Here is a 72,089-nt window from a genome sequence, read left to right as displayed (position 1 = left end):
TCAATTGTTTATTGTTAGTTTTTCTTTTTGAGATTAATTGTTTGGTCACATCAATGGTTTATATTCCTGTTTCAACCAAACGTCAATAAACCTTGGGGGTCTTTGACGGTGTGCGTAAGTAAATGCTGATATCTTGTTTTCGTATTCTTTTAAACTTTCATTTAGACTTGCTGGTGCAAGTGGGTCATCGCTGTTTGACCTATGCTTGCGCAATGAATGAATTACATTGCGGTGCCAAATTATACTGTTCTTCTCTATCATACATTTTGGGGAATTGCTTAACAGATATTGAACGGTTTATACTTTTACTGCTTTAAAAGTAAAGGTTATACTGCTTTAAAAGTGTCAACGAGGCGTTTTTGTAGAGTTAATGATAAGGTATTTACGGAGTGATATAGAAAACTTACGGCAATGATTATCACAATTGAGAGTGATAAGCGATACGGTTGTTATATTGGCAAACTATTTAAGGAGTCTGCTGTTGTATAGTTTTCACATAGAAATTAAGAAAAAAAAGAAATTATGACCATAACAACTTTAAAAACCCTTATCTAAAGGTTTGTAAGGTTCTATTAAGGCTTCGGTTCAGTACTATTTAAGTTAACGCGTACGGTTTATCGGTTAAACGTAACGGCGCTACGGCAAAAGGGTAGTATTAACGCTAGCGGCGGTATGCGGCCAAAAAAGGGGTGAGCCGAGCAAATTTGTCCAACCACTGGAGGAAACCGAGGTAGAGATCACACAAAAAACTTGATCGACACGATTGACGGTTTAAACGGTTGAACGGACGAGACGAAAACGGTGTTTTCCGGCTTTTCTCTAAATTTGGGCAAAAAAAAGTTGTCAATGAAAACTTTGGGAAAAGTTGGTTTAACTCGTCCGTTTTTTTGAAAACATTTTCGCGAATAAAATTTGAAAGTTTAAAAAAAAATAGAACAAATTAGTGGTTAAAAGTTAGTTAAAAACAGGTTCGGTCTCAAAACTTTTGGCAGGAACGAACAATTCACCGGTTTGTAGACCAAAAATCTACAAACATCGGATTTTGAGAAAAAACCACAGGGTCTCCAATCAGAATAAGGGCTCAACTCGACACCTGTAATTGGGCCTCCTAGTAGTCGTCTAGCCCTGACCACGTCGGTTTACCTGTCAATCGGTCCGTTTCGCCATTTGAAGGCTTCTTGATCTGAATATTGAGGTCACACAAAATTGTGCCGGGGGTCGTTCCTGGATTCTGCGAAAGTCGAGGTCCTTAATGACTGGTGGTCAAAATTTTGGTTGAACGAAGGCTTCACCTCATTTTTGCAGTCAGATGTCACTCGTGAGTTGATATGGTGAAGTAATGACTTTTCGCGATGTCCGTACTCGACTGTAAATGCAACTAATTTCATGCGGCTTTGGTTACTTCACTGTTCTCGACTCGGTTATCGGTCCTTGGTTTTTTGTTTCCCGAGTCGCGGCACCAAAAATTTCTGCTCAATATATACATTAAAAAAAACTCGGTTTTAAATTTACGAAATATGGTCAAAATATTGTGACTACATTAAACGTATCAAACCAAAATAATGGGGTTGATCATGCGCTGATTTTTGATTTATTTCTATGAAATCAAACTCCGTTCACGCGGTTGAATTAACAGAAACTCAATTGCAAATCAATTTTGACTTGTTTAAAATGTAAGCTTTTTATGTTCTGTCAGGTTCGGCTCAAATAGGATTCTCAAATGAAACCCACGCCGAACTCCACGGAACGCACTATGTATACGCTGGGCTACATAGCTGTTATTGCTTAGCAACTATACTGATTTTATACTATACTTTAATGCTATGTAGCATTAATAGAGAGCAATATTACGACTTTGATAACTATTAAAAAGGCGTATTTAATAAACTTGAAAACTCTAATGCAAAATTATTCATTTCATTTTCAGTCAAATGTACATGCGACTGAGATACTATTTGTACAAACTATTCTTTGAGGTAACATTATATTCAAAAATTCAAATTTTATGCTTCTTTCGCAATCAATTGGGCTCTGCAAAAAATTGAATCTGTCACCCAAAATAACAAATCACTGTTAAGAGCAATCAAAAACCAGAAATGAAAAATCTTCATAGAGGTAAGTTTCAAATTGGGTCACCATCGAGGCATTCGTTATAGCTACCCGGGTTGACCACAATGTTCAAGCATACGTCACACCATGCATGCTTCTAACGAAGCCATGAGAAATTGCCGGCGTAATTTTATGTTAAAACAACATATTTTCCATGCATGGAGCGACGTATGGTTGCACATTTCTTTTATTATGGGGGGACTTCAAATTGGAATTTTGATAATTTTATCAGGGCTGTTGAAAAGTGATATGTCACCGTGGATGCTTGCAATGTATGGGTACTATAGTATCATGGATGGCGCGGCGTATGGTTAACGCGGCGTATGGCGGGTAAGTCTAAATCAAGTATTCAGAAAACGGCTCTTTTTCCTTCCCCCCCCCACCTGCAAATTTTTACAAGTAAGTTTGTTGACCACATTGTCCGATTGTTATGAAAATTGACATATAGACTAATTAGGCCATGACAAACATATTTGGTCTTCATAAGCAACCTCGTAAAACCACTCGTTACACTAAAAAAATTGAAGCTCGTCGTTTGGGGAAGGAAAAAGAGCCCAGAAAACAAATAACAACTGCGAACCTGAGAAAGCTTAGCTAAGGTCGTTAAACACTTCTAGTGAATTCAATGAAATAAGGAAGCATACTCTTACTCTTAAAACATCCGAATATGCTGTCTGCTCGTTCTTTTCCGTTAAACCCCATCTTACTCTTAAAACATCCGAATATGCTGTCTGCTCGTTCTTTTCCGTTAAACCCCATCCGAACACTTCCAAATTTCCCTTGGGTGTCAGTTTCTTCGTATCCGAAAGTGCAATCGCACGAGCACCTGTGCCCTTGAAATCCGCTGGCGAGTCAAACACAATCACCGCAATGTCGAAACCCTCATTTTTGACAATATTTTTAGGCTTGAAGGAAATTTTGGCTGGGTTTCTTCTAATATTGGTTCCACCGTACAAAGCCTGTCCCTGTTTTAACTCCTGAAGACAGTGCCAGGCAGTCACAGCTACAAGGAAAAAAAACTTGAATAAAGCTTTCATTTTTGATACGAACCGGTCTTTTTTACCCCAAAATTGGCAAAATAGACGCGTGCCCCCGGTTACTTCAATCAGAATTCCGAATTCTTACAAAAATTCCACTTTAAGGTTGCTTTGAATGATAGTTTTGTAACTTTGCTCATCTCTCTGCAAGGAGGTCTGGTGCTGCAAGATTCCTCGTAACTTGGAATAATTTTAGGGAGTTTTTCGTGGAGGGGGAGCTTTTTCTTGTACTTTTGGGATTATTTTCGGACAACTCGTCAGAGGGGGTATCTTTTTTGTAGGCTTGCTTGAAAAGTTGTTTTTTTTGTCGGTTTATAACCCCAGATAGTTCGTGTGCAATGTTACCCAGCAATTCAATTGTTGAACCAAAAATTGTGTCGTGAAATCAAAATAGTAGTTTGTTTGTAAGTTTATGGATTTTTTCAAAAATATTAAACACCAACCTACTCTGCGGGCCACAAGCGTCGCTCCACACCTGAAAACACTTCCGGGTAAATCCCAAATTTGAAGAAAAACTGCCCAGGGATGATCCTCCAGCTTCGCTTCTGCTCCATTCACAATTCGGTTGCTCGACGAAATTGAACTTTTGTTTCTGAAAACGCAGATTTTTGCATGCGGCTGAAAAATTTTGTTTCGGCCACTCAAATTGGGAACGATTTTTTTTTCCGGCTGTTTCCTTGAAAAAAAAATCCGCTCAAAATCAGCTACCACTTAAAAAACTTTACGGTCGAGTGATACGTCATATTCACACTTTTCAGTCGTGATTCGATCGATAAAAACAGTGTAAGTGTCGCAAAAATAGGTTTAAAAGCTTTGCTTTGTGAATAGTTAACAGTGAATCTCACAGCAGTATGAAAAACGCTCAAAGCTAGAAATTGTCTGTCAGTATCTTGTTTTACAAGTTTCAAAATTTGACATTCACAATTTCAGATATTTGAAAGTTTTCACCATAAATCTTGAACCAATTAATCTCGACTTCGTGTTTCTTTTTGGCTTTACAAAACTTAGAACGAATTTTAAAACTTTTTTTGTTTTATCAACTTCTTCAAAAATATTTATTTCTTGTTTTCATTATACTAATACTTTTTATCTGCGGCTATTTTTTCAGACTCAATTTCAGCTTCAGATTTTTGGATCTTTTTGCATCACAGGAACTTTTTTGAGGCACTACTTTCAAACGTTTTTAGAAAATTTTTGAACAGTTGGTTCAATTGAAACTAAAAAACATTTTCTCATTTTGCCTGAACTATAGCCTGAGCTATAGCTATGCATCAAAAACTCCTTGAAACTTCTCCTTATTCTCTTGCAAATTTATCTCTATTTTTAACCAACGAAACCGCAGTCGCATATCATTTCGCCGCTGTGGAACAACTCGATCAGATCAGAATAGCATGTGGAACAGTGATGATTCAGATATTCACTCGAGGCGCAGACTTTTAGCTCGAAATTAACGCTTTTAAAAAACATTTATTGTAAAATCACAAGTTTGAAATTACTTCAGCTTTACACAGTTTTTGCTTCAGGAAATCACAAATCTTTGCTCTTTTTTCAAGTTTGATTTTTAGTTGGAGAGGCATTAGCACCCTTTTTCATTTATTTTTTATCACGCCAATAGCTCGAAAAATGCTGTTAAAAAACCTAAACTTCGATTAAGACTTGCTAAATTGATACACATCGTTCAATTGAAATGTCTCTGAAGTTTGTCAATACACACTTTTCCTAAATGTACGTCTTTTATCGATGGAAAAATTTTTTTTTCCAATTTGTGTCGTATTTTTTTGCATGTTGTGATGAAAAAATTTTAACGTAAGAAAAAAAATTAGGTATATTTGAGAGTCATAGTAAAAAATTCAAGGGGAAAACAGTGTTTGAAGAAAAATGACTAAAAAACGAAAAAAAAAAATTCGAAAAAATTGAAAAATATTCAAATTTTTTTTTTCAAAATTTCACGTTTTTGATTCCCAAAATAGCGAGAAATTACCGTCATTTGCAAAAAACCAAGTTTTCACGGCTGAACCAGGCCAGCTAACGCTGGATATACCTGTTTGATAATTTTTGAATTTTTTGCATTGACGCGGAAGGACAAGGGTAATTTCAAAATAGACCTATAGCAAAGAAAAGTAAACCCCAATATAATGCCTTCAAAATCTGTTAGTTACGTCAATTATTTCAATTTTCTTCGAGAATTGAGGTGATTACAAGAACTTGTTAGGCTGAAAGACGTTGAAAACGTTGCTCATTAGATTTGGGCGGGTAGTTTTCGAGAGAAGTCAAAAAGTTTCAAAGAACCTAAAAAAAACAGAACACTTGCTTCTCATAACCCGCCCTTTCGATTGAAATTCATATCTCAGATTTGTGAGTGTAGTTTTCGAGAAAAGTCGAAAAGTTTCAAAAATTAGCAAAACTCAAAAAATTGCCTTCTCTGAGAGCCATATTTTTTGTGTAGAAAAAATTGGCAGAGCCGCTTATGCAGATGAGTTGTTCACAACCTGTTCTAACCGTTGAACTCAGAATCTCAAATTTGGGAAGGTAGTTTTCGAGAAAATGTACAACATCCAAAAATTTTGGTCAAAAATCCCCCAAGCACTTTTTCGAAGGCTGCACAAAGTTGGGTAAGATGAAAAGAGACTAGCAGATTATGCCGGCACACAGGGGAGTGGGCGTACTTTTCATTGATACTACTTTTTGGAAAATCGATCGGTAAGGTCGTTTTTGAAAAAAAAAATTTTTTGAAAAAAGTGAAAAATAATTCCAAAGCGTCTCAAAAAAATAAATTAAAGAATTAATCAAAAAAAAACCAAATCAAACAGGAAATTTAGCTTAAACAAGCTATTGTAAGCATATACGCTCACCTTATTAGCTCAAAACTAGACCAAAAATAAAAAATTTCACACCATTTTTTTCCCGACAATTGTGAAAAAAATTTCAAAACTTAATGTCGTTCGAATCACGACATTTTTTTCACAAAGCTAAAACTAAGACTAAAATGCAACCGAATACAAAGCTCCTACCGAATTTTCAAATTGTCGGAACAAAAACAAAAATCCTGAGATTATTTTGAAAAGTTGAAAACTATTTTTTGGTTTTGATTATCTAGGCTCATTAGTAAATAATGAAACGGTCTTTAAAAAATTAATTTGATTTTGAAAAATTAGTTTTAGGCAATTTTATCAAAGACTTGGTAAGATTTTTAGTTTTTTAGTAAAAAAAAACAGTAAAAACTATTTAAAAACAAGGATAGTGGGTTGTTGTGCAAGCAGCACAGAAACTTCAGACCATATTCTTAAAAAATCATATTTTTCTGTTGTTTTTTTTTCTAAACTAGTGTTGCTTTTTTTTCTGCGTGGTGTAATGAAAGGATTTGAAGAGAATCTGAAGTTCAGATAAATTAAACAAAAACAGTAAATTAGACAAACCGGCAACCTTTTTGGTCAAAAAACGACAAGAAAAACAAACAACAACAAAATTCAGAAAAACAAATCTTTCAAACGGTTTTTTTTTCGTTTTTTTTTCTTTTCGCAGAATATAATTTGAAATTTTTCACTTTGGAATTTTTTATTTTTTTTATTTTAAAATGGTACTGAATTGAAACTCAATAGTTTATCTTTCTATAATAAGCCTGCTCGTTTGCTTTGTTTGCTCGCAGTTGGACTAAAACTCAAAGTTTTTAAATTGGTTTTCTCAGCACAATTTTTTGAAAATTTTAATATTATTACCATTCCGTCAATGACTACAATTATTTGTGGTAAGTTTTTAGCTTGAAATTTTCAAACAATTTATTTTCTTTGCATCGGGTTTTTTCAGTTCTTCGAATCGCGAAAGACCTTTAATATAATATCACTCAAATCAGTTCGATGATTACCCGCAGTGCCTAATTTGCTAGAAAATCGAACAATTTTCTGCGCAACTTTGATTTTTGCAACTGTTACTGTTACTTTTGTTACTGTTACTTGGATTTAACACCCAAATCCCCCTCCTCCACTTTGAACTAAGCCCCCCGCCCCATCCACCTGAACCATACGCCCGCCAGACGCAGACCAAACCCGGGTTGGCGAGGGGGATTGGTTCAGTTTTTGGTGGGGTACTTCAGGTGGTGGTCAGTTGGGAGGGGGGTGCAGGTTGGGGTTGGTTTAAGTTGGGTGGGGTTGTTCAGGTATGGGGGTGTGGTTCAGGTCAGGAGCGGGTGGTTCAGGTGGTGGGGGGGTTCAAACGGGCAAATGTTGGCGTGGGGATTGGAAGGGTGCAAAGGGGCAATCGTTAACGGGGAGGGGATAGGTTAACGGAATCGTTTTGCAGTTTGAGAAAATTTAGGCACGACGCTACACAAAAATATAGTGGGAAAAAATCCATTTTAATTGAATTTAAAAGGATTATAATTAATTTTAAATTTGCTAAAAACAATGGATTATAATCGATTATTTATTCTATTTTGTTGCCTGAGTGCAAAAGTCTATTATAATTGATTTACTCTCAGTTTTTTTTAGATTCGGTAGTACCTGATTTTGCGTGGAAAAAAAACTAAAGCACACTTGAATACAAAATTTCTCCCTATTTTTCAAAGAGTCACAACAAAAACATATTTAAGTTAATTTTTTATGCTTGAAACAAGCACTTCTACTATTTTCAATAACATCTTTTGGTACGTTAACTAGAAGTATGCTTTTTGTAATGAGATCAAAAGATTAGACGCTGTTATTGATTGGCTAGCAAAAGTGATGCAATGTTACAAAACAGGTTTTCTCAGATATTTGTGCTCGCATAAATCTTTTTTAAACAAAAGAACATGCATCATTTGCCGCCTAAGTTATTCTTGCTGTAAAATATTGAAGATATAGACAAAAAGTCTTATTGATTTTAAAATCAAATTATATTTTCAAATTTTCTTCAGACTCAAGCATTTATCTATCAATTTTTTCGCCGTTCTTTCTTTGAGCCAGAAAAAAGGTCAAATTAAAAACGTTTCTGAAAAGATGAGAAACATTTGCGTCTGATTCTGATTATCTCCACTTGCTGAAATCTTTTTATTGGGACCACGGTTTTATAAAAGACTCGTGAATGAATTTGACTGCAAGATCAGAAAAAACGTGTACAAAAAACTGCTGTGAATCCAACGAAGTACCGTAGACATAATCATGCTTCAGACCCGGAGACCAGAAAAAGAGTACGAAGCGCTTCGTCAACTCTTGAATGCCCATTTCAGGAAATTCAAGGTAACCGTGGACCGTGAAAGTATCTGGCCGGATGTCTGAGTTTTACCTGGCTCGTTAATGTTACACTTTATCTGCTCAAAAAGAGTCTCGTTTTAATTTTGATTAATTTGGAGTATTTTAGAAAACGACCTAAAAAATCAGTATTGACAAAACCAAATCTTGATGAGTTGTTAGATCCCCTGATTTATGTCGTTCTTATCCTACCCCCAAGAAAATTGATTTACCTGCTCTCGTCGATTGGTACTCCATGTGAAAACCAGGTAAATAATGAAACAAAAAACAACCAATAAGTTTTCATTGCTGTAAAACAGGGAAATGAACCGAAAGTTTTACAGTAGAACGAAATAATTTAGTTGTTTTTCACAAGGCTACAATTGCGCCGTTGCAAAAATATCATGACTCTTTTGAAATGAGCTCAGTGTAAAAGGAGTCTAAAATGAACTTCTGCAACTGATCTTAGCCCGATTTGAAGAAAATTTTACACAATTGATGTTTAGTCAAGCAGATATGTATGTACTAATTTTATAGTTTTTCATTTTAGTGCACATTATGGCCAACCAATGCATACATCGGGCACAAACATTGGAACTGTTTTTGCGTCATTGGCTGAAAAAAAACATAATTACGTGGAAAATGGTGAAAAAAGTAGAAAAAACCAAATCTAAGCCGCGTTACTTTTTTTCTCCAATCTAAATAATTCAGTGCTCTTAAAGATTTTGATATACTAAGCGCAATCAACTGGCCTTTTATTTTCAATTAGAGCATTCTTTGTCTTACAACTGCAATCTTTGCAAAATCACACTGAAACTTGAAATCACTCGGTCTCAGTTTGAAATTCACAGTTTAAAAACCAAACTATGTGGTGAATAATAGCAACCGAACGTGCTTAAGTTGATATCGCAACTAGCGCGTAGATGATGCGCTGTTGTGTTCGAAACTTCCCGTCAGCGGCACAAAATGAAAGTGAAAAATTTCATCTGCACAAAGATCTGATCGCCGAAGTGCGCGAAACTGTGCATTGAAAGGATTTTCCAAATTTTAAACAGAACTTCAGGAGTTACAAAATAACCTCGTTTTTTGAACTCTGCCGGAGAGACCGAACTGGAAAAAAGGAAGCATTAATATAAACTAAACCTAAAGACGAGCGTTATTAGTAAAACCTTTTTTGCTATTTTCTACTGTAAGAACGTCAAATTTGGCAAATTCAAACCTTGTAGTCGTTATTTGAGACGTAAGCCCAAAAGCTTAGCCCAATATTTTTTTTCAAACAAGGAAGAGGTTTTGTGATTTTTTAAAAATCAAAATGAGATCAATTGTTTAATGATAAATTGTAGACAAGACTGCTCGTATCAGGGCGAAGCCCTGAATGTTCCGACTGCCTATTAAGCTTTGTGGAGCAGTAATAACATTAAAAAATTAAAAGTAATAAAACAAAATGAAATTTTTTTTTCTAAAATTTGAAATTTTTTATGAAAATCATCCCCCCACACGCCATATAAAGTACAAAAGGATAGATTTCGCTACTTGTAACAAATCAATTATGGCAAATAAGCTTCTTTACACCAATTTGGAACAATTTCCAAGACGGATTAACTCTCCGCTTACGCGTTAATAGCGCGAAATATATCGCGCGTTAATTGTCCCAAATTGGCCGAAATGGCAAATTTTGAACCCCCATAACTTTACGAAAAATGATCACAGGTGAAATACCTTTTCAAATTTGAGCTCAGGACAACAATACCTTTCGAATGATATAAAAAAGTTCTGTCAAAAAAGGCTAGTTAAAAAACCAACCCCGAGCACAAATTGTGCGCCTCAATCTCCACGGATTGTAAAAATATCTGATTTCAAACAATTGAATTCGAGCATTTTATCAGCAAAATAACTCGGTAAACTTGAAAACATAACGATAAATTTTAGCAAACTTTTTCATCGATAACATCGGCCATAAAAACTGCATAACTCAAAGCAAGCTGCAAAAAAATGGCCAGTATTTGTCCTTGAGACAAATTGCTGTTTTTAAAGGTCAGCCTTAATCAAGGCTGAACCAAATTAGAGCGAAAAGACGGTTAAAATAGGTTTTGGGGGGATCGAACCTGGTTACGGAGCGTCCCATCAAGTTTGAGGCATATTTGAGTTCTAGAAAGGAAATGACCTAGTCGGGATTCGAACCGGCGCTGAACCCGCCGGGACGCACCTTCCTTGTATACGCTTGGCTACTGTCCCCATATGCATTTACATTTTGGTTCAATTTTAAATGCATTTATACTCTCGCTTACATTTTCGCTTATACGCATTTGTACTCTTGTTTTATATTTGCGCTGCAACATCCTCCACCCCTAAACAAGGAAGAACGGGAGCGACCTTTACTGTCGGGCGGGACAGTTCGCTCGTAACGGTTTTTATGTCGGCGGATCTCGCGCATCCGACCTTGCCATAGTGCAGTCTTAGGATACGTGCGAGTGGATAATGTCCACGTGGAGTGTCAGGCTCTATGACCCAAACCAAGTCGCCGGCTTTCAACTTAACTACTGACTGGTTGTGCCACTTTGCCCTCCTATTGAGGGAAGGAACGTATTCCCGCATCCACCGTGTCCATATTGCGTTAGCGTATGATTGCGCTCTGGCGAACCGCTTCTTATGGTCGAAGTTTTCTTCGAAACTTAGCGACGGAAAACTCGCTGCGTGTTGACCAAGGATAAAATGATTGAGTCAACGCCTCTAGATCTAGCGGATTGGAACTAACGGCTGTTATCGGTCTAGCGTTAAGTGATTGCTCAACAAGGCACAGCGTGGTTCTTAGAATCTCCTCAGTTACTCTCCTGTTGCCTAGGATGTCATACAAAACGCGCTTGACACTCCGAACTAATCCCTCCCAGGAGCCACCATGGTGCGGTGCGCTGGGTGGATTGAGTTTTATGTCGTTCTTATCCTACCCCCAAGAAAATTGATTTACCTGCTCTCGTCGATTGGTACTCCATGTGAAAACCAGGTAAATAATGAAACAAAAAACAACCAATAAGTTTTCATTGCTGTAAAACAGGGAAATGAACCGAAAGTTTTACAGTAGAACGAAATAATTTAGTTGTTTTTCACAAGGCTACAATTGCGCCGTTGCAAAAATATCATGACTCTTTTGAAATGAGCTCAGTGTAAAAGGAGTCTAAAATGAACTTCTGCAACTGATCTTAGCCCGATTTGAAGAAAATTTTACACAATTGATGTTTAGTCAAGCAGATATGTATGTACTAATTTTATAGTTTTTCATTTTAGTGCACATTATGGCCAACCAATGCATACATCGGGCACAAACATTGGAACTGTTTTTGCGTCATTGGCTGAAAAAAAACATAATTACGTGGAAAATGGTGAAAAAAGTAGAAAAAACCAAATCTAAGCCGCGTTACTTTTTTTCTCCAATCTAAATAATTCAGTGCTCTTAAAGATTTTGATATACTAAGCGCAATCAACTGGCCTTTTATTTTCAATTAGAGCATTCTTTGTCTTACAACTGCAATCTTTGCAAAATCACACTGAAACTTGAAATCACTCGGTCTCAGTTTGAAATTCACAGTTTAAAAACCAAACTATGTGGTGAATAATAGCAACCGAACGTGCTTAAGTTGATATCGCAACTAGCGCGTAGATGATGCGCTGTTGTGTTCGAAACTTCCCGTCAGCGGCACAAAATGAAAGTGAAAAATTTCATCTGCACAAAGATCTGATCGCCGAAGTGCGCGAAACTGTGCATTGAAAGGATTTTCCAAATTTTAAACAGAACTTCAGGAGTTACAAAATAACCTCGTTTTTTGAACTCTGCCGGAGAGACCGAACTGGAAAAAAGGAAGCATTAATATAAACTAAACCTAAAGACGAGCGTTATTAGTAAAACCTTTTTTGCTATTTTCTACTGTAAGAACGTCAAATTTGGCAAATTCAAACCTTGTAGTCGTTATTTGAGACGTAAGCCCAAAAGCTTAGCCCAATATTTTTTTTCAAACAAGGAAGAGGTTTTGTGATTTTTTAAAAATCAAAATGAGATCAATTGTTTAATGATAAATTGTAGACAAGACTGCTCGTATCAGGGCGAAGCCCTGAATGTTCCGACTGCCTATTAAGCTTTGTGGAGCAGTAATAACATTAAAAAATTAAAAGTAATAAAACAAAATGAAATTTTTTTTTCTAAAATTTGAAATTTTTTATGAAAATCATCCCCCCACACGCCATATAAAGTACAAAAGGATAGATTTCGCTACTTGTAACAAATCAATTATGGCAAATAAGCTTCTTTACACCAATTTGGAACAATTTCCAAGACGGATTAACTCTCCGCTTACGCGTTAATAGCGCGAAATATATCGCGCGTTAATTGTCCCAAATTGGCCGAAATGGCAAATTTTGAACCCCCATAACTTTACGAAAAATGATCACAGGTGAAATACCTTTTCAAATTTGAGCTCAGGACAACAATACCTTTCGAATGATATAAAAAAGTTCTGTCAAAAAAGGCTAGTTAAAAAACCAACCCCGAGCACAAATTGTGCGCCTCAATCTCCACGGATTGTAAAAATATCTGATTTCAAACAATTGAATTCGAGCATTTTATCAGCAAAATAACTCGGTAAACTTGAAAACATAACGATAAATTTTAGCAAACTTTTTCATCGATAACATCGGCCATAAAAACTGCATAACTCAAAGCAAGCTGCAAAAAAATGGCCAGTATTTGTCCTTGAGACAAATTGCTGTTTTTAAAGGTCAGCCTTAATCAAGGCTGAACCAAATTAGAGCGAAAAGACGGTTAAAATAGGTTTTGGGGGGATCGAACCTGGTTACGGAGCGTCCCATCAAGTTCGAGGCATATTTGAGTTCTAGAAAGGAAATGACCTAGTCGGGATTCGAACCGGCGCTGAACCCGCCGGGACGCACCTTCCTTGTATACGCTTGGCTACTGTCCCCATATGCATTTACATTTTGGTTCAATTTTAAATGCATTTATACTCTCGCTTACATTTTCGCTTATACGCATTTGTACTCTTGTTTTATATTTGCGCTGCAACATCCTCCACCCCTAAACAAGGAAGAACGGGAGCGACCTTTACTGTCGGGCGGGACAGTTCGCTCGTAACGGTTTTTATGTCGGCGGATCTCGCGCATCCGACCTTGCCATAGTGCAGTCTTAGGATACGTGCGAGTGGATAATGTCCACGTGGAGTGTCAGGCTCTATGACCCAAACCAAGTCGCCGGCTTTCAACTTAACTACTGACTGGTTGTGCCACTTTGCCCTCCTATTGAGGGAAGGAACGTATTCCCGCATCCACCGTGTCCATATTGCGTTAGCGTATGATTGCGCTCTGGCGAACCGCTTCTTATGGTCGAAGTTTTCTTCGAAACTTAGCGACGGAAAACTCGCTGCGTGTTGACCAAGGATAAAATGATTGAGTCAACGCCTCTAGATCTAGCGGATTGGAACTAACGGCTGTTATCGGTCTAGCGTTAAGTGATTGCTCAACAAGGCACAGCGTGGTTCTTAGAATCTCCTCAGTTACTCTCCTGTTGCCTAGGATGTCATACAAAACGCGCTTGACACTCCGAACTAATCCCTCCCAGGAGCCACCATGGTGCGGTGCGCTGGGTGGATTGAGTTTCCACTTGATCCCTTTCTGAACAAAAACAGCGGGTGCGAGCTTGTTCCAACTCTCAACGCAAGCTAAGAGCTCTTTCTGAGCGCCAACCAAGTTCGTGCCGTTGTCGGACATGATGGTAGTCGGAGTACCGCGACGTGCAAGAAACCTCTCCACGCCCATCACATAAGAGCTTGTGTCGTGCGAGGCGACCACTTCAATGTGCACCGCTCTAGTGGTGAGACAGGTGAACAAAAAACCTCACCTCTTTTCCGTACTTCTCCGTATTGGAACCAGGAACGGCCTAAAGTAGTCGACACCTGTGTTAGAGAAAGGAGGTTGCTTGTAACCCAGCCTTTCAAGGGGCAGATCAGTCATAATATGAGTTACTGTTTCCGCTTTGCGTTTTCGGTACGCAACGCAAGTGTTTTCAAGGTTTCACAGCAACCATCGCAAATTTAACACAACGTACTTCAAATTAACCACAGCACGCATGTAATCCAAGCCTTGATGGAAATTCCTAACGTGCAAGCGCTGAACCAATAACCGAACAACCGCGTGATGTGCATCAAGTATCATCGGATGCTTGCTATCGAAATCGGAATTAACCAAGCGGCTGAAGCGCCCAGTCGAGCGAAGGATGCCAGCTGGTCCAATGAACGGCGAATACTTGGCGATCCGACTATTCCTCGTGATAACTTTACCGGCTCTTAGTAGTTTTAGCTCACTAGGGAATGTCTCACCCTGGGACAGGTAAATGAGCTTTTGTTCAGCAATATCAGACGGGTCTGTAATTTCTAATATACTCGACCGGAAATGTTTATGGGATGCCAGCCATCTTAACAAAAATGCTACTGTTCGTCTGTATTTTACAATTGAATTGAATCTCTCCCATTTTCCGATGGGAAGATTTTTTTCTGTCAAAACATCGACGACGAAATTTGTCGAATTTTCCAGACATTTGTCGATATCACATGATGGTCCTTTGAGTCTTATTTTATCAATCACCCTTGTATCGGGCTTGAACGGCCAATCAGTTGTTCTCAGTAACCCAGCTGCTTTCCTTGAGGGCTTCCGAAGAAATCCCTCGTGTACCGGTATCAGCTGGGTTATCACCGCTAAGTATGTGATGCCACTGATCAGTGGTGGTAGACTCCAGAATTTCACCAGTGCGATTACCAACAAAAACGGGTAGTTTACTACAAGAGTGAAGCCACTGAAGAACAGTGGTACTATCTGTCCACATGAAAATATCCGTAACTTTGAATGTAGGACCTTTCAAAACTTCTTCTTTTAAGCGGGTTGCAAGAAGAGCCGCTTGAAGCTCTAACTTTGGAATAGAAAGCGCTTTCATAGGCGCGACGCGGGCTTTGCCAAACACAAAGGCTAATTCGGTCTGATGGGAGCTAGCAAGTCGCGCAAGAAGGAAAGCGACGGCACAGAAAACATCCTGCGAACTAACACCGAACATGTGAAGTTCTATTCGGTTTTATCAAAAGGTCCCTGGTTCGTTCCCGGTTTTTGTGAAACAAGTCTCTTTCACGCGCTTTTGAGACGGTGCGGATAGTATACGGAGCGCGTGATCCAAGGAACTAGCTCCTAGAATGAATACCATACACTTAGGAGAACTATGCGACGGCTACGTTACGCTTAAGTACCAATGGGGTGAGGAAATTAAGTAGGTCGGTTGAACTCCAACAATGCACACGGAGTAAACCTGAGGATGAAAGAATTCAACTTAACTCACTTAATATCACCGTAACTGACCACTTAACATTAGTGTCGCGCAACGAAGTCAATAATCGGACGGGCTGAAACGGCTTAGATTTACTTGAAGCGAGCTGGCTCTTAATTTCACCAATGGTGGGTGGGGGATCAGGCAAATTGGTTAAGTTCCAACAACACGCGGAAAAAACCTGAGGATGAAAAAACTCAACTTATTTTGCCTGATATTTTGCTACCAGACCACTTACCATAAGGTTGGTGTCATGTTACAGCACAGTTTCGCAGAATTCTGGGCACGTTTTGAGGAATTTTTGGCAATTTTTTAACTTTTTTCCCAAAATTTTTCGGAAAATTTTGGTCAGCAGGTTCGAGTCGTAAACCAATCCAAAAAATTAGTCCAGTACCTCTTGTCTATGTTCCGTTATTCTAGATTTTCAATCCGTTCACAATTACCCAAAAAGTTTTGGTATCGAGAAAATTACCACTCGTAGCTTGCTTTGAGTTGGGATACACAATTAGACATCGTATGTAATTTTATTGCAAAGAAAGCTTATGAGAAAAAAAAAACTAGACGAGTCTTACAGTTTTTGACGATTTTGGAGATTGGGCGGTCACTGATGGCCTCACTGATGGCCTCACTGTTCCCCCCGCTAGCAGAAAATCTGTTGTTGACCACAGTTCTGTTTTTTGCAGTAATCGGGGTTGAACACAGTCATGCTGTCTGGCACAGGTTTTCTGACGTGTTTCCTTTTTTGAAACCCTCTAATCAACACTCAGAACTGCTGTCGTTCACCTCAATAAATTGCTGCTCGTCAAGCAGAGTTAGTTTCTGAATTTTGGCGACACAGGAGAGACGTGCAGTCGCAAACAGTCTTTCTTAATTGCAGCTAACCTTGATCACGGTTCAGAATATCTCTCGTTGACTTGCATTCTCGAAACTTTGTCTTTTTCCTATAATAGTTTCGCCCGTATCCTTCAATTTTTATAAATCTTATGCGTTAAGACTGATTGAATTCGTCGGACTGATCGTCGGAATGAAGATCCCAAACTGAAGATTTTGTGCTTAGGTCTAAGTTTAGCTGCTGTTTTGTTCTTGATATTGGAGGCCTTACTGTTGTCTGCCTGTATTGCCCTGTGTGATGATTTGCCTGCTAATCGGAGTGCAGTAGTGGACGGGGAATCCTTGTTCACAAAGAAAATGTCCCTTGTGGGGCGCCAAAATGTGCGCCTCAATCTCCACGGATTGTAAAAATATCGGATTTCAAACAATTGAATTCGAGCATTTTATCGGCAAAATAACTCGGTAAATTTGAAAACATAACGATAAATTTTAACAAACTTTTTCATCGATAACATTGGCCATAAAACTGCATAACTCAAAGCAAGCTGCAAAAAATGGCCATTATTTGTCCTTGAGACAAATTGCTGTTTTTAAAGGTCAGCCTTAATCAAGGCTGAACCAAATCAGAGCGAAAAGAAGGTTAAAATAGGTTTTGGGGGGATCGAATTTGGTTACGGAGCGTCCCATCAAGTTCGAGGCATATTTGAGTTCCAGAAAGGAAATGTCCTAGTCGGGATTCGAACCGGCGCCGAACCCGCCGGGACGCAACCTGTATACGCTTGGCTACTGTCCCTATATGCATTAACATTTTGGTTCAATTTTATATGCATTTTTACTCTCGCTTACATTTGCGCTTATATGCATTTGTACTCTTGTTTTATATTTGCGCTGCAACACAAATTTGGAACGATTTTGTGGTGCGGGATAATTCGCCACGCGTAAAAAAAAATTAGCGTCAAGCTGTCACTGAACTCTTATAGGCACGTTAGTCGATCAGCAAGCGTTTCCCGCAACTTCAACCAGGATTGACTAGTGGTGAACGCGCCCCTTCTGGGACCACGGATAACTATGGAACGATCCCCGAGGAAGATATTTTTGAGATTTGGCCTGAACAAAAAAAATTACCCCGAGCATTATATATTACTTATTTTCTTCGAAATTCGAAAAAAAAATTCGTGCAATTTTATCCAGTGACTTTTGGATGTCTTAACCTCAGTTAAGGCTGTTTTCAATATTTGGCACTGAGTGTTTATTTTTCAGAACTTAGCTGAGAGTTTGTTCCCTAATTTGCAAAATCTGTACAATCATCAGATTTTCTTTGATGCCTTGTTTTGTTTTGCTGGGTCAATAAAATTCATTTGATTCGGTTTTGTGTACACTCGTTTTGATTTTACTGCTATGTGGTTTTGAAAGCCACATCGTAGGTTATCACACCGTTTTGAGGCTCTGATTCTGCACACCACTGATACAATTTTATCATTGTGATATACGGATGCTACTATTTTTTTTAAAAAGCCGCTTTATAACTTGATATCATGTTTTTTATCTAGAAACAAAAACTTCAGTATTTGAGTTGACTAGCTAGAAATGAAAAAAAATAATTTTTTGTTTTTCGCTGTTATTAACATTCATCTTGTCTGATATAGTTTCATGATGTTGAAATTTTTCAACACCAATTTCCGTTGTTCCACACTAAGTATAAAGATCATCTGCAACCATTATTTTTTTAAATACCGGAACTACAACTGGTAGATCTGTAATGTAGAAAAGAAAGTAAGTGGATACCAAGCACACGCTTTTGCTGTCGAGATCCTCGACTACTTTTTTGTCTTTGTCATTCACTGAAATTTTAATTCCGTGACCAAAAATCCATGGCCTGGACAGGGTTTTAAGTCAAGGACAAACATTGAAAATACCGTATCTTAATCGCACTTGTCAAAAATTTAGTCGCAGACTGAGTCTGGAAAAACCGTAAAAAAGTCTAGTCAAACAAATAGTCGCGGCAGCCCAAAAATTAATCGCAGCGGTCGAAAACATAGTCGCGGTCTGGTCAAAAATTAGTCGCAGCGGTCGAAAAATTAGTCGCGACATAATCAAAAAAAATAGTCGCGGCGGTCAAAAATTAAACGCGCTAAGGTCAAAAAGTAAGCGCGCGATATAATGCAACCCAAATTAAATTTAGTATTGATAAATTAAATTAATCCTTCTAGAACACAAAAATCAGTCGCAGCATGTTCAAAAAACGAGTCGCGGTGGTCGAAAAATTAGTTGCAATGGTCGAAACAAAAATCGCAATAAATTCGAAAATTAGTAGAGGCGATAGAAAAATAGTCGCGACATAGTCGTAAAAATAGTCGCGGCTGTCAAAAAATTGATCGCGGCATAGTCAAACTCCGGCATGGTCAAAATTAGTCTCCTCGGTCGAAAAATTGGTCGAGACATGATAAAAAAAATTAATCGCGGCATGGTCAAATTGCGGCATGGTCAAAAAATAATTGCGGCGGTCAAAAAATTAGTCGAGACATGGTCAAAAAATTAAACGCGGCGGTCGAAAAATTAGTCGCGGCGTGTTTGAAAAACTAGTCGCGGTGGTCGAAAAAGTAGTCGCAGCGTAATTGAAAAACTAGTCGCGGCGGTCACAAAATTAGTTGGGGCGGTCGGATACATAGATACATGCATACATACATACATACATAAATTTTTCGGATGAAAAAAAAAACCTCATTTGTTTGTTTTACCTGCGTCGAACTCTTTCGAAACGTCTTTTTTCAGTCGTTTTTACCCGATTGCTTTTTTTTTCGGTCTCGCCAAATGCCGTTAGTTTTCCTTCGGTCGCACCGATCGCCATTAACTTTTTTTCCGTTGCGCTGGTCCCGATTAAACTTTCTTTAGTCGTGCCGATCACGGTTAACTTTCCTTCGGTCGCGCCGATTGCGGGCACATTGCCGCGGTCCGAAATGTATGGAAAACACAATTTTGGTCAAGGCGGTCTGAAAATATCCAATTTAGAACGCGGCAATCTGAAAACGTCAAAAATGATCGCATCCGTCTGATAATAAAAGTACAACATCGACCCGGGCGCTGAGCATGAGTGATGGAACTTCCTCCTTAACTGATGAATTGATCATAATATTGCATCGCATGCATATATATTAAACTTACCGCAGATGACTGTGTGAATAAATGTTAAGATCTGATTTTTTGAAGTAAAATTTTTGGAAAAATTTGATCCGATCTGAGTGTTGATCTGACCAGTTGTGTGTTCAAAAAAAAAATTGTAATACAATTTTACCAAAAAAATAACATTGTAATGTTTTTTTCCTAAAACAAAAAGCGCAGTTATTGTACTTAATGTTAGTGTTTCGAAAAAAAAATTTGGAAAAATTTGAATTACGAAAGTTAAGCAAATGCGAGGACAGCCCAAAATTTTTTTAAAATCAAAAACAGCTGACTTTCAAAAATTACCGGCAATTTTCTTCCGCTTGTCATAAAACAGAACTTTTGGATTTTTGGATTTTTTTTACCTAATTTTTAGTTTTTCTTTGTTCTGGCTTTCGAAGAAAAAAATAATGCACGGAGTGGTTTTTTATTCAGACCAATCCTCAAAAATTTTTCCCTCGCGGAATTGATCTACTGATCTTTCTGGTTCGCGCTCACCAATAGACTACCCTGACTTAAATATTGCTGTGAAACGCTCACTAATAGACTAACGTGACTAAAAGAATCCGGTTATACTTTGATGCTGAAAATTGAACGCGCATTATTTACGCTTTTCGAAGTATCCCGCACTACAAAATCGTTCCAAACTCAATTGAGGCAGGCTAAATAGCTTTCATTATTTCCATACAGCATTTTTACAATTCAGCTTAAAATTCAAATTTTTTCACCATTTCATTAACCAAAAACTATTCGAGACCAGTTTATGGACATTCGGAACATTCAGGACTTTGCCCTTATACGAGCAGCTTTGTTTGTAATTGAAGAAAAAATTATTTTTTTTTGAGTTTCTTGATTCTTTTCGTTGCTTGATTTATTGCTGCTGATACTTTTTTTTCTTTGGAATACTTAGATTAAAATCATTTTTTAAATCGAAAAATTTTTCGACCTTGTCTTCAATTCGTATTATAGGAAATTCGACGTTGTTTAACTTATGCTTGTATATGCTTGATTTCTTTACTAAGTGCCTTTTCTTTTCCTTTTTAATGGTCTTTATCCTGTCTTCAATTGACACATAGACAATAAATAACACATAGACAGCATGAATTTTTCCGTAAAATGGTGGATATTCTTGTTTCAAATACATCAACCTCGTAGTTGAAATTGGTAAAAAGACCGAAACAGGTTTCCAGTGATCTTGATTTTCAAGTTGTTTTCCAAGTTTTAAGAAATTCCTTATTTAACTATGTCGTTTTATTTATAAATCTACTGCTTCGGTTATTTTCAATCCAAAATTGAAGTCCTCAAGTTCAAATCACCACTCAAAGACAACTTTGGGCATTGAATATTTGTTTTTTTTTAATGTTTTTGCATTTGATTAATTCATAGTATTCATGTATCACATCAGTTCATGAGTTCCGAAGTTTTGTGTTTCCATTAGCACAAAGCAGACAAGATTATCAGGCTTTGACAAACAAAAAGTGACCTTATTTCAAAAAAAAAAATCTGTGCTCAACATATTCCGTGCTGAGGTGTGTTCGACTCATGATTCGACCGACATGGTCGAACGGAATCCGATTTTCGTCGCAAATTAAGACGGTCGAACTATATAATAAACACTATAATCGAGCAAAGTCGAATCATGGGTCGAACAGGGTCAAATCATGAGTCAAACAGGGATGAGTCGAACAAATATTGCGGTCACACAAAGTCGCAACATACCCATTTTGAGTCGCAATAGTCGCCACATACCCGATTTGGGTCGAAATGGTCGCAAACATACCCATTTTGAGTCGCAATGGTAGCAACATACCCAATTTGGGTCGCAATGGTCGCAACATACCTTTTTTGAGTCGCAATGGTCGCAACCTACCCAATTTGGGTCGTAATGGTCGTAACATACCCATTTTGAGTCGCAATGGTCGCAACATAAGTCCCCGACCTCAACCCGGGAACCAAAAAGTGCTTGACCAAGTCGGTCAAAACATAGCCAAATTGGGTCGAGTCGGTCAAAACATAGTCTTTTTTGGTCTGGTTGATTGAAACGTAAGTCCAACAACTCAACCCGGGCTATACGAATCTACGATGCTGAAGTTTGTGGCATTATATTTTGCGGCTGCGAAGTTTTTGACACATGATTTGACAGAAATGGTCAAATGATGTCCAAGTTTCGTTGTAGTTCAGGACGCTTCGGCTAATTCCCGGTAAAAGCAAAAAACTTCCGATAAAATTGAACAAAGTCGAACGATGTCCGGTAAAGTCGAACAAAGTCGAACAATATCCGGTATAGTCGAACAATGTCCGGTGAAGTCGAACAAAGTCTACCAAAGTCGAACTATGTCCGGTATAGTCAAACAAAGTCGAACAATGTCCGGTAAAGTCAAACAAAGTCGAACAATGTCCGGTATAGTCAAACAAAGTCTAACAATGTCCGGTAAAGTCTAACAAAGTCAAACAATGTCCGGTAAAGTCTAACAAAGTCAAACAATGTCCGGTTCAGTCTAACAAAGTCGAACAATGTCCGGTAAAGTCTAACAAAATCGAACAATGTCCGGTAAAGTCTAACAAAGTCTTACAAAGTCGAACAATGTCTGGTATAGTCGAACAAAGTCGAACAATGTTCGGTAAAGTCGAACAATGTTCGATAAAATCGAACAAAGTCGAAAACGGACTTCGTTTTACTCAAAAAGTCGAAATCGGACATCGTTCGACTGAAAAAGTCGAAAACGGACATCCTTCGACCGTTTCGATCAAATCATGAGTCGAGAACCTCAGCCCGGGCAGCACACTCCGTATTCAACACATTCCGTGTTCGTTTCAGATGAATAAGTATAGCTGAGGTCCGCTAGTACGAAAAAAAAATCTCGTATACCCATTGGTACTTATTATAGAAATCTTTAACGCAAGTTTTTAAATAACTTCATTACTTTTATGGTGGAGTGTTTAGCTTTTTCGCTAAATGTTTTGAACTATTATTTTAACCGTGATATGGGTAATTCGGACTGTTCGGGGGATGTTTGAAGAGCCGTTAACTTTTTCTAATGTATTTGTGAGGGTGGAAACAAAAAAAATCACTTAAAAAGAAATTCTTGTAAGTTTTAAGAAATCTAAGGAATCCTTGTAAGTTTGACCGCAGTTCATTTCAGATAAAAGTAACAAGATATACAAGATATTTATCAACTGCGCATTTAAGCTATCAAGTTATCAGGATTTTCAGTTTTGAGTACCTCCCACACCCCCATTTAGTTCTTTTCCTTTTTCAACTTAGGGGGAAAGCATGGAATAATTATTAAACACAAGATTCGATTAAAAAAACTTAATTTTGCATCCCGCGTACACAGTGCGTCTCTCGTATACTACCCCGATCAACACGCGACGCCCCCCCCCCCCCCTACCCAATTTTCAGCACAAAAGTCCCATAATGAATGAAGGAAAAGGACGAGATACGAATGTTCCATAGAATCTAAATGTTCCACTAAATGTAAATGGGAGAATAGTTTTCATCAATAATTTCAAATCATCAATATAACTATTGATCAGTCTAAGCACAACCAAATGGAAAAAATGAAAGCCCCAAACTTCTCTGTTTTTCCTAAGAGATCCAATATGTAGACTTCATCATAATTGGCTTAGCCTAAGTGATGACTTTTGACTTCTCAAGAAATTCCACTGTACTTCTATAGATATCCTCTAAAACCAACGCTTCAAATCAACCAAACTTCTTGCTAAAAAGTTCAAAATTACGAAATGGACCCAATTAAATGCAACTCCACAATTTTAAATATGTTGTTTTGAGGGTTCAGTTGTTTTGATAATTTATTGGTAACGGAGGCGTAGCGATTAGCATGTGTGCCTGTAAGCATGCTTAAATTGCTTTAACTGGGTGTGCTTTCAGACGAAAAACATTTCAGCCTAATTTAAAAATAGTTCCGACAACCACACGATTTGTTAGAGGAGATAAAATTTCATTTTCGCCTAACTAAAAAATCGGCGTAGTGCACGCAGTTCGAGATCGCAAAATTGAGCAAATAAAGTGTCAAATAGTGACTTTTAAGAAAATATAAGACAACATTTTTTACATGGGCAGGCAACCGACACACATACTAAAGTGGGATCTCAATTTTATTCAATGTAGGAACCAACAATTATTTTGAAGCGCTTTCTGCCTACCTGTGCGTCGAAAATGTCATTTTTTCTGTCGGTTGTTTCCGCAACAGCGGCGTGACATTTTCATTCAAACTTTTGTCGGAGAACCTTTTTGCTTAAGCACACTAAATGCAATGCAACTAAATAGAAAGCAACTAAGCGATACGGCATTTAGTTTGAATTTCAAGCCTATTGGAAATACTTACTCAAGATGGAAACGAAAACTTTAGGCCAAAAAATAACCGGTAAGCCTCATAATTAAATTATGCTTCTAAAAAAAATAGTAAATTTATTTTCGAGGGTTCATGTGGAATTTTTTTTTGTATATTCATAATAGAGAAAAAACTTTCCGCATGAACCCTGAAAAAAAAAAACAAATTAACTATTTCTTTGTAGGCTTGCATTGAATTTCGTCGCTCGGAGTATCTCAATCTTCATCAAAATTACGATGAACAAAGAATTTTCAACAAAAATGATTGTTCCGAATTCCATCATCTCCGAAACTCCAGATGATTGTCAAATTACCAGAGTGAGACCTCGATTATCATCAGAACTGAATTGTATTTTGTTTTGTTTTTTGACAGTTATCATGACAATTAATATCGTGCTAGTGAATCAATCACGAAATATCAACTACAACGATTCTTCGAAAGATTCTCAGTCAAGCATGTACAGTGCGTCGACTGCTGTTTTTATAGTCGAGTTTGCGAAGCTTACTTTAAATATCGTGCTTTTATTTTTATGTGAAAAAAGCTGGAACAAAAGCTGGAAAATCATCAAAGTTGAGTTTGTTCAAAACTGGCTGGAAACTATCAAGTGTTCAATTCCGGCTCTTCTTTACGTGGTCCAAAATAACCTTTCGTACATCGCTTTAACCTATCTTGACCCCGGTACCTTTGAGGTCACCTTGCAAATAAAACTTCTGACAACTGCAATTGTGATGCGATTACTGATGGGGAAAATTCTTAAAGTTTCTCAATGGGGTGCAATACTACTTTTATTAATGGGAATATGCTTGGCTGAATCGAGCGAAATTACAAATTCGGCTTCCATCAATGATTCGATAATGCCAATGCACGTGATCGAAAAACAAAATTTGACAAAATTGTCTAGTATCTCAGAAAACGATGATAATCCTCCGAAAAGAGTGGGGGAAGCTAAATTCTTGATTGGATTTTTTGCAACTGTTGCAATGACTTTCACCTCAGCTTTAGCCGGAGTTTATTTCGAAAAGCTTCTGAAACACGGAAAAATGAGCAAAAATTGCCAAAAAATGTTGAACAGACATGAACAAACTAAAAATTCACAAAAATCGTATGCCAGATTTTATTATTCACGGGAAATTAGCTCGCTGTGGGTCAAAAACTTACAAATGTTTCTGTTTTCAGTTCCAATATCGTTGATAGGATGTTTCACTCAAGATTCTTCAGAAATTCAGCAATTGGGATTTTTCCATGGATATGATTCTCGTGTTTGGCTTATAGTTTTCATATCCTCTGTTGGAGGTTTGGCCACTTCTGTCACGCTCAAATATCTGGATAATATCTATAAAAACTTCTCCAGCTCATTTGCCATAATTTTGGCGTCGCTCAGTTCGATTTACCTATCCGGGAAACAGTATGGGTGCTTTTTCTTCTTCGGAAGTGCGTTGGTTTGTGTGTCGCTGTGTTTTTATTACAAAAACGACAACTCTCCAAAAAATGAAACCATGATTGCTTACAATTCGCCATTATTGAAGAAATCATTTTTAAAAAACACAAAATCCCTTAATATTTAATGAAAAAGTTGAAAAATTATAAATCGATTTTTGCTATACCATTTTTTGAACAACAGTCTGCCTTATTTGAGCCATGAGTGAGATAAGTCAAAAAGAAAACCGCTTGAGGCAAGTTTGAATTAAGGCTATGTCAGAAAACAGGTATGGATCTAGGATGTTCTCGAGGGGGGGGATGTTTTTCAAAACATTTCGAAAATTTTGTCTACTACTTTTTTTGGTCGACCAAATTGATTTTCTAACTCTCTGAAATAAAGATATTAGTTCGATCAAATTTACTGCGTGGCATGCAAATTTTTGAAAAAACAGCCTTTAGGCTCTTTTTTAAAACTGTTAACCAATAAAAACGGTTTATTCAGCGCGTTCCCCCCTCCCACTCAAAACTACTATATATACTATATATTGGCGCCCTAAGCTAAGCGCCTTAAGAAAAACTTTAGTATCGGTCATCTAAAAATGGATGTCTTAAAATAGTACCAAAGGGTCGAAGGGTGGAATATCTGAGGTAGGCGTATAATCCCCCGCCTCCCTCTTCATCTTAATTAATAATAACTACACTAAAAAAGCGCCCATGATTAGTTTGGTTTAGGAAGAGATTAATTCAATAAATTTTGTTTCAGTAAAAATCAAGCGAAAAAATGATGAACCACAATTTTTTAAAATCTATCTCCTGCGATCTACCATAGTTACGGTGTTGGTTATGATCGAGGCAGGGGCACAAAGAAGTGGAACTATCTCTCAAAGAACATCCTTTTCCTAAATTATTTTCAGCAGAAATTTCAGTACTTTTCGCACATTTTCTTCAAACTTGAGTAGTGTATGTCAAGTAAATTCAGCGCGGGAAGGGGGTAGAGACCTCCATAAATAATGACAGGGAAATGACTATCCGGTCTCGACCCTATGTATTCACATAGATAATAGATTTCCCATGTAATAAGACAGGTTATAGGTTTCAGAAAATCAGAAGGTAAAATGGCAGGCTTCAGATTGTTAGTTTTTTATGGCACCCGATTGAGCCGATAGAGCAAGGTTTTAATTATTCATGGTAGATACCCTCCGCGGTGATTGGAGTCGCCAAAATTTGTCTGTAAAAATTCATGACAATCGGAAAATGGGAACAGTAGTTTTAATTATAAAGTTTTGCAAGTGGGGGAAAAGGAGAAAGAGCCGTATACGTTTATATTCTTGCCGAGCGAAGCATAAAACAATAATCGCTCGTTGACTACACAAATTAAAGAATCAACTACATCTGATGGTTGTCAGTAAATTTTTTTCAAAAATTCAATAAATAAAAAAAATAAAACGCTATTGACATGCACTTTTGATGTTTTCTCTTCCTGCGAATTTTGTTAGTCAGAACAAAGCCAACTAATAGTAGTGAACGCAAGTAAACAGAAAAACAAACAATGACTTTGTTGAAGAAATGTGAACTTTCAAGTTTTGAAGAAAAAAAATAGATGCTCTCTAAGCTCTTTGAACTTCAAAAGCAATTTATAACATTAACCCAACTCGAGAAAACTGGATCAATAGGTAAAATTTATATTCCATTGGAAATTTACAAAATAAATTCCCTTTTCGAAACTAGAAATCGTTCACGTTTTTTCGCTCCATTTCTAAATTCGTATTTGTAAAAATCTATTCGCATAACTTTCAGCAGTTTAATTTCAATTAAACTTAAAAAGTGCATATAAACCTGAGTGCATTCATAAATGCATTAGTATTTATGAATGCGCATCTATAGTTTTTAGAGCAATGTAAGACTTTTACCTGATAAGATATCACCAAGACCGATATAAAAGTCTTCACTACGTTCATTTTTTAAAAAGTTTTCACAATTATCGGTTCAGAAAATTTGACTCAGTTTCTATAGTTTATTTAAAGGCGAAAACATTCTTTGCGAACTGTCCGGAAACGGGATAAAAATGTGAATTATGACTGGGGTTTTTGTCCCTATCCGTTGTAAACACTGAGGGGAGAAATTTCCCACAACACCCTGTTGCTTGCAAAATCAGGGTTACAAATTTGCCACCACCCCATCTGGTATGACGTGATTTATGATTACTACTGAATTAGGCCACTAGGAACTCCTGTTACCTTGAAGATGTCAAAAGAAACATCAAAAACCATAAAAATTAGCCATAAACATAGTAATTTTTGCAAACTGGGAACAATTAACCAGGATCAATTTGGGGGGAGAAAATATGGATGTTTCATGAACTAACTTTGAGAATAGCCTCGATTTAACCGTCCAATGCAATGAAAACTTCGAGCGTTTGCGCCGAAGAAAAATCAAATACTTTCAAATTTTTAAGTCCCACTAACCACCGAATTACACACGCACCCAAACGCTTTTTCGGTCATCAAACGACGCCGCAAACGAGACCCGCAAGCAGATATAAAACAGGCCGAACCTTTAAAGCCGAAGAAAAAGAAAAGTAAGAAATCAAATAGAACGAATACTTAAAATGCTAATATGCTCACGATTTGTCTGTTGAAGCATTTCCAACAGAGGAAATTTTTTTCGCTCATCAAACGACGCAATATGAGGCCACTAAGTCGATATATAGGCCGAAACTTATTTGGACGAAAAAAGGAAACGAATTTGAATCGGACGTACATTTTAAATGCTAAGATGCACAAAAAAGGTCTGTTGAAGTAATTGCAACAGAGAACACCAGATAGTCATGCGAAAAAATTTTATCACAGGAAAATAGTCATTTACCAGGGGGTGCCGGACATAAAGCCGACGGCACTTCAGGCCGAAGCGTAAACTTAGGGACTTCAAGCCGAAAACTTTCTAATTAAGTCATGAAATATGATCAATTTGAAAAAAAATTTTGAAGATCTCATTTTCATGATCTTTCTTCAGTAGTTATTGGCGTTTTCATAAAATTTTAGCCTCCAAATGATGTTTGGTAAAGTTAAAATAAAACACGGTTGAAGATAGTTTTCTTATTTATAATTTATGCGTTTCCAAAACCAGCTGATATTATTAACAGATGCCAATTTTAATGATTCACTGTCATGAATAACGATTATGGACTAAACGTGCCTAAATTTTTGAAAAGCAACGTTTTAGATGATAAATAGTAATTTGAGGGAGTTGTCAAGTTAAAATTTCGGCCTGAAGACCCTTCGGCTGGAAGTCCTGTCGGCTTGTTGTCCTAGACCCACTTTACCAGGTTGCAAGACACTTGATGTCGCATGTGTAAAAGTAACTGAAGGTAGGCCAACAAGTTGAAGGGCCAAAAATAAAATAACAATGTCAAATAGCCAAAAATTAAAATTGTTATGCAAAATAACAACAGATTGTCGTGCTGTTATGCGATTGTCACGTCATTCTGATATAAATTACGATTTTTAAAGTAATTTTGGCTTCAATATATAATGGTTTGTAAATACGGCTGTTTGGTGAACATCCGCCGAGTAACTGGAGCGACTATTAGGCAATTGCATTCACTGAATTGTTAAACTACTGATACTTGTTTATCAGTACTTGTTTATACTAATCGTAACAGCAACAAGACTGCTCGTATATCAGGGCAAAGCCCTGGATGTTTCGACTGTCCCTTAATTCATATCGAATAGTTTTTGGGAAAAGAAAATATTGAAAACGTATACATTTTGGACAATATCAAAGTGTACATTTTGAGTCGTTTGAGTTTAATACGACCAATTAGCTAGCAAATCAATTCAATTTGGAGCAATTTTGTTGTGCGGGATAATTCGCCACGCATAAATATTTCGCGTTACGCTCTAAGTAATTTGAATAACTTCTTCAAAGCGCGCATAATTTAGTCCAGATAATGTCCAATTTGGCAATTTTTAAACCACCAAAACTTTACAAAAAATAATCGGTAAAATAACTTTTCAAATTTGAACTCAGGAAGTCGATATCTTTAATAGGGTATAAAAAAAGTTTTGTCTAAAACTATTATTTCGATCGGCGAAAATTGACTGAATAAAAAAACCACACCGAGCATAAATATTCCGTTTTACTTCGAAGTCGGAACAAAATAGAACAGCATGAAATGAAACATTGAGAACGTTCCTCGTTCATTTTAAAAGATTTCGAGAAGAATTTATTGCACTGCTATAATCGTATTTATAGAAAATCATGCCTTTCTAATCTATTTTTTGAATGATTATTTGAAACAATTTATGGGACCGCTTTCGAATTATAAATCTGAACAGAAAAAAGCACTCTGACTTCACTGCACTATTTCATCATAAATTAGTCTTGCTCAGCAAGAATTACGGGAAATGAATCATTGCAAATTAAGTATCAAATTGAGTATTTAGAAATGATAATGGGTCAATATGATTATAAACAAATTATTTCATTGCAAATTAAAGACTGTTAGTAGGCAGTTAGGACATCGTAAAAACCATAACCAGTTAGCAAAATAGTCTTACTAAAATTGCGTTTCTTTAAGAAATGATAAGGCATTGAAAAATCGGCAACCGATTTTTAATTTACAATTTATATACATGCAAAAAGAGTCCTGCTGTTTAAGCTTAAAAATCGTCGGCATTTCTTAGCAAGCCAATGCGCTTTTTTCTATCGATCCAAGGCCAATTTGGAGAAGACGTTACTTTTAGGAGACGGAGTTTGGTTGAACCCTTTGCCTCCAGTTGGACCACCCAGTCCCAATGGACTATCTGCGTTGTGAAAACCCCCATTGAACGACTTCTCTTTCCTCTTTTGATTCTGTCGATTTGTCAAGGTTGAGATAGAGCCCGATTGAAGTCCAGCTCCTTGTAGGAACATTTGGGCAGGTACTTGCTGTTGGAGTCTCGAAGGCGATGCTCCTCCATGTACAGGGGGAAGGTCAACTGTCAGATATGAGTTCTTGACATGACCTTTCTTTAAAGGAGGGTCAAATGCATGTGAAAGTGTGCTTGCATGGTGCGGAGTAGAGATCGTTGAATTGTAGATCGGGTTCTGACCCATAAAAGAAAGAGTGGAACTGGCTGCCGAGGGGTTCCCTAGTGTGTTGCTCTTCCGGCTGATTGTCATACTGGGAGTATTTGGAATTGTTTCGATGATCGGGAACTTATCGCACACTGAAATGACTGCAGACCCAAAGCATAGATTGAAGTTTTTACCTGGTAGTTCAAACATGACAGTTCCCACTCGCATCTTGTCGTTCTTTTTTAAGATTTGATAGCCAATAATTGACGGCGTGTATTTATTTTTCATTCTTGAATCAACAGTGAAATATCGCTGTGCGTTTTTACCACTTCGTGGTATAATATTCGAAACCGGTTGAGACTGGAAATTATATTCGCTGAAGAGGAAATCGACAGGGACGAACGGACTTCCAGATCCGAAAGGCGACGCTGCCGAGTACAAATTTCGGCCGTGACGATTCGGATTCACGAATCCTTCTGGTTGTGACAATCTTATATAAATGCAATACACGACTACTGTTAAAAACACTGTTAGTATACAGCACACTATCAGAATGGTAAGGATATGAACCACCCTCCAACTATTGTGCAACTGCTGCTGATATATTATTCCGTGTGCCTTTTCGACTGGCTGAGCATTGTGCACAGCAATAAAGAATCGATTCTGATTGAAGACAAATTTATCATGAGGTAGTTCGATAACAAAACGACCCGATATGTTGAGACCGTACAAAATGGAGTTCTCGTGCTGCATTCGAACGAATAGATCTCGCTTTCCGCCGGACTGATTTGCCCTGTAAAAGAAAACTTGCTCTTCCTCTAAAATTTGAGACTGCTTTTCACTTTTCGCTATTTTCACTTCCGAACTCAATTGTTCATTCTCTTCATCAGATACCAGTGTGAGGGTGGAGCGTCTCGATCTCGAAACCGCAGACTTGTTCGCATCTTTACCGGTTTCAATTTCATTTGAAGCAACTGGCCCTAGCTTTGCAAACTGGACTTTATCGTTGAGAGGGTCTAAGAGCGAGATCTGATCCACGTTGGGACTAGTCTGCGAGGAACTGCGCATTCTTATTATTTTCGAGCTTTTAGTTAGGTACACGTCAACCAATCCATACGAGATTTCAATTGTGATTCTTATGTTAACGTTTCTGTACTTGGGCTGAACATGGAAGAACGCAGCTTGTCCTGGCGATAGATCGTGGACATCGTATTCGGACTCCTCGGTGGACATGAAGTACTCGGAGTTGTCTGGATCTAGAAAGTATGTGTTGCTTGTCGAGTGCATCTTCCGATAGCATTGCTGTCCGTCCACGCCACTCCCTATGTACTGGGCTTTAGGATCCGATTGGTCACACAGAGAACACTAAAAATGATGTTTTCATGTACATTCATCATCATTCGAAAATATTCTTAGGGCAGTAAAATATGTAAAGAACAACTTTGTTCTTTATGATGATCCGTAAAATCACATGAACCGTAAAATTCATTTTTCGAGAATCAATGGAGTCTAGTTTACATAGTTACGTTAACTTCAATAGGAACTCATCAATTTTAAACAGATCTGCCGATTGAAAACATAGAAAAGAACCGAAAAATAAACCACTAGCAATCTATTTTGCTCATTTCTTGATTTAGACGAGTTTGTTTTGTCCTGTTTAGACAAATCTGCATTTCATCGCCAAGAGTTTTATCAATTTTTGATAATAAAACTCTTCATCGCCAAGAATTATATCAATTTTTGATAGTACAACGCTTTTCGACAACTTTATGCTATTTTAAATGTCGCCTCGCGAAACTAATGAAGCAATTCTTATTACCAAAAATAGCAACAGAAAAGTCTAAACAAAGAGGCGAACACAGTTTCGCAACAATTGCGACACATCGCACACATAACATTGCCAACTAGCAGGTATAAAATAATGCGGACCAAATAAGTTCGAAGAAAAAAATACTTTAAAAAGTCAAAACTGTACATCTAGAAATGTATATCTCGAATGATGTTTGAGGAAAACGACCGAAAAAAAAAACAACTTCCAGCATTATTTTTGCGCTGAGAAAAAATTTGTCGAGCCGGAACTAGGCAAAAAAATTTTGGGTAGAAGCCCGTTGAGCTGAAAAAACGTCCTTGAATATTTTGGTCCAGTAACAGTTTTATGACTACAAGTTGTTATGTCCCCCGAAGCATAAAAAGGCAAAAGCATCAATTTTCTCCCAGTTACGGACCTTTGTGACAGAACTAAGCTAATATGACATACCCCAAAATCATTTAAGCCCAAGAACCTTTCAAGCAAAAAGAAAACAAACATAGCCAACAGATAGTTGAAAAAGATTCAATGAACGCACGTGAACAGAAAAAAATAATGACTTTCTTTGAAAAAAAAAATTTTCAACTTCAAAAAAAAATACATGCCCATAAAGCTCTTTGAATTTCTAAAACAATCAATCATTGACACCTTTTTGATTATTTTCACCCAATTTGAGAAAACTGGATCAATAGGTAATCTTTTTATTCCATTGGGAAATTACATTTCCTTTTCGAAACTAAATTCGATCACGTTTTTCGTGACCATTACAATTTTTCTGTTCGATAGTGGAGTTTGCTGTCCTTTTAACATAGGAAATGAACTGAACTTAAAATGAAACCATCAGTCAAACCGCTAAAAATAAAATTTGAACCTAACAAACTTCAAGACTTATCCTGAAAAAAAATCGTCACGACCTATATAGGCTCATCGATTCATTAAAAATTTATATTTTCCACAATCATTTGGGACTTTTAATTTTTTTGATTAAAAAACCTAAATTACGAAAACTGGATCAAAATGTATCTTTTTCCGCTGTGAACTCTAAAAACTAAAATATACTACTGAAAAATCAATCATTTTTGGCGCCTTTGACTTCCATTGAGCAAATGAATTTGAAGATAACCTAAAATAAAAGTCAAACCTCACAACAAAAAACAAACGCTAGCGGATACAAATTTTAAGACTTTCCTGAAAAACAAGCACAAACTCCACGCTACGTAAATACTTGAAACTCTTTTCGTTCATTAGCACTTAAAATTGAAAGCTCACCTGTTTTTGTATTCTACACTTGGGGTCTTTGTCACATTGCTCTGGGGATCTGGTGTGACCTGTACACTGACATGCAGATCCATCGTCCTCGCTACATGAGTTGTTCCTCGCACCATGGTAGTTACAATTACACAGCACACAAGTGAACAGATTGGCGCTCTGTTTCTTCTTCCTATATCCCGCCCTACACTTCTCACAGTGCTGTCCTTCCGTGTTGTCTGAGCACCCGTAGCATTTCAGTTCTTCTTTCGAGTCCGTGCTCGGCCCCTCGTTGCCCACGAATGACGTGAACGATTCCACCTAATTATAATTATAATACAATTATAATAGGAAAATGATGAATTACTCTTTCACCTTCAAAAAATTAAACATTTTTCTTTTTATTGGCTGTTAAAGTAAATTAAGGTATAAATCAACTGAATAAACCAAATTCGGAGAAATTTATTAACGGTACGTTCTTTGATAAAGCCCATTTTAAACCGCAAATAATTCAAACTGCTATCTTAGTTTACATGCATGAAACCTTGTTTTACTGAGCAAATAACCTTGCGTTTAATAGCGTTGAGCTTTGTTTCGTTTGAAAGCGTTAAGCTTTGAGCATTAGTTTTAACACAAAAGCACATCATTGCAAGCTAGCTACTAAAGAATGAGACGGAAAAAATGAACAGACAGTTGACAGCCAACAGACAGTTGAAAAAGAGACAATGAAAGCAATTAATTAGAATTTCAAAAAAATATAGATATCCCTCCCTAAAAGCTCTTTGAATTCCTAGAACAATTTATGATTGGCACTTTTTTGATTAAAAAAACTGAGAAAACTGGATCAATAGGTAAATTTTTTTGCTGAGAAAACTGAAAACTAAACTCCATTTTCGGAACTAGAAGACGATCAAGTTTTTCGTGCCTTTTACTTTTCGTGGAGTTTGCCTTCTTTTAAAATGAAAAGAACTGAACTTCAAAAGAAATCAAGAGTCAAACCGCGAAAAGTAAACTAAAGTAAAAGTCCTGGAAAAAATCATCGCGCCCTATATAAGAGTCTGAGCGACATTCATCTACTCTTTAAAAAATTCAAGAAACACAACAAAAAGCATTAAATGAGTCTTTATTTCCAGCAAGTCGACAACGCGGTCATTCAGCCAAAAAAACAGCCGCTTTACAAAACAAAAAATTCCATAAATTATTAACATGGAAAAACTTTCAGCAATTAAGTTTGATAACTTTAAACTGTTGCAAGACAAACTACCTGAATTTTAATCAATCATTGTTTCCCTTGAAACGACAGCAATCAAGGCAAATAAGTAAAAAAACATAAGCCGAAAACATTTAGGACATATGAAGCTATCAAGCGGAACAAAATCAATCTAAAAGAAATATACACACTCAGGTCTTTTAATTTGATAAATTAGAGGAACACATCGATGACACATGCATCTACGAAAAAAAATGCTGACCGCCTGAAAAATTTCTGCATGTGGCAACTTAACTTTTTTAATTCTATATTTTATTTTTGTAAAGAAAGGCTCAGGTCGGGATTCGAACTCCTGCCCATAGGGTTCGGAGGCAATCACGTTACCTCTAGGCCAAGTGAGTAACCCTCTCGAAGTTGCTAAGGTTCACTAATAAAATAACTTCAATATTATATTTTACAGGAAAGTCGCAAAGCGCTATGGAGGCAAGGTTTAACTGAACGCAATGCTTAAGAACTTTCAGAGTCAATGTTTAAAAGGCTATCAAGTGTAAGGTTTAACAATTCATTTCTTGTTTCACAATAGATATATTTTGTCCAATTGAACAAACATACAAAGTTTTTGTAAAAAGTAGGCTCAAAGCACATTTACTTTCGCTTTCCATTCTTTGAACTTCTACGCGTGCTAACTTATGGTTACGTTTACGAGGAACTGGTTGAACTGAAAACCATTTTCTTTGAATTATAGCGCTGACTATGTCCAGGTGTCAATTAATCCCCGCCCCGCATCCTTCTTTTCATCCCTACAATGATCATTATTCGGATGCACCCCCTACCTTTCACTCCGTACCCTTTTTACCGTTCCACTAGAGTTGGCTATGTACTAGTACCACCTAAAACCAGTACCGTACGTACCAGTACGTACTAGCACATGTACTGGTACCAAATTTACTAGTACCGGTACTATCCCAACTCTAAGTTCCTTCTTTTTTAAAATGTATTCAGTTCCCTTTGTATTAACCACTAAGTCAAACCGCGAAAAGTAAACTTAAGTAAAATTCCTGGAAAAAAATAATCGCGCCCTATATAAGAGTCTGAACGACATTCATCTACTCTTTAAAAAAATCAAAATATTCAAGAAACACAACAAAAAGCATTAAATGAGTCTTTATTTCCAGCAAGTCGACAACGCGTTCATTAAGCCAAAAACAGCCGCTTTACAAAACAAAAAATTCCATAAATTGTTAACATGGAAAAACTTTCAGCAATTAAGTTTGATAACTTTAAACTGCTGCAAGACAAACTACCTGAATTTTAATCAATCATTGTTTTCCTTGAAACGACAGCAATCAAGGCAAATAAGTAAAAAAACATAAGCCGAAAACATTTAGGACGTATGAAGCTATCAAGCGGAACAAAATTGAACTAAAAGAAATATACACACTCAGGTCTTTTAATTTGATAAATTAGAGGAACACATCGAAAACACATGCATCTACGAAAAAAATTGCTGACCGCCTGAAAAATTTCTGCATGTGGCAACTAAACTTTTTTAATTCTATATTTTATTTTTGAAAAGAAAGGCTCAGGCCGGGATTCGAACTCCTGCCCATATGTTTCGGAGGCAATCACGTTACCTCTAGGCCAAGTGAGAAGCCCTCTAGAAGTTGCTAAGGTTCACTAATCAAATAACTTCAATATTATATTTTACAGGAAAGTCGCAAAGCGCTATGGAGGCAAGGTTTAACTGAACGCAATGCTTAAGAATTTTCAGAGTCAATGTTTAAAAGGCTATCGAGCGTAACGTTTAACAATTCATTTCTTGTTTCAGAATAGATATATTTTGTCCAATTGAACAAACAAACAAAGTTTTAAAAAAAGTAGGCTCAATGCACATTTACTTTCGCTTTCCATTCTTTGAACTTCTACGCGTGCTAACTTATGGTTAAGTTTACGAGGAACTGGTTAAACTGAAAACCATTTTGTTTGAATCAGTTCCCTTTTATAATGTTAAGTGGTTCACCCCCCCCCCCCCCTTCCACCGACGAATTGAACCCATCTCTCCCCCCACGCACGCCTTGACCACATGAAATGGTTTCCCAATGAAACGATTTACGAAAAACAACACTAGCCACCCCTCACGCACGCGTTTCTCCCCTCAAAGTTTACCCCCTGCCCCTCTGAAAGGGTGTCTAACTTATTTTCTTCTGCATATCGCGATCGATCGACTCTCACTTTCTCATTTATTGATTATTTCTATATAATCGTCAGCATCATTAAAGCGTCAGTTTATCATTTAATATCCTTGGCATATTTCAGTCTTTTTGTTTGTTTGTGTGTGTGTTTGTCTGTGTGTGTGTGCGTTTGTCAATGTAAGTGAGTCTCATATATGGGTCTTTGATGAAGTTAAGATTTTTTCTACATAGCTTGCATGCTAGATAGCATCTGAGCGTTTGTGAAATTGAATTGGACAGGCTGTGCCAGTCTAAACGATCGCCGCTTTTTTGGCTCGCGCCATTTCATAATCACTCACTGTTATCTGTTTTGCCATATTTTTACCGTCAAGCCTCCCAAGAACAGCCAATAACTAATTGAGCAAACTTTTAAAAGGCCGTGAAACGTATAACCGACGGTTTTGATGACCTTCGTTCAAAATAGGAGCTTGCAATTTCGCGCGTGAAAACATGTTATAATGAGGAGCTGTCTAAGCTGACACAAGATTTCACCAAAGAATATATGTCACGCTTCCGAAAGATAATGCAGGAAACTTTTCGCACATAAAAACAGACCGCCTGAACTGCCCGCATCGAGCTATGATGGACTTCGTCATAATTAACACCGACCCCAATCATCCACAAATTAGTCAACTGCTAGGCTTGACAATGGAAGATGAAGCATGCCAGTATTTTCAATTGAAGCCTGAAATTACCACGTATGACAAGGCCCTGCTAATTCGCCAAATAGAAGAAAAACCGGCGTTGCAGATTTCCAACGTCGAGAAGACTGGAGCCATCAATTCCTAAGTTGGTAATTTTGAAGAGTGATTTAATTAACCAACTGTGAACTGTTCAAGAAATGTCCTACCAGGATTTCTTTTTGATTTCAGTGGCACCAAAGACCATTCCAACAATACCTTTGTCACCCGCCAACTCTTTCAGTGATGAAAACAAAAACGGAGCCGGAACAATGGCCAAGAACAATTCCCAGTCGGCTTATTTTTGCCAGGTGGGTGAGCAAACATTTTTTCAAAAAACAGTTTTAAAAAATTCATTGGTTCCCCATATTCCTGACTGGACTTGATTAGATTCTCATGATGAACACAGAGGCGAAGTTGCACTTCGCCACAAGCAAAAATATGACCGATAACGCTACTGGGAAAATGTGAAAGATTAAAACTTTGAGTTTACATAATTTCTTAAGTGACTCACGCCAATTATGAGTCTTTATAATTGCTTAGTGACGCAAACCAATGATGACGCATTAACAGTACCAGTCAATTAAAAAAAAACTATTGAAAAAAAACTTACCAAGAAAATGCCTCGAGTTATAGAAGGAACAATTTTCAAATAGCATACGAAAAAGTTCATTGAAAACATCAGACCCTGCCCAGGTTCGAACCCTTATTTTGTTGCGGGTCTCCTTCCCTTCTACGCTACAGTCGCATGATACCTTGAAGCTAAAAGGCTATTTGTAATATAAAAGTCAGTGTAAATATCCTTAGCATTGGTTGTACTTAATAGCTGTTTTTTTTAATCTTATGCACACACTACAATAAAAGAACTCTTTCAAAATGAACACTAATATTTGCGAATTAGGTTGAAAAAAAAAGAGAATTCATACTTTCACATAAGCTTTGCTTGTGTAGAAAGACCCTTTTGATGATAAAGCTAAGCTCTAAGTATTAATCACATCATAAAAACTTTTTAGAAATGCTTGCCTGACCAAATTTATACACATTCTCTTGATTACATTCTCATGATTAAAACTCCTTGGATTCTCAACTCCTTGGATTAAAAAAACAATTATTGACAAAAAGCTTCTAGAAACATTGGAAACAACCAGCCAAGACGAACGCGGTACCAAATGGAATGGGAACGAACGGAGTCAAACACGAAAGAAAGAAGTAACCAAACATTGGCCGAGACGTCTTTTTGGTCCGATGACTGATAAACCGATCATTTGAAACGGAATTGACAGAAAAATCGACCCTCAGGAAAAGAACGAGCAAAACCCAAGAAGCCAATTTCGAACTAAACGTTATAAGAGACATGAGGGATTAAACGAGCAGGTGGTCAATGATACACCACACGAGAATCAAGTTCATTTTAAGTTAGGATGTGAGAAAAGCTGTTTACGGGAAAAAAGTTCTAGTTCCCGATTACAAGACACTTGCTTTCGCAAGTGTAATTAAAAATGTGGAACTTTGTTTGACACTGATAGTTTTTTTGAGCAAAAAATAACATTGCAACCCAACACCGATCATCTCTAGTCGGTTGTCAAAGTTCTCTCAATTCTTTAAACATAAACTTACGGTAATTTTGGATTCATCTTGTTTTAAGTTGTCCCAGTAGCAAATTGAAGTTTTGTTGTTGCATAAATCGAGACAACTTTTACAACGACTCTGGGGCTGTACTTGTAAGTTGGTGGCAACTCCGTAATACGTCGCATTACATTGGCTGCATTTTGTTTCTTCTGAATTCGTACTGAAAAGACATTTGGTACAATACTTTGGATCTTCGATGGGTTTCTTGATGTCACAATTACTGTTCTCGTTACAAGCGCATTTCTCCAAACATCTATCTCCCGCATACCCGAAGTCACAATCACACACGTCAGGCGCTGAACAAGCTCCGTGGGGTCCGCATTCGGGATCACACTGGGGCTCGCATAATTTAGTATTTTCATTTCTCTTGTACTTGTCTTTACACTGACACAGGTACCCAAGAGGACAAGCTTCTTTGTCTCGCTTGCAATCCTCGCAAACTTCTCGCTCTAAGTCGCAATCGTGGTGTCCATTTCGACACTCATTTTCATCGCTACACGACTGGTATCCCCACTGATGTCCCGACAGTCCGTCGAACTCACCGGGAAGCTGTCCAATCGGTGAGAAGCCTCCGTGACCTCCCGGATGTGAGGACTCGTCTCGTTCTTGGATGAAAGCCGAAATCACCGAATCACTCGTGCATCTACCACCTTCCGAATTGGGTCCATCTAAGTTACCGGCTAGACAAATACCTCGACCTCCGATTTCTGGGTTAGAACTCTGAAGTGAACAGTAACCACAGTGACGCATATTGACACAATCGATACATCGAGAGAATGACTCGCATGGTTTCGGACACTGGTCGGCCGATCCGCGGACAACCATGTCACATACTCCGTCCAAACACAAAACTGGCTCAAAAGTCGGAGATATGCACCTGTCTAGTCCAGTAGCCCAGAAGCAACTCCTCCAGCCCGAGTCAGATCCCCCGCGAGAGTCCAGACACGATCTGCAACAAATGGTAACGTTCTTAGTATCCAAAACTTTAGACTTAAAATTTCTCCAGCGACACTACAATATTTGAATGCAGTAATTCAAAAATTTAAAACACCATAAAATTATATCAGAACAATAACCAAGATAAAATTTATTTCTGGCAAGATAAAATTAATTGTTTCATTCAAATCAATCCATTTTAAGTGCTATTCATAACATGTGCTAAATTACTCACTTGCAGTCGAGGTACTCGGAACACCTCCTCGGACAAGTCTCTAGGGTGGTTGCTCCTCCAAACTTGGTATAGTCGCCCAGATTCTGTCTCACAATTCCAATCTGGCTGTAGTATTTCTGACAACTCCAGTCAAAAATTGGATTCGCATTGATCACTTGCTTAGAGCCCTCGTAATTTGACTCACTCCTTGCATTTTGTGTGAAAATACACTCTAATCTTTTGTCGTTGGATTCTTGCTGTCGATCTTGAATTGCCATGCACTGAGAGCACGTCGAAGCAACACACACATTGTGCTCCGGACAAAACTCTCGAGATGAATAGGTTGTGAAGTCATTATTTTCACAAGTCACCTGGAGCGAATTACACGACAGTCCTTTTGAAATACATCGCTGCATTTGACACTTTTTACACCAATGACAAGGTGAAGGTGCTTTTGAGAAAGGATCCGGGGCTAGACATTCAGTGCAACTCGTTAGTGCCTCGCAGGTCGGCTTCAAGTTCACTTTACTGTTCGCAATCGAAGAGTGACACGCGTTTGTCCCTCTAAGTGAATCACGGTTCGGCATACACTTTCGATTCCCTGGCTCGTAACGTTTGCAAGACTGGTCTTCAGAACAGTACATACACCCTGACACCTTGAAGCATCTGTCCATTGCAACTGAACTAGATTCGCGTCGTCCGGTGGAGGTAAAGCTTTTGGTACTTAACAAGTTGCAGATATCCAGAGGCATTAGTAAGCTAACGACTCTCGAAAGATAGCGACCGTTGAAACCCCCGAAAATGTAAATTTTGTTTCCAATAGCAACTGCGTCGTGACCGATGACAGGTTCCCACAAACCCAAGTTAACGAAACTATCACTCGGTAAATTTACACCCGGAATCATCCATGTATTACACTTCAGTTGGTAAATATACGTTTTGTTAGTAAAGTCATGATCATGCGTTCTTCCTCCTAGCACTACCATGTAATCATTGACGACCACAGATTTATGCAACATCATTTTTGGTGGTGTTCTTCCGTCTTTCGGTTTTATAATGGTCCAAACTGCTTTCCACTCAGACAAATCGGCACTCCGACTCTCAATAGTGACCAAAAATAACGTGCGACTTAGGTCTACTTTTTGAGATCCCCACGTATCATACAACATGCCTCCGTAAACGTAGAACGCTTCCGCGTCTCTGTAATATACAGTGGAATGGCAGTATATTCCTAGAGGGTAATCACCCTTAAGTTGTAGCGCTACGAATTTACTAGTGTCCACGTGATATAGAATAGTCATATTGTTGTATCCTTCGTCTGGCGAGTATCCACCGATGATCAAAAGTATGCTTTGTTCGGAGCTTTTCGGAAGTTTGGCCGCGGTCATCGTGTGTCCCACTAACTTCGGAACCCAATTGGGAACCTCGACGTAATTCATCGACATCGAGGAGTCTGTGATTGAGCTAGATCCGACATCTGCCAAATATTGTACTTGCATGCTTCCACTGATTGACAGCCCGCTACCAAATCCTCCGTAAATAAAAACAGCATTGACTTTTTTGTTCATACTACTTTCTGCACTGAGTACCGATTTCTCCTCTACAATAGCAGCCGCAGAAAGTGAGTAGTGTATATTGTTGTGCAGTCCAGCGTTGGTGAAGAAATCTAAAGTTCTTTCAATTGTGTTGAAGGTCATTATTCTTGGCGGGGACGTTGGTGACTTAGCGAGATTCCCGCCAATTATGAAGATCTGGTTAGACAGCGCGACCATGCTATGACCACTTCTGGCTTTCTCAGAGTTTCCTTCGGCGTCTTCCAAAAGATCATCATACTCCAAGTTATACATCGCAAACTTGTCTGAAGTTTTGACTTCAAACCTTCGGATTTCTGGAGGTTCTTTGATTTCTTCTGTACAATTTGAGCCAAAGTAAGTCGGCCAACAGTCGCACAATCCACTAGGCAGGCATATTTTGCCATTAGCGCATGGGCGTCCAGCAGAATTATCACACAATGGAACTCTACAAAGATGACCTCCCCAACCATCAGCACATGTACATATTGAACTTCCAGACGCACTTGAGCCTGAGGTCTCTTTGAAGTGTTTCTTATCAGGGCAAGGAGCAGTCAATACTGTGTGTTCGGCTTCGAAGAACTGCAATGCATTGGTACCAGTACCCTCACGCTTCTTTGTATTGAAGACAATAGTCATCACTCCCGATTTAGCAATAACTACACGCTCCGGAGTTTGATCAGAGGTCGTTCGACCACAAAAAGATCCGAGGAGTCGAGAGGAACTCGCCGAAACAGACGACGAAGGTCGTGAGGATGGTGAGTCGTCAAGAGATGACGAGTCACCATTGATGCCGTGAACGTTACTTGGTTCACCGTCATACACATTCACAAATTGGTAATTGCAGAGAACGTTAATTCGTGTTATTTTCAGAACCATCCACGGAGTAAAAGAAGGTTGTTTGTCTTGCAATCCAGATTGTTTGCTGTGTGTAATTTTCCAAATACAAGAAGACATATTTTTCGCATTTGTTATTTCGCTTCCACCTTTGGATCCGAGGTAAATTATACCCTGGGTATTTGTCAACACTGCTTGACCGCTAGAGCATCCTTTATAACAAATTCCTCCATTTCTCGGATCTCCGTAATAGCTCTCCGCACATTTTTCGCAGTTCCGACCGATAGTGTTATTCACACACGTACACTCACCGCTTGCGTCACATCCAACTCCATGTCCGTTACACTCGCACGGTTGACACACCGTAGCATACTTGTCGCTTTTCTCACTTTTGAAGTACATTTCGTCGCATTGGTCACATCTGGATCCTTTGTATCCAGTTTCGCACTGTCCACACCGTCCCACGCTTGTGCAATTTGCCCGCTTGTTGCACCCGCAATCTCTGTTGCAGTCCTTCCCTGTGTACCCTTGAAAGCACTTACATTTGTAGCTTTGATCCACTTCGACACACACGCCGTGAATACAAAGAGGATCGCACGTCTCTTCACAAGAAGTTCCATCTTTACTCAAAGTTGTACCGGTTGGACATCTGCATTCATAATCTTCAGCGTTCTCTTCGCTTCTCTCACATGAAAATGGTTTATCACAGCCAGTTTTCAAACAATTCTCAACTGGACACGCATTGTACGTATAATTCCAAACATTTTTCAACCTTGGGAGACGTGCACGACAGTACGCGTTCTGGTTCGAATCGCCAGGCAAGAAGTTTCCCGAAACACAAACACCACTTGTGTCGCTGTAACAATATCCACATCCAAACTGAGCAACACAGTCCGCGCACGTGGTATGCTCGCTGCAGCTTTTACATAGCTGCTTCGATTGATGATCTCCGAGACTCGAGTCCACCCAGGACTTGCAGGATCCGTATGGGAACGATGTCAGGTACGATTGGAAAGGGAAACAAACGGGAGGGTCGTCACACCACGCACAGTGGGATGAGGGGTCTTTTTTACTCGTGCAATCCCCGCATGTTTTGCGTTCGGTGCACGGGTTGTGACATTGGTCTGCTCTCGTTGGGTTTTCACCTGCAATAGAGCTATCAACAGGTGGCTTCTCAATGCATCTCGGATGTTCGCCCTTTATCAACACAGCATCTTGTTGCCACCAAATACACTGTTGGTTATTTTCCATGTCAACACAAGACGTACAAGATGTGAAGTCGGAACAATTCACACAATGTTCCGGAGCGATAACTAAGGTTTTACTTGTTCCAGATTTATGATAACACTGTGCATCCACTGGTCTATCACTCGAAGAGTACCAGCCACAAGCCGGGTTCCGAAGACATGCAAAACAGGATTTCTGCGACTCGCACTCTTCTTGGGTCCACAAAACAGCCGGGAAGATGTAGGAACTAGGAATCAGTTCAAACTTTTTGTCTTTTTTCCCTATTATCCTAAGACCCATTGTGAAACCTGAACGTTGGCCTTCGATTTCTAGGGGCTTTAGTTTGTACTCATAATTAATTTTCACGTCTGAGTAAGCTTCGATCGCTTTTGTTAGGCACTCCACGTCCTCTGATGAGTCACCGATACATTGAGTTGATGCCGAGTAACCTTGTTCGTTCGAAATTTCAAAAGCCGACTTCAGAGCTCGAGTTGTCACCACATCCAGCTGGAATTTCTCGTCTCTTTGTTTAGTTTGAAAAGAAACGTTGAACGAAGTGCTGTAAACTATTACGTCTTCTTGGTTTCCTTCGTTTTTCACACTGCCCCATATATCTTTAGGAAGTCGCAGTAACCTCTCAGCCATAAATTTTTGGTATCTTTCGCTGTCGGTCAGAAAGTAAACGCCGTGAGGTAAATGCTCGTTCTGAGGGTATTGCCGCTCCTCCAGAATAATTCCTCTGAAGTTTTCCGCTTTCTGACAGGAGTCGAATGAATCTATGAAGGGAACTTGGTTAGTCATCGGATCTTTGTTCATCTTCAGGTATCCATTCCACTGTTCAATTTCGGCATCGTTGATGCACGCCGCTATTTCGTTTTTGGGCATGCACTTCCGTGTGTGGGCGCACCATCCGCAGCTCACCTGGTTGACCTGCCCTGAGCCCCATAAAGCACAAGATTGACAGTCTGTCAGAGCAGAACAGACGCCTGGACAGTAGCTCCTCAGGAAGTTGTCTTCAGATCCACAAATTTGCTACAGAAAATCATTCTATGAGTTATCTTCAAAATTTTTAGTATGAGCATCAAAAAACCATGAGAATATGGAGAAAATGCATATTTTAGCTAAGCTTGTAACATAGAGGTCAACATATTGTCTCAAGAAACAAAACCGTAGCCAACAGACAGTTGGAAACGTGTCAAAGAGTAAGGAAAGAGAACATAAAAGCGTAAGGAACAGTAGCGGATTTAGAGGGGGGTGAGGCGCGTAAAAATTTGTCAAATTAGGGTCTTTGTAGTGTTTTGGGAGAGCTCTTATATTCAATTTGGTCGACCTAAAAACAAAAATAGTCGAAAAAATTTTCAAATTTTTCTTTAAATCCGCCCCCCCCCCTCGAGAAATTCCTAGATCCGCGCCTGGTAAGGAACATTGAGAAATCCAATTTCAAACCCCGAAAAAACAAGATTCGAGCGTGAAAAATTAGCGTGGTCATATTTGAGAAATAAACCAAAAAACAACTAAAAGGAAAAAGTTTCAGAAAAGCCTAGCAACTCTCCTATATAGGTCACTTCACAAGCACACGCACTCACGCAGTAAAATAAACCATTTAGAAACTAAACCTAAATACCTTCAGACGATAACCAGAAAATCGAAAAATCATTGGCAAAAATAAGCGCAAAATTTGATCATTATATATATACAATGGTTGGAAACCAGATATTACATTTAAAGGGGATGGAGTTGATCGTTTGAGCAGGAAAAACAACGAAAGCCAAATTCGGACAAAGAATCAGACGAAGACTAATAAGCCAAAAAACAGAGCCAACAGATGGCTGGAAAAGTCTAAAAGAACAAGGAAACCAAAAAAAGTAGACTGAAATTTTTGAACATTTGCAACTTTCGATTTCTGAAAAAAGTACATCTTCAAAAGAAATCGAACCAGTAAAAATCAAAAAAGGCTGGGATGAAATTTAGAACCTTTCCAGAAAAAAAAAACAACCAACAGACATTTGGAGAAGAGTCAATACTGACCTAATTTTTGGAAAATCTTAACTTATGAAAATTACGAATTTCAAAAAAAAAGTTGGCCTCAAAACTCTTTGAATTTCTAGAACAATTTATGGTTGACACTTTCTTGATAAAATAAACCCAAATTGAGAAGACTGGATCATGCGTTAATGATTTTTTATTTCGCTGAGAAATCGGAAAATCAAATTCCGTTTTCGAAACTAGAAGTCGATCACGTTTTTTGTGATCTTTACACTTTTTGCTGTTCGAGAGTGGAGTTTGCCTTCCTTTTAACAAAGGAAGTAAATGAGCTCTACTTTAAAAAACCAAAAGTACAACAGCGAAAAATCGAATTTGAATAAGACATATAAAAGAAAAAGAACTACAACCTTATATATATATATATATGACAAACAATTCGTTCTTTTACACTTAAAACCGAATACATTCTCAGCGGGAAAAAAAACAGCTAACCATTACAGATCGCGGTAGCTGCTATATGAAACATCAATTACCATAATTAAGAGATCAGTACAAAAAAGAAATCACCATCGGACTGTGAAAAGAAATCGTTTTAAAACTTACACACCGGCGGGGGGCACCACGCGACAAAATTGAAAAGTTGCGAACAGGTTAAAAAGATACAGGGTAAAAACAAGGCAAAGAAAGTGCAAAGAAAGTGCAAAGACGCTAATTGCAAATCTAAAACTTTACACAGCAATTCTTTTTTGGCAGCAACTATAACGACCTGAGCAGAACATCATTTATATGAAAAATATACCTTTGGATTTGAGTTTCTGTGTAGACAACTATCGATTCCCATTCCCTTCTTGTTTCTGCACCAAGCACACTCAGGGTGACCTAGACACTCCTGCTCGTTGTTCACTTTCGTACAGGGACTCCCACTTCCACCAGATGAGGTATCCGAGGGCACCACCAGTTCCGACACCTGCCAAAAATGGTGACTCATAATTCAGAAAGAAATTATTTCTCCGGCTCTTCTATCGTTTACCCACAAATATTTTTCATTTAACTTTTTTTCACGTTGTCTAATTGTCATGTAAAATAATTACCAAAAAACGAACAAACTTTGTTGCCTTTATAGATACAAGTTCGTAAAAAGATTGGTCAAATAATTAAAAAGATAAAATCGGGTTTTTATCTGGTGAGTGTGGGACGGTAGAAGAGCCATTTGACTAAATTAAAAACAACACTGAGCCACTTACATAGTTTAAATACCAAATGCAGCGCATGATATTAACATCACCTAGGGCAATGCAAAACTGCTTTCTCCTCTTCAAAAAATCCTCTCGATAATTTTATTAAGGTTTTTAAAAACAATTTCGTATATAACCTTCCGACGAGGGGGGGGGGAGGGAAGGGAACACCAACATGACTTGGTCATGAGCTAACAACTTGAAAAAATGCTCAATGATGTAGGCATTTATAACACTAATGAACCTGGTTAGTGATCAAAAAGGCTCATAAGAGATTTCCAAGAAAACTAATGAATTGACCAGAAATTTTGATCAGCTGCAGATAAGGGCTGGTTTTTGAAGAAACAAACATCTAAACAAGCCCCACATTTATAAATTAAGGGGTTAAAGGGTTTACTTTCACGTCTTTTCCTCAGTTATTGTGTGTTGATTGAATTGCTCAAAAATAATTCCTTTCTAAATTCCCTTGAGTTAATCAAACGCCACTTTAAAAATTACTAAAGTCGCAGCAGGAATTTTGAACTTTGATTGAGCTAAGATAAAATAAATGTCAAGTGAGACAATTTTTTTCTTTCGGTTGAAAAATTCAGTGTTAACGTCAACGGCGACCAAACAAGTCACCCTACTCGCGCACAACGAAAATTTGCATACTTTAAACTATAGCACTGATTACAACGAACGCAGAGAGAAATTGGAACTTTCCCAAAAAAAAAAAAAAAAAAAAAAAAAAAAAACATTTTTTTCTCAAACAGCTCAAATTTTACCATAATTGATTTTTTGTTCTGCAAACTCTTTTCAAGTTTATGAAATATGGAGAAGCTGATTTTTTCTGTACTCCTAGGTTATAAAAGATGTATATTGAAATCCACTGAGAGCAAATAATTTCGATTTTTTATTCAGGAAAATTCCAATTGGTATGATAACGTAACATCGATTTTACTAACAATATGAATTAACTGACTGCATTTAAGCCACTGGCATCCCATACAGTAACATTACATAACATTACGTAATATTACGACATAACAACGCGGTATACTGATTTTACTGGGTTGAGTTTACTGGTCACTTCAGACTTACCTGGTCCTCGTCACTGTTAGATCGGAAGTGGTTTCGCACGAAAACGGGTTCCACTCCCGGGTTAAACATCTGCAAGGTTGGATTAGTAAAAGATTTATTTATACAGGGTATATTCAGCGCTTAAAACATTAAAAATCCAATCAATTTCCGATTTCACTTTCACCCAAATTTGAAATTTCAATTTTGAAAACTTTTTGAAGGTAGTAATAATGCAATGAAATTTTACTGGGTGAACAATATAATTAGTCTGAGCATACTTAATCTTTCCACCTTTAATGAAAAATTGCGAACTTATCCATAAAAAGCATGCATAAGTAATATGAAAATGGAAACTTTAAAACGTGGGGTGGGGGTTGAGCTTTATGCAATAGGGCTAATTGCAATAGCCGATGTTTCAATTACTTCCTTATTTAGCTTTACATCTACTGAATAATTTTTGTCGGAAGAATTTCTTGATTGTAAGTGAGGATGAACGTATGAGAACAGTTTGAGTTATGTTTTTCATTTTTCAGTTGAATTAAAATAGACAATTTGTATTTCGAGAGTTAAGAACATGATAGAATTTTTCGACTCACGATTAATAAACATTCATTTCATCTGCTCTAGCATAAACGTAAAATGATATGATCATCTGACATGACAAGCGGTGTCTTGCAATTTAGGAGGGGTTGATCAATACACTATATATTTTATATTTTCTCAAATATTCTTCGATTTTTTTAAACATTGATCAACTTCAATTTTCATTCAAACATTTTGATTTTTCTGCGTAATTATAATTATCAAATCGCAGACATAATCAAGGAACCATTTTTTTACCTGGACGTTGCACAGAGCTTCGTTATTGTACATGATTTTGATTAAGATCGATTTGATATCGAGAAATTAGTACCAGTTATTCGAAAACGTCAACAATTCGCCATCTGACAATGTTTACTTGCTTACAAATCTTACATGCAAAGGTCATTTTGGCGCCTTATTTCCCAAAACCCCAATGATATCATTTGCATCAAACAATGATTCAAAATTTGTCTTAACATCTATAACTAAACAAATGAGTTTTGTCGTAAAGAACAGTCAAAACAAACAAAATTTGATCAAATTGAGAGTACCTTGAATGCATACATATCTCCTAAAGGAGTCCCGTCGAATCCTCCGATCACCAGAAGTACATTTTCAGTCAAATTCAACATCATGTGACCATATCGCTTGCTCGGAGGTCTCGACTGAATCGACAAATCTAAACAGACTAGCTCAATTAACCCAAATTAAACCAAATTTTTAAATTTAAATACTGAGAAGCGTGCATGTTTATTCCTCTCCATTTTCAAACAGCTCCGTTAGGTGAAGGTTATTTTTGATTCTTTCACATGAACACCCAAAAGACACACAAGACTTCTGATTATAATTAATATATGACGATAAAGCAATAGAACGATAACACACCAAACCATTGATACGTCTATCAAGCAACAACCTAAAATCCTTCCTTCTTAGACAAAAAAAAAAGATAATTTCACAAAAAAATTACTTTTCAAAAAATTGTCAAATATTTTATTTTTTTTTTCAAACTATGCGCATCGTTTCTGTTTCCAAGTGCGGAATAAACCAAAGCATGGGCTTAGTATTGCTTCCATTCTGCACCCAATTACAGCGAAAAGGTGCGCGTAGGAGTTTGGATGAATAAAAGAAAAAAGAACTAGTTGCTTGCCATTTCACTTCGCTTATTTTACCATTGCATGCATGTGTGTTTTAACAGAGAATAATATCGTGGGATGAAAACAGTTTTCATAGGTGCATTTTCTTCAGGCGCATTGGTGGTATATACTCCTTTTTTCTGTGCATGGCATTTGCAACTCAAATGCGAATTGCGTAACAAATCGCGGAAGCTTAGGTAACTCTAATCCTTTTCTCTTCTAAATAGTCCTTCTTTTTTTTAACTAACGGTCCCGTCTATACACCTATTCAATCGATGCTTTAAAACGTGGCATATTTTTGAACTCGGGACAAATTATTCATCACACGGCGCCTCATTTTCTTGAAGATTTCTCGCGTAGCTGTCACTTGACTTGTCAAATTCTTAGTCATCAATCAAATTTAATTTTCTAGCCAAATTCTGATCATTTTCTACTTATTTTTTACATTTTTTTTTCTTTGATTCAAACAAAAAAAGCTAGAAAATCTAACACTTATATATACGTATCAGCTAAGCAATCATCAGTAGCTCAATCGATCTTTAGCTTAACAAAACCTTCTGATTAACTCAGTCCATTTTTAAACATGATATTCAAACTGATATTCAGATTTGGCGTATGACGTAACATAAAACGTGACGTAACAATAGGTTCCCATCACCTTCCTTCACAATCACAAACAATGGACTCCAATATACATGATCCATCACCTTTCACGTACATGTATTAATCAAAACCAGGGGTGGCGCAATTAATCATTCAATTTTAATCAGTAAATATCTCGATTAATTTTCTCGCCATGAGGTCGACAGTTCAGAAAAGTTGGTAGTAGGGGTATTGAAGGGAAGAGTTTTTCACGTGTAAGTAAATTTTACACCACCTGTACATGTTTCTGGTAATTTTAGACCAATAAACCGAACTGCCTTGAAGCCGAAAAATATCATCATAATGGTTTGAAGATTAATTTGTCTGAATTGAGCCCCTAAATTGGCGTTTTTAAATATAACATCAATCAAAAGGTCTCCGGTTGGTACAACAAAAAATGTTTCGGCTTCAAAACAGATATGCTTGATGGTTATTGCCATTACATGTACAGAACATTACACCTTATTCGGTACAGTTTTACGATTTGCACAAGTATCTTACGGTCGTAGAGTCCCGTCAGGGCTCTCTGGTCATTCAAACTCAGAGGGGGACCCCTGTCTTCTAAATGAACATTATGATAAGCAAACGCGACAGAATTCAACAACAGTGCAATACACTAAGTCACAAAACAGTGCCAGAAAAAGAATCGATCATTCCGATGATTGAACAAACAATTCTGGAGTTGAGATAAAAAGGGTTTTGAGTTTAGAATTTAAAGTTTGAATTTAGAAGTTTTTGTAGCCAAAAGTTACTTCTTTCAACCATCAGCAAGACCGACTTTCTTGTCTCCAGAATTCCATCTCTTTACTTAATTTAAGCATTAGATTAAGGTCATAAACGGTTATAAAAAAATTGTGCGTTATTTTTAGTGACTAAGAACATATTGGCGCTTGATCTGAGACTTTTTTGTGACCAGTGTAGAAAATAAGCGAGGCCATGCAAGCTCGATGACCTGAAAAGAAAGTTGACCTTAGAAAGTCATACGGCGTAACAAAAAATACACGTCTATATTCAAGAACACGAGTGAAAGTTAGCTTTCATAATCACATTTTGAGTCTTATATCACTTATTCCGCCCATATTCCAAATATCTGTTTCATTGACAGAAGTGCGGATAAAGAAAAACACACTTTCTCTCTTTAACCGCCATTCATTGCGTTTGATTTTTATTTTAACTTGACCTAAAAAGTCTAGATTGAAAGTCAAACAAACAGGACCATGCAAATACCAAACATATCACACAGTTAAACAAAGGCCGATGAAAAACTTGCAAACTTAAACGGCTGATTTTATTCTTTCACTGAATATTTTTAACTGATTAGAATAAATTAGGAGCACATTATGGTAATGAATTGATTTTAATGCCAAAAAGGGAGCACACACAAAACATTGATAGTTTAAAGGACATTAAAAAGCGAATTCACTCATTCATATTTTCCAATGTTTCAATGTTCAAGACAAAAGATACACATCAATTTTTAATTTCTATATCTTTTCATAGATTGCAGTTACTAAAAATTTAATTTAATGACATCTGTCAGCATGATTTTTTAAAGCAATTTTACCATTAAATAGACTTTTATGTCTAACATTGAGACATTAAACAACCAATAAGAAAAAAAACGGTGAACAAACGTGATCAAAACAAGCCACGTCAAATTTTGAGCAAAAAGAACGTAAAATATTGAAGATGGATCGAATAGAATGAAGCGTTTAAAATAGGTGGGCTGTGGTAATAATCGCAATAGGTGTTGCTTTGTTATGCTTGAGAGATGATTATTTGAATGTTAACTCATAAAAGTCAATGCCATAACGTGTTGAAGGCATGAGTGCCTTTGCAATATTTTTTCACATACCAATGGGTGAAATATCCGCAAATTTCGATTTTGCGTCCTCGAAGGCATAGACTGAAAAGAATAACTTTTATGCTACTTTTATACTACCTTCAGGGGATTTGTATGCGCATCATATGCGATTCCAACATGGTACCAATTTTTTTTACCAGAGCTTCAAATTTACTTGATGACTCATGTTCAAAAGCAAAAAGAATACATGGAAACTCTTTTGATTTTGGTTTAGGTAGAGATATGTGGTTTCCTGGTAATTTACACAAAATGAATTGAAGGGAAAAGGCTTCAAATCTTCTTTAAATTGTATGCAGCAGTGCTGGAAACAATCAATGCGACACTCCAAATCAAACCAAACAATAGAAAAATGAGCTACACCCGAAAACAGTCCATCAGCACCAAGTCATAATTAAGTTCAATACTGAAGATCTCTTGAATCAAATCTGCTAATTAAGTTCAAAACAATCCTTCGAAACAAACCGATGCTATCAACACTACTCAGATTAAATTGGTTGGATGAAATAAAAACTCATCTCCAACTATTTGTACCCACTTGAATTATCTCTTATCATTTCCTCCCGCAATAAGTCTTTGATGTCCATGATCAAAAACTTGATTCGCTCATTTGCTGCAACGCAAAATTCAGTCAACATTAATTAACAATTAACTGATTCGAACATATAACCCAACTAAAAATAAAAAGAAGTACACTTCGCGAAACATTCCCGCATGTTAGAAACATCTATGCGCTGAAAAAAAAACATAAAAAAAAGTACATAAACGACAGTCAGGTCAAATTATTGCGCAACAATTATTCAATCAAAAATTACTCTGCAGTGGTATTACATGTACCTTTGTCTGAGGGCGAAAGATTAGATTTATCGGTCCACAAAACACAGTCCAAGTGTAGAAAGTAGAGTTCATTTCCATAGCACATGTCATCAGCTCCGCGGTCTCTCTTTCGTTTGTGCGAGTAGGCCGTCCCCCCTGAAACAGATATGCAGACATGTTAAGTAAATAGAAAAATAGAAGTGTTGGTCCTGCACTGAGCAGGACTGGGGGCAAAAAAGTAGAAAGCGACCACTGAACAACACCCCATTCGCAAACATTCGTCTCAAAGTTCGACTTTTATTTCTAAATATTGTCTGGTAATTGAACATATGAGACCACTTTCAAGAGGACCAGTTTCGCCCAGTATTCTAAATAAAGAAAAGTCTGCGAATTGTGTCAACTTAATGGTTGGATTCAGCTATGCTACCTGCCATTAGCATTATTAATAAACCGAGTCAAAGAGTTATTTTTATATGTTTTACACACAACCATTTTAACTACTTTCTCGGCCCAAAAACAGCGGCCCAAAAACAGCTCTGCCAACACAAGTGGAAAATGCCAAACACAGCTCCAAAAAAGACAAAAGAAAAAAGCGACAAAATGTCAGATATTTTCAAAATTTAAAAAAATGATACTGCGGTTTTCGAATCCAGGCCTTCGGAGCTACAGTAACGTTCACTCAATATATTCTTAGTAATCAGGCAATAAATTACAAGCTTTCATAAAAACTATAGCTGGATCATATACTGTACAACTAACGTATAAACTTTGCGCAAGCTTTGGTTGGAAAAAGTGAAGTGACCGTATAACCACTACCAAACCAAACAAAGAACAAATCAACCAGGGCGGATTTAGGGGGGAGGGGGCGGACTCTCCCTCCCCTCCGAGATTCGACCCCCTGCCGACCCAAAAGGTCCCCTTTTGTAATATTTTGAGATATCCACTTTTGGCTGACTGGCCTTAAAAATTTTCTAAAGGCGCCTTTGGCGCCAACATATAATAATTTTGAGGGGAAATTTTGGCTGCAGCGCAGAAAATTTTACCAAAACAGGGTCTTTTTAGTGCTTTTGGAGAGCTCGGAAATTCACTTTGGTCGACCTTAAAAAAAAGATCGAAAATTTTTTTGAAAATCCTCCCAATTCCCCCCCCCCCCCCTCGAAGAAATCCTGGATCCGCCACTGAAAGCAACTGAAAATTTAGCCCCTTGTATATCTATATCAGTCTAAAAAGCAAAAATTATCAACTTGGTTTTTCTCCTCAATTTTTGGGAAAAACTTAAGCCTGTGCGAATTTTACATAAAGGCTTGTAGGATTATTATTGTAGGAATATTCTCGAACAAAAATTCTATCCCAAAGTTACGACACAATGGCGAAGCTGAACTTCTCAAATAAGCAACAAACACAACATAGCTTTAAAATAGGCAAAAAATACTAACGAGTTTTGAGAATCATCTACCCTTTCCGGGAATCAAACCACAGACATCGTGCAACCAACTAGCTGAACGCACGACTAAGACTACTTCGATACACCTATCTTTTGAACCTGAGCGATCTTTATATGAAACCTTGTAGAAAAATTGGTAGAAAAAATCTTGAACTATTCTCGCCCTAACATTGCGACACAGAGATGAAGCTGCTTTTCAGAAACACAAGATGGAAAACACCATCCAGTTGCTTTGAAAAGATAAAACAAAGAAAGGGGCAAGAAAAACTATTAATCACACATTCGAAAAAACTTCCCTCTTTGTGAATCCAACCACAAGCATCAGGCATGCAACTAGACTGCCGTAAACAACAGAGCTACTAACATTTGAAGTGCCAAAACACTAGTTACTGAAAATCCGGAGAGCACAGGCTTTTAAACGGCCAATACTGTGTGCCCCTGGTTAAGAATTCTATTGAACTTATTAATATTTTCTGGGCTATATAATGCTGCCTCACCCTCAAGCGACAAGCACAGATCATGGTGGGCCTCAAACATCGACCTTTTGATTGAGAAACGGAGACGTAATCACTTCAGCACCGCTACAAAATGGGTAAAATCTTTTGATCTTTTTTGATCGAACACGTCGAATTAGAGAAAATTGTATCAACCTGTTTTTTTTGGAGGCGAGCTTCAATATAAATCAAAGGTCGACATAGTTAAAATTTAAAAAGTGGGGATGAAATTATGGACCTTTCCTGGAAAAAAAACAGCCAACTTACAGGCTATGTTGGAAAAGATTCAATGAACACAAGTAAACAGAAAACAATACTGACGTAACTTTTGAAAAAAAAAATGGTTCAGAACTGATATTTATTACTTGACAATCTGCTCACCAAAAATGACCATGTAGTTTCCGAGCACTGTGGCAGTGTGGTAAGCCATACTGGGGGGTCTGGCAGCCTCCGTCTGATGTCCAGTGGCCCACTCAGACAGGAAATTCTGCTCTGTGTTGAACACGAACAGATTGTTTCTCCTCTCAGATGCCCTGGAAATAAAACAAACTAAGAATATTCATTCGAAGCAGTTACTGTCACTTAGTATGCTTATTAAAAAAAACAATTAATTTATTTATTGCAAGATATTTTACCTTTAAATCAAGTGAACAAAAAGGGAGCGCGAATTTTAATTTCCATGTCGAAAAGCTCAATTTGTAAAATTAATTTCAAAAATCCAGCTTCAGTCAAAAATCCGGAGCAAAAGACGAAAAAGAGCATATTTTAAGACTTTGCTAAAAAAAATTAAATTAGTCATCAATCAATTAGAGGCACTAAAGTCCGTTTTGAAAACTTAACAAAGACCAGGCTTTCTTTGAAACAAATTCCCTCACAACCATGAGCTCTAGCATTTGGCAAATGTTTACTCTCAGCAACAAGATCACATCCTTAATTCGCCCAACTCCCTGATTGATATAAAACCAAAATGTAGTCAAAATTTTCACAGAAATTAAAAGAGTTCCGACAAATTTCAAATCATTTTGTGGCCATAACCGTAATTCACCAGCAAAAAAAATATCGCAAAACTCATGATAGATATTCACGCCCAGCAAAAAGATCACCAGTCCCGTAAATATGTTTAAAAAAAACTCACTCGACCGATATGGGTGTGAAGCCTCCAAAGATGAAGAGAGATCTGTATCTCTCCACGTATACTGTAGAGTGGCCCACCAACTGAAGTACAGATGCCTTCAGTCCATTCACTCTAACATTGAACTTCCACCTCTTGTCGTTGTCACACCAATCCAAAATGTGCACTTCGTCATTGTATGAGTAATCACTCCTGCGCCCTACAAAAGGTTGTAGGTATGTTTTGGACTCATTGAAGACTCAAAAAAAGGTTTTTTTTATTGCTCCGGCTACTATTTCAAAAACTCGTACGGTATCATAAAGAAGCTCTTTTAATCGTAGATTCGAATAACGACAGAACGCTGTGTCGCTAAAAAGTCTGAAATTTTCCGTTGTTCGAACTAAATGACATTAAACTTAAAAAGAGATTGAGCGATCAATTAAATTATACTACAAATTTGAGGAAATTTACAAATAAACCTCTCATTCTTGCAGTTTTTGACCACAATCGTTTACAAAAAAAAATAAAAGTTTATTTTCAATTTTTGAAACAAGTTTTTCCTTATGAGATTATTTACTAGCATCATTTTGGTTGTAACATGTTGTGCTACTAACACGGCGCCCAGTAATACTTATTCAATTGTGAATTCGAAAAACCTAACCCAGATGCAAAACGGAGCTTCGCGCCACTTGCGATACAACATAAAATTAGCAGTGCAAGCTGGCAGACAGAAAAAGAAAGCCACAAAGTCAAAAAATTCAAAAAACCACAACTTAACAAAAGTTTTAAATTTTGTCAGGAATCATGTTCTATGTGCGGCAAATGTGTTCAGTTAGTAAATTACGTAGTAGAGAAAAACTCACCACCGACAATGTATATCAGACATTTGCCGACCAAGTTTGCCGTATGCCACGCAACATCGGGACCCTTGTTTGGCAACATCCTCCAAATATTGTCACCTGGATAAAAATCATTGTTCCCACATCTCAAGTTCAATAAAACTTTATAAATTGCAGAATAACTTTAACTCACCTGTGTTGAAATAGAAAATTTCTTTTGAATGTTCACTCGGATTATCACCGCGACCACCTATTATGACCAAATCATGATTCCCGTTGACAGCCACAGCAGTCATTGTGTGTCCCATAGTAGGTGGAGGTTTCAACCCATTGTGAGCACCAAATTCCACAGAGCGCCACTGATTTTGAGAGAAATCATAAATGAGAAACTCATCCATGATTGAGCTCAGATTGAAGCCTCCGAAGACATATATTGCACCTTCGCTGGGATGCGCATCCGATTTGACGTAGACTGATGCTGATGACATCCGGCCAGTGAACTCCCATGGCTTGTGTGATTGGAGTCTGTACCAAATGTCTTCGCCTCCTTCTTTCAAGTTCAGGGAGCAAGTTTCTCCGATGTTTCCACTATTGCACTTGCAAAACTGTCTAGATTGGCCAAACTTCTAAACAAATTGGAGACATTCATAAAAAGAAATAAAAGTTTACAATAAAAAACTAGAAATCGGTGTCTTACATCGAAGGTTCTTGCACATTCTCCTTGTGCTTTATGCGCCCAACACTTCTCGGCGCATTGTCGAAAACTACAATCTTTGCCAACATACACAGGATATTGTTGACACTGACACTTGTAGCCTCCAGACTCCACTGGTTTACACTGCCCGTGACCAGAACAGTTGTTAGGACATTTATTAATTGAATAAGTTGCATTGAATCCCTTGAGGAAAAAGTTCACGTCCGTAAACATGTGAATGTGTAACTGAAACATAAATAATTTTAACTGCGCTCTGAAAAAATGTCTCCGAAATATCAAAAACATACTTTTCCGCTGTCCGAGGTCAGCGTGATATTTTCACGAAGGCCGCTGAGAGCACCAATTAGGCGAAAATTTCCAAGTCGGTCAACTTCCTGAACAAAAACGTTATCATAGCCACATTCTGTCTCAAGTTGAGTAACCTGCACCGACACCGAAGCACCGCGTAATGAAGTTTCATTTCTTTCTATTAGCCATTCACAATGCGCAGAATTAATTGCTTCGTCTCCATCAGTGATATTACCAGAGGCCCCCTCTTCGGAGAGAACAATCCGCACAGGGCCGTCATCTCGACAATTTTTGGATTTGACATACTGTGCGTTGACAATTAGTAGAATTAATAAATTGCATTTGGGAAATAACATTATGGACCGCCACAGACTATTTACATTTTCGTCTAAAATTGGAATAAAATTATTCATCAAATTTTGGTTGATGAATTTAAGTTAATTCACTTTAACTGAATTTAACTTTATTCATCAACTCATTATTCAGTTGAATGTAAAATTTACATTAGCTAAAAGAAAAATTCGCCTTCTCAAATAAACCCAAAATTACCTTAGTTAAATAGAAATTGAGCCCGTTACCAAATCATCGTCATATTAACTCAATCTTCGATTATTTCGCCTTAAAACCAATATCCCCTAGAATAAGAAATTCATCAATTCAATTCATTCAACAGTTTACATCAAAATATCCAGCCGAAAACTAACTTTTGACGAGTTCGATTAAGTAAACAAACAAGCTCTCTGCAAAAATATATTATGATCTTTCTGACAAAAAGGATTACAGAAAAATCATCTTTTTAAAACCTAAATTACAAAAGAGTCCCTTCAGTTTAGTTACGTTAAGTGCACAAGCTGGATAGAGCCATACCATATAAAAATGCATATACATATATCAGAAAACTGTATCATTTTATCAATGAGGTCATAAATCAGCATTAAATGCTTCGTCGTAATGTTAATTTATCTTAGCCGTCCTTCCTCTACAGTAGCGCTAATGGAGTTGTCAATCAAATGAAATTTGAGCAGCTATCTGCTCCCCCTGATACAAAGTATAGAGCTCCTCAGGAGCGCGAGGCTTATTTTAGTTCTTATACTGTTTATCGATTCTGGAGAGCTTTCTTGTCTTTTTTCACGTAGTTTTTCGGCTAATTGCTGCATCGTCCGCGTGGCTGTTGAAGCAGCGCCATCGGTCCGTCCTAAAATTAGCTGGCAGAAGCTACTCAGCTCTAAGTTTATAATTCTTAGTTGATATTTGGAGGTTCATGAGGTTGGCGAAAGCTTCTCTAACCGCGTTCATGAGGTTGGCGAAAGCTTCTGTAATTTCATTGTGTCTTTGTAACATTCACTCGGAAGTAAATATCGACGGAAAATACAGCTAAGTTCTAAAACAACTGGCTAGCGTCTAAACACAGCTCTACATGCTTTTCACCGTCTCTGCCAAAGCCAGTTCTTTTGGTGGTCTTTCTAACATCGGTTTGACAAAAACGTTACTGTTTCCGGCTTCGATTAGAACGCTCTGATTAACTGAAGTACATGCAAAAATAGTGAGCTCATGGGGGGGTCTCAGTATGCCCAGACCACGAGGTCACTCCTAAAAACAGGGCTACTACTTATTCATTATATTACGGTTGTTTTTGTTCAGTAGATAAAAATCATCATCTCCGTCGTAGATGGATCAGTCTTTTCCCTCAACTCCTAGCTTCTCATTATCTGAAAACGAATTTAAATGTTATTATTTCAATTCAAGACATCTCCGGGAAGCTGAAAATTTGTTCAAATAATATTCAAGTTCTCTCCCGAGACCCCTCCGGATTCTGAAATCCAGGGAAAATAACGTCCTTTTTTCTCTCCGGAAGGTTGGACACGTCGTCTCAACACCCTTCCCAATTCTCGGGAATTGTTTTCTAACGATTGAAACTGCGCAATCGTTACAACTCGGAACTGTCTGATCGTCGTTTTTTATTCCAATTTTGATCTGTTTCTCACAACTGTTGCTCACTGTTTTTCTCTGCTAATTCCGTTGTTCTCCTTGCGAATACTGTTGTTCTTGTGTTTCGCCGTTTCAGTTGGTCGTTACGTGTCTTTGTTTTGAAACGAAATTTTGAAAATTAAATGACACTCCAAAATAATCCTTCCGAATTCGTCAAAATGAACGATTAAGACCTCTAATTTGTTAAAATCGTCAATAATCTCGGTCAGTTGTTACAATAAAATTTCGAATTCGAACTTGCATTTTGACACATTCTGGTCGAATGTCACATACTCCCCGGACAGCCCGGTAAATGTCATCATTGAGTCTCGTAGTCTTCATCAAAATGGTACAGTGCCATCGAACAGAATTTACAAAATGCATGAAATCACCTTTATCCACGTCATTTCGACTCACTGCAAAAAACAAATGGCATCATACTACACTATTATAGCTTTCAAAAACTTCTCACTAATCTGCACTTTCGAGGGTATAATTGAAGATAAAATATTTTTTCTGACATCCATTGTCTATGTCCCGATTTAAAATTTTTTCTCCTAGATTTAAAAGGTGTTGGGTCGCAGGACGGTCCTGCCAACCACCAAACTAAAATTATGCTACAGTGCTCCTTCCCTTCGGAAATTTAGTTGTTATTGGTCCTGAATATTAAAATTAAGGAAATCAGTGGTTAGAAGGAACAATGAAATAATCTCCCTCTTCAAGAGATTACCCAAGCCTTTCATGTCACCACAAAGTGATCAGTCGTCTTAGTTGATTAAAAACAATCATGCAGGCTAGAATATTTAATATACTCTCCTTTTGAGCCTTTCTAAATGAATAGTAAGTGTCTCTAAAGCCACCTACTAAAATCACAATGCAAATTTATAAATGCAACAAATTCCCTAGTCTTCAAAATTCAACTAAATGTTTTCTCTTCAGTTTCAACTGCAAACTTAGTTGCTTAGTCTCTCATTTGAATTCTTTTCACACAAACAATTCTGAGTTTTAACATCTTTTCCCTCACTGCTTCTTCGTTTTTTTCTTTGTTCACTCTTCGTTTTCGTCGTTTAGAAGTTCTAAAACTTCTAAATTCTTCTAATTTTCTTTCTCTTTGCATCTTCTTTTTCGGCCATCTGTCAATAATCTATCTCCTCCTCCTGTGGCATTGACTCCGCACTTTCAGTTTCAGTGTCTTGTAACACGTCGGTAGCTATTCTGACGCTGTTGGAGGCAGTCCTTCAACACTTCTGCTCTTCTACTCTTTGTTTGCAACAAGGTAGAGGATCAATGTTAGTCTCTCTGTTTCGACAGAAGCTGCTGTTGTGGAGGCACAACGTCACGTTTCTCCCAAGTCATCCTTCAACATCTTTTCTTTTTCTTTTCCACTACGTTCACTCGTCCTGGAAATTCTCTTCACCGCAGTGGTCACTGCATTCCGATGAGTCACGAAAGCTCGCTTGAAAGCTCCTGCCCCGATGTCCAGCTGATACGCACTGTACACTCTGCTGTGTTTCGACATATGCTTCTTGGCATACTCTTACAACCATCCAGTCATGTTGGCTCTGAACCATGGCATCAGTCGTCTTCTGCCCCATATCTTTTTCGCTTCCATCGGAATGTTCAAGATTTTGCACGTTGTCTCAAAAAGGTCTAAATCTTTTAGACAATCCAATTCCTGCAATTGCTCTTTCGTAGGTGTTTCTTGTCAATTGTTCTCTTTTACATGAGCTTCCAGCCATTCATTGTTTTGCCATCATAACTACCACTATCACTATCGTTATGGGCTGTGATGAATCTGGTAAGCCCATGGAGAGCAGCTCTCCACAGTCACAGATCAACACCAGATTACTACGCTCGGGATACCACCATGTTTGTAACAAGCTATGGCAGGGGAACTCATCATGGGTCAACATGATGCTCCTCCAATTACGCTTTTTCCGACGCTTCCAGTAGTGGTTCCACTTCCATCATCACTCTGTGGACTTCATCATTCTCATCTACTGCTTTGTAATCTGTGACTGTTGACCCTTTCTGCTTCTGTCTTTCAAAGTCACTGAAGTTCCCACTGGCGTATCCCATGAACTTCTCTTCCAGTACCGATTCTAATTCTTCGTTGGATCTCTCTGGAGCTGCTGAAAACTTTTGCACAGTAACTCATAAGATTTTTCTGACATTCTCGCTAGTCTGACATTACGCATCTTGGCACTGGAAAGGCTTGATCCACGATCGTCCTCGTACTTTTCACATCCATTGCTACGAAATGCACGAAATGCTTTTATCGCACTGCCGTCGGTCTACGATAGGTTTTACTGTGCCGGATGTTAATTTCTTGCGAATACTGTTGTTCTCCTTGCGAATACTGTTGTTCTTGTGTTTCGCCGTTTCAGTTGGTCGTTACGTGTCTTTGTTTCGAAACGAAATTTTAAAAATTAACATGACACTCCAAAATAACCCTTCCGAATTCGTCAAAATGAACGATTAAGACCTCTATTTTGTTAAAATCGTCAATAATCTTGGTCAGATGTTACAATAAAATTTCGAATTCGAACTTGCATTTTGACACATTCTGGTCGAATGTCACATACTCCCCGGACAGCCCGGTAAATGTCATCATTGAGTCTCGTAGTCTTCATCAAAATGGTACAGTGCCATCGAACAGAATTTACAAAATGCATGAAATCACTTTCATCCACGTCATTTCGACTCACTGCAAAATACAAATGGCATCATACTACACTATTATAACTTTCAAAAACCTCTCACTAATCTGCAATTTCGAGGATATAATTGAAGATAAAATATTTTTTCTGACATCTATTGTCTATGTCCCGATTTAAAATTTTTTCTCCTAGATTTAAAAGGTGTTGGGTTGCAGGACGGTCGTGCCAACCACCAAACTAAAATTATGCTACAGTGCTCCTTCCCTTCGGAAATTTAGTTGTTATTGGTCCTGAATATTAAAATTAAGGAAATCAGTGGTTAGAAGGAACAATGAAATAATCTCCCTCTTCAAGAGATTACCCAAGCCTTTCATGTCACCACAAAGTGATCAGTCGTCTTAGTTGATTAAAAACAATCATGCAGGTTAGAATATTTAATATACTCTCCTTTTGAGCCTTTCTAAATGAATAGTAAGTGTCTCTAAACCCACCTACTACAATCACAATGCAAATTTATAAATGCAACAAATTCCTTAACCTTCAAAATTCAACTAAATGTTTTCTCTTCAGTTTCAATTGCAAACTTAGTTGCTTAGTCTCTCATTTGAGTTCTTTTCACACAAACAATTCTGAGTTTTAACATCTTTTCCTTCACTGCTTCTTCGTTTTTTCTTTGTTCACTCTTCGTTTTCGTCGTTTAGAAGTTCTAAAACTTCTAAATTCTTCTAATTTTCTTTCTCTTTGCATCTTCTTTTTCGGCCATCTGTCAATGCTCCATCTCCTCCTCCTGCGACATTGACTCCTCACTTTCAGTTTCAGTGTCTTGTAACACGTCGGTAGCTATTCTGACGCTGTTGGAGGCAGCCCTTCAACACTTCTGCTCTTCTACTATTTGTTTGCAACAAGGTAGAGGATCAATGTTAGTCTCTCTGTTTCGACAGAAGCTGCTGTTGTGGAGGCACAACGTCACGTTTCTCTCCAAGTCATCCTTCAACATCTCTTCTTTTTCTTTTCCACTACGTTCACTCGTCCTAGAAATTCTCTTCACCGCAGTGGTCACTGCATTCCGATGAGTCACGAAAGCTCGCTTGAAAGCTCCTGCCCCGATGTCCAGCTGATACGCACTGTACACTCTGCTGTGTTTCGACATATGCTTCTTGGCATACTCTTACAACCATCCAGTCATGTTGGCTCTGAACCATGGCATCAGTCGTCTTCTGCCCCATATCTTTTTCGCTTCCATCGGAATGTTCAAGATTTTGCACGTTGTCTCAAAAAGATCTAAATCTTTTAGACAATCCAATTCCTGCAATTGCTCTTTCGTAGGTGTTTCTTGTCGATTGTTCTCTTTTACATGAGCTTCCAGCCATTCATTGTTTTGCCATCATAACTACCACTATCACTATCGTTATGGGCTGTGATGAATCTGGTAAGCCCATGGAGAGCAGCTCTCCACAGTCACAGATCAACACCAGATTACTACGCTCGGGATACCACCATGTTTGTAACAAGCTATGGCAGGGGAACTCATCATGGGTCAAAATGATGCTCCTCCAATTACGCTTTTTCCGACGCTTCCAGTAGTGGTTCCACTTCCATCATCACTCTGTGGACTTCATCATTCTCATCTACTGCTTTGTAATCTGTGACTGTTGACCCTTTCTGCTTCTGTCTTTCAAAGTCACTGAAGTTCCCACTGGCGTATCCCATGAACTTCTCTTCCAGTACCGATTCTAATTATTCCTTGGATCTCTCTGGAGCTGCTGAAAACTTTTTGCACAGTAACTCATAAGATTTTTTCGACATTCTCGCTAGTCTGACATTACGCATTTTGGCACTGGAAAAGCTTGATCCACGATCGTCCTCGTACTTTTCACATCCATTGCTACGAAATGCACGAAATGCTTTTATCGCACTGCCGTCGGTCTACGATAGGTTTCACTGGGCCGGATGTTACTTTCCGCCTCGATCGCTTCTCTCCACTTTCCAATATACTTTTGCTCAGTTTGCAAAACTCCCGGAAACACTTCTACACTGATGGTTGTAAACATTTCATGCTTTTGTTCTTGATTCAATAGTGACTCTAAGGAACCAATCATGCTGTAGAATCCTAGTGCAGTCACTAGATTCACCTCTGTTCCTCCATGTTAATCTGCAATCACTTCCGTTTCCGTTTTTGCTTTTATCACAATGTTCCCAAACAATATTGTCATTTGCTTGTGCTGTTTCTCCAGGATCTTTACGCAATCCAGACCTCCACAGACGTGACCCTCGAGTCCATAGACTTCCGCCAGACAGCTACCAGGTTTAACCCAATCCTCTGGTCCCCAGCCAGGCAACTCTACTATGTCTTCTCCGTTGCTCTTAGAGGCTGTCGTCATCAAATTGTAAATAATTTTGAGGTCACGCAATTTACAATCTGATTTCAATTCCCGCTGCAAGTCTTGTGTTGCACACAATATCGAATCAGCATGAGGACTCGGACACCATGATGGTTTCATCAGTTCCCAGACCACCATCAGACTCGTTCTTAAAAGTTCGTCCGAGAACCCCAATCAAAATTCCACTCTGTTTTCAGATTTTGGCACTGAAGGTGCAGTCACCTTTTCCTCCAAGACTAGTCCCAGCTTGGTCTGTTGTTTAGCAGCGCTTGTTATCGTTGCAGTTCTTGACATCCAGAACCTTAGCAACACTTCTTGCTCGTAATCAAAGAAGCAATCGCGTATGTCTTCATTTATGAAAGGATTGTTCGCCATCCCTATGATCCCGGATACGTAACTTTATGATTTCTTCCTGATGGGTCCACAGTATTCACTGGACGTCGGCAGTGCTCCCAGAGATTCTTTTCTGACCCTCTTCTCGTTGTTGCAGAATCACCTTATCTCGTCAATCTTCTTCATCAGTTTCTAGCTCCACAGGCTCCTTCATGTTCACTCGCATCGGCTTACTCTGATGGATGTCTAAAAGTGCTAGTAAGAGCGAGACTTTCGCTCATTCATCACATTCTCTTAGCATCTTGATACAAGGCACTGATATTTGTTCTATCATGAATCGAATGAATCAGAGAGCGTCTTTCCGCTTTGCGCATGCTACTGCCGCTCCTTCTTGGGTTATCAGGTCTCTCATACTCGTCATTAAGAACACCTTCTCTCCCTTCGATTCTTTTTCTTTTTTTTAGAATCATATTCCCCGCGTGTCATTCCAGTCATGCACCAAGCGAACCTCAGTTATAACTTAGTTCTCACATAGGGTATCGCTATCAGAGAGTGTATCTTCGGAGTGGTTCTCAATTCTTCTTCGAAGTATCGTAACACCACTGCTCTCCATAGTAGGCTCACCAACTGATCTAACGTTTCCGCGTATGCAGACCAGAGTTCCGTATGCCTTCTGCTTCAGGGTTGTGCCTTGCATCATTGTCTCTAAATAACCTTCCATAGCACTTTTAATTTCCAGAGCAATTAAGTGTCCTCTGGCCGAGTTGCTGTATTCCATCATCTCTATGTATCCACAGGCGGGTTCATCAATCGATACGGTTTCCGACACTTTGAGTCGGTTATATTCCACTGGGATTAGCTGTCCTACGACGCTTCCCTTTCCATGATTCATGGGAGACGGTCTGAAATCTCGTAAGGTACTCTCTCCGCATTGGCTGAGTATTTCCATTTCTAACGTCGCTCCAGTCAGAGTGCGGTCACTCCTCCTGGTTTTGTAACTGGCTGATTTTAATCCGACCATGAGAATGGGTGGCATCATTGATACGTCAGTCAACATTCTGTCAGTGCCAGGTAATCGGTCATCACCCTGTCCCATGTCCATGGCTTCTTCAACGCGCCTTGTTTTGGCTGAGTTGACAGCTTTCATCGAGATTCCGGAATCCACCTTTGTCTTTCCAGCTTTCTTCAATGTCACTTTGCTGCCAATTTTCATTTTCATTTCATTATTCCTGTCAATCGCCATCTTTGATCGGATCATCCCCTTTCGGGTTCTTGATAGATATATTACTTCTTCCTTGTCTTCTTGCGGCGTCATCTTTATAGGAGATTTTGCCTCACTTTCGTCAGTGGCCGAGTCAATCAGTAACTCGCTCAATCTGTCTTCACACTAGTCGAGTTTGTCAAGGACTTCCCGCATTAGTGGTCTGTTGAGACCTATTTTCAAAATAGACTGGGTCCCGTAGCTCTGAACTACTGTCCAGACCTCTTCCATGAAGGCAACTCTGTCCATACTGCATGCCGTCCTATTTTCGTGGTCTCTGTGATGAACATCCCACTCTTATTCGGGCAACGTTCCCAAGAAAGATACTATGGCAGTGCCTTCTATTCTTCTTCTCCTTATTGAGTCCATCAAGTGCTTCTTTTCGGCGTTTTTAGTAATGCTCAGAAAGCTGCTCTCCGGCAAGTTCCGTTTCATTTCCATGAAGGGCGAAGGAGGTTCCAGTGTGGAAATTCCCTCGTCTACTGGCTCAGTCGTCGCTTCTAACGTGTCTGTGCCATTTTCCATGTCGCTGAGGAAGTTGAAGTCCAGGCTGGACATCTCTCCTGTCGAAGCCTTATCGTCCTCTTTCTCAGCCTGATCGGGCTCCTGTTGCATAGTTTTCTCCGATCGACGGCTTCCTCCCTGCCCATCGTCTCGTCTTTGAATCTTTCCTGAACTTGAGGGCCCCTGCTCTTCATCCCTTACTCCATCTGGAAACTTCGATACAACTAGTCTGCCAGCTGACTGATCTTCCTTCTCTCCGTGCACTACCTTGACTTCTTCACAGCCGAAGGATGCTAGCTTAGTTCTAGTCTGTAGTGTTCCGCCCACCGTTAACTCTGGTTTTACACTCATCAAGATTAGGGAGGCTTCTGGTAAGTCCGCCTTGACTCTCATGACCATAGGCGCCAGATCCAGTTTCGCTCATTCCTCGTCAAATCGTCCAGGCTTCGGAGTCGCAGTATTCTTCATTCGTCTCCTCGTTGTTTCATCCGTGTAGCACTGCGGCGTTTCTGTCCACGAAGCACCCCAGTAAACAATTGTGTGTTCCATAAGTGTTGCAAGAATGTTCCAGAACGTTCCAACTCATTTTGAGAAGTCAGAACGCCGAGTATTTATGTCGTATGTTCACATGGTTAAGCTCGGCAGTTGAAATTTTCCGGAACGTTCCTGGAACACTTGTGGAACAGTTTTCAAACCATGATTGGAACAAAATGGAACGGTCATTCGGCTTTCCGACTGCTGCCATATATGGAAATTGTGTGGAACATTCCAGAATGTTCCAGGAACGTTCCATGTGTAGTGCGGCATCCGGAGAAATTTTTCGCCGTTCTTGGAATTTCATAGGATTATTTTAGGAATGTATCTTGGAATGTTCTGAAAATATTCACAAACATTACAGAAGAACGTTTTTGGAACAAAATTGGAGAATGTTTTCGGAACATTGTGGAACAACAACTAAGAACGTTTCAGAAACATGCCGGAGCATTATGGTGGAATGTTTTGGAAATGTTTCGTCCTATTCTGTGAGGACGTTCTGAGAAGGTTTTGAAGTCTTTCTGGAACCTACTGAGTTTCTTGGAAAAAATACTAGATAAACTAAACAATTTGAAATTCAGAAGTTATAAAGTTGAACACCAATTCGAAGGAGGTTGTGATGTGCCATGGGTACCGGAAGCGCGCAATGACTGAGGGCTCCATCACAAGCTCCAGGGCCCATCGTGAACGTTTCTTTGCCGGATAAAACTTGATTTCCTCTTTCAGCATCTGCTTCAGCTGAAACAAACTGAGAACGTGTCTGAAACGTTTCTGGAACATTCCTAGAACATTGAAGATTTTCCAGTGAAACACAATTAACAAACTGAGAACTTGTCTGAAACGTTTTTGGAACATTTATTGTAGTTCTCACCGATGTGTTTTTAGCAAGTTGTCTGTCGAACGCATGGAAGGCTTCAACGGTCAACAGTGGAAGCTCAGACATTGCTTTGACGGCGTCATCTCATTGAGCTTTTCGGGAGTTGTTGAGGGCGAAACTATCCTCGATGCTCACGATGCCTTCTTCTAAGCGCACTAGTTGCCCTTCCAACCGCTACAATTGGCCGTCCATGCCTTCCAGCTGCCCTATTACGGCATCTAAGGCCTCGGCCGTTGGGTCCACAAGAAAGGAGGGCTGGAAAAGAACACTACAATAAGAACTGTCAAAACCGTTTTCAAAACGTTCCAAAAATGTTTTCTTATAAAGCTTGCGAAAATTTTCATTTTTTGTATTCTGGGAATGTTCTGGAAGCGTTCATTGGAAACTTACTTTATTTGCGACAGAAAGAAGCTGTGAAGGTCGTCGTTGACGGATTCACCTGTGGGTGTAGCGGGACTCTTGGGTAGATCCTCCTCAGGTTCATCCTCATCATCCCAAAGATCGGTCACAATTGTTTTCTGTTGTGGAACATGAAGAAAATTCTCAACAGAACAATCGTTAGGGAACATTCTTGGAACATTCTTAGAACATCTTCAAAACATTTTTGAAACTTCATCATTTTTCAACAGTTTTTGATAAACAACGTACTTAGAACTATGTTTGAAACACGCTTTTTAGAGAGCTTTGGTTGCCGGGGATCTTTGGCAGCGTATTGAACTCGGTTGTCCAGCGCAACGTCATCTTTCGAACGAGGCAGAGTTTTCGATTTCTTAGCGGCTTGAACCGCGTCAGAGGAAGTGCAACTAGACAAGTCCTACATGGATCCTTGCCTAACCACTTTGGCTTTCTTTTTCTGTCGTCTCTGTCTCTCGTTGTCCGTATCGTCTTGGTGCAAAGCCTCGATGTCTCGGCCCTACATAACACACTAATGTTTTCAAAACGTTCTAACAACATTCTAAAACGTTCTAACGTTGCCAAAGTTCTAAAGTATTCAGAAATGTTTCTGCCTTGTGAAACCATCCAGAAACGTACAACGAGAAAACCATAAAAACAGTTGGAGGGTTTTTGTAACAATTTTTGAAAACATTTGATTTTAACTTACCGTTTTAAGATCGGGGACGTCTTGGTAAACTTTCAGTACTTGAATTTTGTCTCAGGCCTCGTTTGGTGGAATGCAACCTTTGATCGCGTTCAAGACTCTTCTTTTAGAGGGCCAGAAGCACTGGATGGCACTGAAAGTCGTGGATGGCAAAAGCCAACTCTTCGGAGCGGTTGAAACTGTCTTAATGAGCAAATCACGTATGTGTCTGAAATTAACGGGTAACTCGTCGTAATCCGCGATGTTATACTTTACTTCAAAATCAATACTCTCCTGAACCCTGTCCCACTGACTGCTGGTCCAGCTACAAATCGACAGTTTGATGCATAAAACATGAAGAAGAACAAACAAGCTGATTTTCGCAAATGAGTTTTGACAAATGACGTAGTACAAAATTATATACAAAAATTTATATCTCCCTCTAGCGGCGAAAAAGGATACTAGAACGTTTTGGAATTATTTCGGGAACATTTTGAAAACGTTCATATGGTGTCGCCCTCTAGCGGCAAAAAAGGGTATCAGAACGTTATGGAACATTTTAGGAACGGTTTCAATGTGTTTCTGTGCCGTGTCTCTCTAGGGTATCCGGGAACGTTACGGAACATTTCAGGAATGTTTTTAATATGTTTCTGTGCTGTGTCTTTCTAGGTTACGGGAATGTTTTGATAGGATTGTGTCTATCAAGTTACTTCAACAGTCTATAAGCCACTAGCTCTGAACCGAACTTGTTGACCACATATTCACAGGCTATGTCGGTCACTTTCAACTGGCAGTAGCATTGTGAGAGATCTTTGATTTCAAGAACATCAACTTCAGAACTTCAAATGTCTTGTTCCCCTCAATAGGCTACTGGAAAGCAGAGCGTGTTGTTAGAAATGTTTTAAAAATCAGTTCGTAACTGCCTTTTGTAGTTCCAACGATACTCTGAAGCTGCAGCACTCGTGAACCGTCTCCGAAGTAGCTATCTGCTTCATCATTTGAGAATCGCCAGTTTTTAGTTTGTAATCGAGCAAATTGCATCTGTTCAGTGGTATATGGCGAACCAGAGATCGGTTTCCTTGCTTTATCTATTCTTGCACCTGATCGGCTGATGTTTGACTTGAACGTCGAGTAAAATTTGAAGCTTTTTTTTTTCAGGTGAACGAGCGGTTATTTTTGACTCTGATTCAGCAATTTCAGGTATTTCAACGTGTTTTCATACTTGAAGCAGCTGAGTGTTTCGAGTGTTCCAAATGGGAGGCAATCTTCGGGAAGGCGAATAAGAAGATGAATAGCCAAGGTGCAGAAGTGTGGTGCTTTAAGCTCCATATTTCGTTGAAAGCATTGAAGGAAATACTCAGCTGAACCGTTGTAGACCTTGAAATAAAATGTTTTCAGAATATTCCAAAAAAGTTCCCAATGCCAGACCACGGTAAATTTAAACATATTAGTAGTGGGTTTAATAAAATTGTTCCAAGAATGTTCCAAAAACGTTCCAAAACTTACTTCGTACAAAATTTTAATTCTTACAATCTTTTGTCCGACAAAATGCGAATACCGACAGAGAGAAAGCGGAATGCCATTGTCACGTATTCTGACGCTTCTGGTTGTAGTACGATATCTCCACTATAGAGTAACAACATTCGTAGCTCTGTTGCTTCGAAATTATCAAAATGTTCAAAGGTACAAGGAGACCTGGTGAACTTTTTGAGGAACTTCAATGAACCGTATTGGCGACCAATGGATTGAAACGCCGACTCCGATATGGATATTGTCGTTTTTCCTTGCTTTTTGCCTGTTTTGCCTCCCAAGAAAGCAAAGAATCGCCGAATTGGGTTTTGATATACACAGTGAATACTGTCAACTGCAAACGAGTCTATCATGTTGAACTTCTCCGTCGGCAAATCTAAATACAATGGTTGTAATGCTTTTGTTCCAGAATTTTTTTTGAAACGTTCCAAGTGACATACATCCGGAGTTAATTACGTTGGTCTCAGAATTGTTTTAGAAATTTTTTTGAAACGTTCCAGTTTTTAACAACACTAAGCCAACACTAAACACTTTTTACTTTCAAAAGGGGTATTGTATGGATTGCCTGATCCTTCATCTGGGTTGCCATGATGCTCTGGATTTTTGCGTTGCCGAAAATCGTGATCA

The 72,089-nt window shown here is 38.3% G+C and overlaps 2 protein-coding genes across 7 annotated transcripts; one reads left to right on the top strand and one right to left on the bottom strand.

Annotated features, from left to right (window-relative positions):
- The first annotated feature begins 24,438 nt into the window (after positions 1-24,438).
- Positions 24,439-28,393, top strand: LOC134841553 (CMP-sialic acid transporter-like). The gene is made up of 3 exons (XM_063857584.1): positions 24,439-24,832; positions 25,238-25,500; positions 28,349-28,393. The coding sequence occupies exons 1-3, from the start codon at positions 24,439-24,441 to the stop codon at positions 28,391-28,393; spliced, it is 702 nt and encodes a 233-aa protein (XP_063713654.1).
- Positions 28,394-29,701: 1,308 nt separating this feature from the next.
- LOC134842650 (multiple epidermal growth factor-like domains protein 8) lies at positions 29,702-58,721 on the bottom strand. 6 transcript variants are annotated; one of them, XM_063859090.1, is made up of 16 exons: positions 58,336-58,721; positions 58,031-58,273; positions 57,527-57,959; positions 57,358-57,453; positions 56,519-56,714; positions 55,765-55,916; positions 53,467-53,601; positions 52,624-52,674; positions 51,270-51,329; positions 49,542-49,669; positions 48,430-48,498; positions 46,914-47,081; positions 40,515-45,160; positions 39,332-40,292; positions 33,615-33,914; positions 29,702-31,903 (listed from the first exon to the last, which is right to left on the bottom strand). In XM_063859090.1, exons 1-16 carry the CDS (start codon positions 58,690-58,692, stop codon positions 30,185-30,187), a joined length of 9,714 nt encoding a protein of 3,237 aa, XP_063715160.1. In that variant the 5' UTR covers positions 58,693-58,721; the 3' UTR covers positions 29,702-30,184. The 6 variants fall into 6 exon arrangements, with proteins under 6 accessions (XP_063715160.1, XP_063715161.1, XP_063715164.1 ...); XM_063859091.1 differs by lacking the exons at positions 51,270-51,329; positions 52,624-52,674 and adding an exon at positions 53,168-53,242; XM_063859094.1 differs by lacking the exon at positions 48,430-48,498.
- Positions 58,722-72,089: the final 13,368 nt, after the last annotated feature.

The sequence above is a fragment of the Symsagittifera roscoffensis genome, chromosome 3, assembly GCF_963678635.1.
Source record: "Symsagittifera roscoffensis chromosome 3, txSymRosc1.1, whole genome shotgun sequence".
Classification (NCBI taxonomy): Eukaryota; Metazoa; Xenacoelomorpha; order Acoela; family Convolutidae; genus Symsagittifera; species Symsagittifera roscoffensis.
This window is presented reverse-complemented; position numbering and strand designations above follow the sequence as displayed.

What these genes read in the sequence shown, in the direction of transcription:
- LOC134842650 (XM_063859090.1), bottom strand. Translation starts at nt 58,692, where the DNA reads ATGTTATTTCCCAAATGCAATTTATTAATTCTACTAATTGTCAACGCA. An exon ending in AATGTGCAAGAACCTTCGAT is followed by an intron (nt 57,960 to 58,030) that starts GTAAGACACCGA and finishes CAATTTGTTTAG; the next exon opens with AAGTTTGGCCAATCTAGACA. An exon ending in ACAGAAACTCAAATCCAAAG is followed by an intron (nt 45,161 to 46,913) that starts GTATATTTTTCA and finishes GATTTTCTGTAG; the next exon opens with CAAATTTGTGGATCTGAAGA.
- LOC134841553 (XM_063857584.1), top strand. Translation starts at nt 24,439, where the DNA reads ATGACAATTAATATCGTGCTAGTGAATCAATCACGAAATATCAACTAC. An exon ending in TCTTAAAGTTTCTCAATGGG is followed by an intron (nt 24,833 to 25,237) that starts GTGCAATACTAC and finishes TTCTGTTTTCAG; the next exon opens with TTCCAATATCGTTGATAGGA. An exon ending in TCTTCTTCGGAAGTGCGTTG is followed by an intron (nt 25,501 to 28,348) that starts GTTTGTGTGTCG and finishes GTCATTTACCAG; the next exon opens with GGGGTGCCGGACATAAAGCC.